The following is a 72,089-nucleotide window of genomic DNA, read 5'->3' on the forward strand; positions in this document are numbered from 1 at the left end:
TCGCTACAGTCACTGTGGCATTCAAAATGGTTTTGGGCCTGACATGGCCAAGCGCGTAAGGCGTGCGACTCGTAATCCGAGGGTCGCGGGTTCGTGCCCGCGTCGCGCTAAACATGCTCGCCCTCCCAGCCGTGGGGGCGTATAATGTGACGATCAATCCCACTATTCGTTAGTAAAAGAGTAGCCCAAGAGTTGGCGGTGGGTGGTGATGACTAGCTGCCTTCCTTCTAGTCTTACACTGCTAAATTAGGGACGGCTAGCACAGATAGCCCTTGAGTAGCTTTGTGCGAAATTCCAAAACAAACAAACAAAACAAAAACCAAAATGGTTTCACACGAGTTTCACTTACACAACACAATCAAATAGGTCACTGACGTTCATAACAGTCTCGCACTAGTCCTACTAGCATCACCAGTTGTCATACCACTATTGAGGTGGAAGTGTGACGTCATAAGTAATTAACATGTAAATGATATATTAACTAATTAAAAGTTAATTACTTAATAGATTATACAATAAATACTTCATGTAGATATACAGATACCATGTTTACATGTTAAACACAATAAATTACATATTTTCATAAAGTTAAAAACATGTAAATATGAATCTAATACTCAAATACGTGATAAAATACACAGTACCTTAAAATTATTTGACGTATTATAAAGATTATCTATGGTAAGAAAGAAAGTAACAAACTGGTGGTTCGCGGTGGACTCAGTTTTTGTCATAGTAAAGTTTGGTTTGAATTTCGCACAAAGCTACACAAGGGCAATCTGGGGTAGTCGTTCCTAATTTTGCAGTGTATGACTAGTGGTACTGACCGTCCCCACGGCTGAAAGGGCGAGCATGTGTGGTGCGTTGGAGATTCGAAACAACGACCTTCATATTACGAGTCGAGTACCTTTATCACCTGGCCATGCCGGGCCCATGTTAAGAGAAATTACGTACAACTGATCACAAAATACGTCATTAATAAAAATGACGCTCGCAACTTTAAACTTTTTGTTTACATTAAGAAGTTTTCTTTATTGTTGATATAAGTAAGTTACTGATGTTTAGATATAAGTAGGTGATTTAGTCTTGAAAAACGTTTGATATTTTACCATTGAAACGAAAATACTACAAGTAACGTCTCAAAACCTGTTTGCCAGTTATTTCCTTACATCCAATTGTTACGTCACATAATATAGTCCTGTATATAATAATTATTAAAGTATTACTTAACACTAACTAAAAATATTACAGAAATATTTTATTTAACAGTGTTACAACCTTTGTTAGGGTTAGGAAGCATTCGAAGAAAGGAAACTTTATTCCAGTAGATAATATCCTACATTAGTTGTAGAAACTTCACTTGCTTGTAAGCACAACTACATGATGTTCAGTACCAAGGATAAAGACAACGATAAAACAGCTACAGTTGTGTTCAAACCTACAAAGGTGGATGGTAGTACAAATCATGTCATAAATCTAACTTAAACGGTTTCTTTTACACAAAACATAAGATATTACCTAGCATCACTGATAAACAAACAGAACACACTAAAGACAAGCGAGATGAAAATAAGATCTGTGGAGTTTATTATTGGTCAATAAATAAAACTAACATGTAAATATTTCATTAAAAATTGTATTTCAATTAATAGACAAAGAAATTTTTTGTAGATTGATAGTGTTAATTTGTTAAACGTTTATTTGTGCTTGAAAGTTAACATCTTTAAGAAATACAAAGAAGTGTTTATCACTTCAAGTTTAATATAATGATTTTAGTAAACAATAAATAAATTGTAGGTATTAAATTTAACTAAAGTTTCTAAGTACAAGTGATTAGATTATACAGAAAGAAATTATGTTGATAACCATTTGTTAATAGTTTTTATGTTGTAAAAATAACTAAACGAATTTTTGATAAATTTATAGTTTATAGTCGATATGTTATTTTCTGTTTATGTAAAGTTTCGCTTCTTCTTTTATAGGAGTGAGGTACTTACAACAAAGTTCATCATGTACATAGTGTTTGTCGAGATCACACATTAAGTCATTTTTTATGCCAGTTCTTATCATAATAATTTAGTGCATTATGCAAAAGTCTTACAGATATTGTCTCTGTTTGCATATTTGTGTATGAATGTGCATGAAATACTACGTCGTACTTTATAGGCTGAAGTTAAGATTGAATTTTGCATTTTTTGAACTTTTTGTAATCGTTTTTGTGTTATGTTTATCCAGGCAAGAGATGCGTATTCTATTATAGGTCTAATGTATGTTTTGTATATCTTTATTATATTATCAGGTGATGTACCTTGATTTTTATCTGAAAGCCTTCTTGCATAATTTGCTCTTTTTCAGATTCTAATCAGAATATTGTATGCTGTATCCACGTTAATTTGGTATCATAAGTTAATCCTAAAAATTTAGCAGAAGTAGCAGTCTGCAAAAGTGATCCATTCATGTATAACTTAGGTGGATCTTTTTTTTCAGTTTATTTAATCTGCTGAATAATATTACTTGGGTTTTCGGAATATTTATTTTTATTCTATATTTCTGTCAGTGTTCTTCTAAATTATTCAGAACTGGTTGGAGGTTTGTTGCTAGTATTGAAGGAGTGGTGTTTCTGTGGGTAACTTACGTAACCACACCTAAAATTTACCTATTATTTCCTACTTTTTACACGTCATCTTCACACAGATGTTTGCTCTAAGCACGATAGAGACTTGGGTGATGAAGATAGCTCTTTGTCACCCAGAACCATGTGCTAGGGGAGCTATTACATATTATTATTTTATGTACTACATTTGCCAATGACATCAGTTTTTAACTTTACGTGTTAACTTTGCCGTTGGAACTTGGCTGTAATCTACATTCGATTTCTGCTCGGAATTTAAACTCTTACCTATATTGAGTGGCTTCGGATCGTTACTCTGAGTCATCAAGTTTGTGTGGTCCCCATGCTCCAAGTCAGTACTTGACACTGTAGGTATTTCCTTTCTCAAAGAGTCGGCTTCCATCACTGACCTAAGTGTTCCGGGTTCACTTCCTTGTACCCAACCTTCGCCAATATGACGAACTATCCACTCGACAGCTAACCACGCAGGGTTTCCTGCGCCGTCCGCCGCCAAGGACCGTACGCCACCCGTTAGGCCCCTGAATACGGTCTGTACCCTAGGGGTAGACTTCCTATTTCCATCTCCTGTATTCTGCCTCCATTCCTTCAGCTTAGAGAACACACTAACTATTCTGACTAAACCCTTATGTGGGAAGAGGATAGGGCATATCTCCAGCCTACCCTACAACCCCAGTCAACATAAAGTAAGTTATAGAAATCACTTACTTTAGTTTCCTTTTTCCCTGTTTCTGTAGCATTCCTTTATCGTAGTTACCTCTGGATTTCAATATTCATAGGTGTGGTTTTATGTCTGACTTCAGTTGTTTTAGGTAAATCTTCATTAATTGTTGGTGGTTTTTCCTGATTGCGTAATGTTTTTTTGACTATTGCAGCATATGGTGCAGGTTCTGTTTTCTGGTTTCTGAGTGGTAGTTGATTTTGATTGTTTTTGGATTATGGGTGCGTGTTTCGAATTTTAAGTTCGTATAAATGTGTGTTGTTCCCCACATTTACAGCATTTAGGTTTGGGTTTTTTTTTTAGTACATTGCGATATGTGGTGGTTATTTCCACAGCCTACACAACACACAATTGACATTGATAACACTGTGTTACTACTACTGACGGTGTTTCAGTTGGTTCTACAGTGTATCTTTGTTAACACATTGTGATACCATTGTTTATTAGTTGTGTTATGTTCTGAGTGTTGTCTGTACCTACTTTAATTAAGTTTGTTGTTTTTTGTTATGTTTGAAGTTATGCGTTCAACTGAAATATATTTTATGTTTTGTTCTGTTAGTGCTTCTTTAATGTCTTCTATGTCAATGGAGTGGTGCAACCCCCGGATTACGAAAGATCTGAGTGTTGACCTTGCAAGTGTTTGGTAATGTGACCTGTTTTAAAAGCGTTTGAAAGCCATTATTTTAACAATCTATATAGGTCAGCGGGTTCCTATTCTTGAACTAGAACTCCACAGCGGGGCAGACGCTTAATGTTAGTAATGTTTGTTTTAGGTTTACACGTATAAATTTTCCTTGCTAGTTGAGGCTGGTGATAAGTTCCTGGAATACCTTGTATAATAATGGCATATTTCAGTAGTTTAGTTTCACTTTTTGAATGTGTTTTGTATTTGTGTTTGTTACTGCTTGTTTTTCTTGTTTTTTCTGACTTCTAGTCTTCACAAGTGGGAATCCTTTGTGGTCAGAACTAGCTTCCTCACGTTCTGAGTTAGTGTTTGTTTCAATATTCAGGGTGGGTTTGTGATTACTTATGCTACTACTCGTTAGGTTTTCATTTTCTATTACATTGTCGATCGGTCTAGACTCAGCTTCACTGTCGACAGTAATTCTGTAAAGTTTGTGACATACATTATCAGTTTAAATAATCTACATGAATTCCTTCTTTCAGATGACGCTGAATAAAAGGCTTCACAATACCAAATAAAATAAAATTAAAAAAAATAATCAGATAATTTATGTTACTTATCACGTTAAAATATCCCTTACTATATTAACAGCATATTTATTGTTATATTAATTTTCACAATCACAAACTAATGATATTTAAGATAATACAAAACTTTAAAGTAAATTTTAAAAATTATCTGATGTTTAAATTTTAGATAATTTCAGTTGTTAACGTTCTTTTCTAAAATTAAAACATTTCATAACAATGAATGTTATAAAAATGAGTTAATATAGATGTGTTGTAAATATGCAAAAGGTTCATATTATCATAATAACAATTTTGTTGGTTTGTTTTGTTGTTAACCTACACGGTATTGTGTAAACCACGGGTATTGAAACTCGGTTTTGAATTGACTACAAATGAAGGTATTTTGCACGTTTCTCAAAACTGTGTGTAAATTTATTCGTTGGTTAAAATATAAATAAACATTATTTAGTTTCTATAACATTATTCATAACATACATGCCAAACTGAAAGTTTAATTTTTTGGGGAAGTTAACTCAACTATTATTATATTTTTCGACATGTATTTGTTCAGGTTAAAAGTAGAATTATTCATAAAATCACGTCTCTAGGATATGATGTATATTACATTGGGATAATATGATACTTCTGTTTCCGTTACAACTTTCATGTTTCTGCAACATAAACGTTACATCTTAACAACAGCTTGGTGTTACACATAGTTTGTCGTTTGAATCTTAGCGATGAAGATTCATTCTGTAGTTGTAACTTCGTACAAGTATGTAATAAAACCTCTTTACCTAGAGAATGCATATTTGTTTATTATTTATACCTTGGGATTCTGTCTTGTAATATTAACATCTTTCATTCATTTGGAGACACAGACCACCAAGTAAGTTTATAAGTTAAATCACACCGTGAATGTATGTTATTTAATACAGAATGTATTATAATGACTGGTGGCTCCTGTAATGCGGTGTAATCACTGTTTTGAATATTTTGGTTTTAAAATCATTCTTTTTTTTCAGGTTGGTTCAAACACCAACATCACTGACACTGATTTTAAACAGTGATGTCGAGAAACCCACTTGTTGAGAAATTTATATGCAAAAACGGCTCGTTTGGGTTGAGAAAATATTTTACATAGAAGAGCGAACAACGTTGACCGAAGAAGGTCGAAACGTTGTTCGCTCTTCTATGTAAAATATTTTCTCAACCCATACGAGCCGTTTTTGCATATAAACTGATTTTAAACGTTTTCAATCGTTATTCTAACACTGTCATAACAAATATAATTGAACGATGGTTAGAACTTATTTTCCAACATAAACGTTAACATTCCTGTGGTTTCATCTAGATTTAAACTACACAGAATTACAAACATCTACACAGTACTTTATTATTTCCAGACCTGAACCAGCTTCCTAGTTTAATACAATGTATATATTTTTCTATTTCGACAGTTTCTGTGATTTGTAATTCAATTTTAAATTAGATCTTTCTCCCTAACTAAATGTTATTCCAGTCTACAACAGATGTCTCTGTCACATGTTCTACTTATTTCATTCATTAACTTTTTATATCTCTACAGTTTTTATATTCCTTGATCCTGAATTTTATCGTGAAATCTCAAATTAACGGATAGTATCCGTAAGAGAAGTTTTTGATGTTGTGTTGTTCAAGTTGTGTTTTAAGAATGATTTTATTTCTGTTGGCGATAGGGCACGTATAATGACATGATAAATAATAACGTTCTGGATATATATATTGTAATTCTGGGTAGTTTAGGCCTAGGAAGAGACACATAAATGTAAATAATTCAGTTTAACTGGGAACATTTTAAAATCAAAATTACTGTCATACTTTTCTTCTTCTCCGTCACTGCTGCATATGACGTCATATTACACTGGAACAAATATAGAGTTTATTCCGGGTTAGTCGTGTTTCAATAATTATTTGTTGTGTAACAATTATTCTAACATTGTATTTTGGTTAATTATTTATAGATTAAACCTATAATTTAACTACAAAATGGATTCTGTAAAACTAAAAGTTTTACCCTCATTAGTGTTAACTGAGAATTAACACACAATGCCTGAGCTTAATTATGAAACCTAACATCAGAACTTTAATTTGGGGTTAGAAATGGATATAACTAGTTTTGGACATAATGATATTAAATAAAAATAATATAACATTAAATACTGTGACATAGGATAGTTATATTCCCTAGTAAGAAGATGAAGAATGAGTCAAAATTGTGTCAAAGAATTTGATCACAGCTGACAATTTTCAATACACATTGTTTTCAGGACTTCCTAGTGAGTGATGCTTGAACTATTTCTGCGACACAAGGAATATTTTAAATATCTTCAAATGAAGTAGACTATGTTTTTTGTTGTTGTTTTTTCATGTGTACAAAATTACTATACTGTAGCTATTAAATATAGAATATTTAATGAAATATCGTACTTAGTGCATTTGATACAGTAATTTTTTTAGGTATATCGAAGATAAGTGTAATATGACATTCAGATACAAAATATTCTATGGATTTCTTCAGTACTATTCGTTAAGGTTCATTAGGATATTTAGAATATTTACTATTTTGCATTACTGTTTGGTAACTACTGACATAAATCAGTTTACTTTATGAAGTAATTAATATAGTTACAGTCAGGATATATAACAATACCATACATTTTATACATCCAAAACCATACCGATGTATTTTTCTTCTGAGGGGACACGCTATGTTTGTCTTTTTACCTATATTATATTACCAATAATATGGGGTCTGTCTATACCTGACTCCTCTAGAGCCCTTCTTGGAAAGAATGTTTATATTGAACAGAAGACAATATATTGTGTATGAATTCTATGTTATTAAACAATTTTTCTTAAAGTGTTTGTGGACAATAAAACTTTATAGATAAAGAATTTAATTATAATACAAATATTTTACGTTCTTGAGAACACGTTAGATTAAATTAGCAGTCGTAAATATTGACCAATATCGCTTTATTTGTTTATAATAAAATATCCAATTGAATATAATGCCACACAGAGAAAAAATAAAACATGTTAAGAATATCTGTCTAACTTGTCTGTCTGTTATGACGTAAAATACAATTTCGCATAATATATTTATATTTTTTATTTATTGACCAATAATAAACTCCACAGGTCTTATTTTCATCTCGCTTGTCTCTAGTGTACTGTGTTTACTTTTCCAATCGTACCAGGTAATACCGGTAGTATCTACCTTATCTTCTGTATAATACAAACCATTTAAATCACAACGATGACATGAATTATATCACCATCCGCCTTTGTGGTTTTGAGCACAACTACCGCTGTATTTATCATTGTCTTTATCCTAGGTACTTAACATCGTGTTCTTGTGGTGAGCGAGAGAATTTTATAAAATAATATTGAAATAATTAATAAATAATATATAAACAACTAGTAAAGGATATTATATACTGAAATAAAGTTTAAACTCACCCGCGTCACCCTTGTACGTTTTGTAACTCATTTGTGACGTCATACTCTGCGTATCTTCGACTTCCTTTAAAGTCTTCCAGATCAACATGGAGCACCATACTGTCCTGATTGGTCAAAGAGAATATTACGTCATTTCCTGGTGCAGAAGCAGTATATGACAAATAAATAGTTTATAACGCAGTAAATAATTAAGTATGTCAAATAATACTAAATAACATAATATATTATGTTATAATAAATAAATAATATGTTAATTTCTGTTAGATAAATATATAAAGTTTTACCTAACCAAAACTCCTGGGTTACATTTTCAAAACCATTTTTGTATTCTACCCAAGATCTGTAAAAATTTTCAAGAATAAGAAAATCAACAAAAAATACTGAGATAACTAAGTTTTATAAGTATCAAAATGAAACTTGAAAATCTATATTTCTGTATTATTCAACATTATTCTATATTTATGAAACCTGTCTGAAAACGAAAGATGTGAAATCTAATAAAAGTAATCATATGATGTATGTTAGGATAATATTATCATAACATCAAGGTAAACACCAGAGTAGTTTTGTATGTATAAAGTGTCAGGTTGGACACAGATACACATTTTTACCAGTAAAAATATTTGAAATTTACTTTTAAGTTTATTCTTAAACTTTACTTCGTGAATTTTCTTATACTTCAAAAATCCAAAATAAATATTTATTTTAGAATTATGCCTGATTTAGCTAAGACTTTTCCACAAAATCATTTTTAGGGTGAGAAACTCGATTATTTAAACTGACGGTTTCATCACAAATGTTACAAAACAATAAAATCTACTAGATATAAACTATTGGGTTAAAAAAAATTCACCATTAAGTAAGATATGGATAGAATATAAACATTTAATGAACAAAAGTTTACACAGAGAAATTATTTATTTTGTACATAACAAAATCATTTCACTTCGTACCAAGAACTCGTCATACTCTGCATATCTTTAACTTCCTTGATAATTCTCTGAGGCCCAGCATGGCCAGATCATTAAGGTGCTCAACTCGTAATCTGAGGAACGCGAGGTTGAATCCCGGTCGCACCAAACATGCTCGCCATTACGACCATGGGGGCGTTATAATGTGATGGTCAATTTAACTATCAGTTGGTAAATAATCTAAAATGAAATGATTACCAAGTGAAAACATGTCTCACAAACTCTGAAATTAAAAGTGATAATTCAAATAGTTTAATGAAAAAGTACAATAATCAGTTACAAGTTATTCAAAATAATCAGGTATTTAATAAACTATTTTTTCAAGTTGTAAAAGTTCCTTAATTCCAAATAAATTTTCATTAAAAATAAAGGTTCACTTTAAAACAAAGTTTAGTTCACCTACCGTCCACCCTCCTCCTGATGTCTCCATATCACAGTATACAGAAATCGACTGGTTCAAAAACTGTGGCTGAATCTCGTAGACACCGCTGGTTCGGTTTAGTTGTTGTTTATAGATACTGGCACAGTCTTCTGGTAGAGGTGGCGTTTGTTCTGTCGTTTGTGTCACACAAAGAGATTTTTGAAAGGATCGGTTTTGTTTGTCATCAACAAGCCGTGGAAATGTTCGTTCAAGTGTGGTTGTACAAAACACATCTAAAGAATAACAGATAAAAACTTTAATGTGGAAATATTAAAAGAGCTGAACATATAGTGTTACCAACATTAACAATATAGCATTTAGGTTTAACATTTAAATGTTCGTTAAATCGAAGTTCAAGTTTTGTGTAATGTAAAATATTTTATGTAAAATATATTACCTCCTAAAGTAAAAATCTTCTCTCTAGCTAGATCTACCAATTCTGTAACGGAATCCACTATTCCTTTCAGTGAACCAACAGTATTACATGCTGTTTGATGACGAACATCAGCCTGGGTCAACACGAAGAAAGACAAAATACTTAATATCTTCACAGTGTTGTACATTGTTAAATGGTTAATAACACAGAACTGTTTCCATATAGACTCAATATGTGAATCTTCCATCAGTGGTTTTATAGTTGTATCAAACAGGATATCTAAAAACAGTTTTCCTTAAATCACAACAAGCTACAACGTGTTAGTAACCGTATCTGATGTTTGTCACACTGAGTCCAAGAAATATTTATAGTTTTATAAATATGGCTTTAATCAACATCTGAATTTTTCGCTTCTTTTTATAAACAGTGGTGTTATTATTATCGTAAGAGTTGTTGTTTGTAGTTAATAATTTTAATGTTAATCGTGACTCGTGACATTTTAAAAATATTTATAGACCCTAAAGTATTCATTTTTACAAGAATGTTTCTCTACTGATATTGTATTCATGTATTAAACAGGAAAAACAAATATTTTAATGTATCGTTACGTGGAACTGTTCAATTTGGAAATTGGTAATCTCTGATTACGTGAATCTGAAAGCTGTAAACATGCAGTCACAGAGTAATCTTGTTGCCACGATACTTCAAGGTTTCCATGCAAATTTGTATAATTCAGGTGTTGTGAACAGTTTACAAAATGTTAATAGAATAAAGATAAATGTGTCACAAATTAACTGCCACATGAATTTATTCCTGTACACTGCACAGTATAAAAGATGGCCATTATACTTGACAAGGTTACTAATAACTTTCATTGCATGAATTACGTTTTCAAATATTAATAAAATTAGTAATTACCCTTGATATGTTTATATCTACTAAAAAACTGTTCATGTTGTTTGATAAAAATAATTAAAATGTCTTTTCGAACTCTTGAAAATTATACATCAATACAATGTAGCATATAATTATTCACACTTTTCACTGAAGTAATATTCGTTTAGTCCTCTAGTCGACATGTTCCCAAACGTAGACCTCCTTTGTGATGATCTGTTTACGAATTCTTTGATAAGCTCTTCTATATTTATCTTATCGACCTCATCTTTGTGAGTGTGACAAACTGCCACATGGATGAGGCGGCACTGAGACATAGTTGACCTTAACCACGTCTTCAACCGTCTTAATGAAGAAAAGCTGCGTTCACATTCGCAGCTGGAAACTGGACATACATTCATGAGAAAAAACACTTCACTAAACATCTGCTGGCTTGTTTCATGCATTTTACAGTAAGCATCCTTCGCACCTTTCAGAGATACTGCTTTTGTTGTTCCTTTGAACATGAGCAATTGAACCTCGACCCGTTGTGCAGAGATTTCTAGATAGAAGTTTATAACCGAGTTGTTAATCTTGCCAGATGCGATCATGTTCTCAAGTGCCAGATATTGCCTGAAGTCATTGTTGTCTGCATTGAATCTCGTGGTCAGATGTTCTATGACTGTGTCCACAAATTCAAAATATTGGCTTCTTTAGTAATCTCTAGCTGTTGCAGAATGGTGTGCTGAGCCATCACCTGTGATCCTTCTGGGGGGTCTGCGAATACGTGGCAGTTCAATAGGCACCAGATCTAGGGAAGTTACCTTTTTCTCAACTTCATCAAATATCTTGTTGTAATTTTCCTCTGTTCGCAATACCCGCAATTGCTCAACTGTCTTGCAGATACTTTAATCATGCCAATACTGTCGCTGATTTTGCTTGGTATGCACGGTTTAGTTCCTCTAATGCAGTTAATGGATGCCGAGCCATCAACAATCCTAAAACTGTCTTTCCTTTGTCAAATCTTTCCAGCAGACCAGATGCTTTCACTGCTACATCTGATTTTTCATTTGCTAATTCAAACAAAGAATCAGCAATGTCACTGTAGTGATCATTAGGACATGTAATTGCAGATAGGCGGCACAACCAGCGTGTTGGACACAATGGGTGGATGTATTTAACTGGACCATTGTGGCTGTCTGACGATACAATATTTTCAAAGATTGTCTTGTAATTGCCTGACCTCTGAAGCAAGACAACAAGTTCATGTACCCAATGGATTGAATCTCGAACACATTCACAAGCTTCAACTGCATGTTGCATTATTAAATTAGCCTTGTGTGCTCCGCAGTAAAAAAACAAATCTGACGGTTGCTTCTCTTTTATTTTTGCCTGGCATCCACTGTACGCACCACTCATGTTAGCGGCTCCATCATAAGTTTGTGCTCTTAATCCTGACAGTGTTAAATTGAGTCTAGTCAGTACATCAAGTATAGTCGAGGATATTGTTTCACCAGTTGTATTGGAAACACTGTACAAACCAAGAAATGTCTCATGGACGTCAAGGTTCTCATCTACGTATCGTACACATATTGCCTCCTGTTCGGCACCTGTAACATCTTGTGTGCCATCAACCATTAATGCAAAGATTTTACTTTGCTGCATGTCGTGTGCTATGTTCCTCAGTATTTGATGGCTGAACATCTCCATTATTTCATTCTGAGCCTGCGGTGATGTGAATGTGGCTTTCGTTGACAAGTAGGCCGTCAACTCAGGATCTTCCTCTTCCAAGTGAACCTTCTGGAGATATAGCCAATCTGAGCTGAGAGGAGGACTGATGTTCGTTGAATTTCTGTTTTGCCTTTTCCAGTTGAAAAAACCGGTGGATATGAAGGTATGCTCCACTGGCCTCCAATTTCCCTGTAAAAGACCTCTATTTTCCGCCTTGGCACAATGAAAGCATATGACTTTTTCAGTCTGATTGTCGAAGTGCAGCCATGGGAACTCACCAAACCACTTGCCATGGAAGTTGATATTTTGAGATTTTGCTTTCTATCGTGGTATTAGCTGTGCGTCTGGATGACATGATTTTCCACACTGTATCTGTAGAGTGTTAGATTTTTCATTACTGCACAAACTTGTTTCACAACTATTTGGTGGTTCATGATGCGCAATAGTTGCACAAGAATTTTCAGTCTCGTCCTCTGATGAACATGGTATTTCCTCTGTATGACAAGTTTCTATTCCTTTGCTTGGGGTTGTTGGATTATCTGCATCTACATTGTCACTTGTAGTACCAGTAACTGGCTTGCAGAACTGTCGAATATCGGAAAATTTCAGACGCATGCTTGTCATAACTGAATCTGTTTCCCAGATGATATAACAAGTTAAAATACAGTCTTTATTGAAAAACTCTAAAGTACAACGAACGAAGATAGAACAGAATGGAAGTAGGACTTAACTGTACAATGTATTTAAGTCGAGCGCGCGAACCTCACAGTGACTACCGAGCTGACTGACCGCCTGGGCATTGCTGGGACAATAATGTGTGCTAGTTACAACACAAGTAATTGCAAGTTTCTCGAAAAATACTTAAACAATCACAAATATATTATATTCCTGTTAAAGCTCATCAAAAGGTAAACACATTGTGATATAATGTCTATAAGCACGTCTATTAAATAAAAACATCTAAACAAAAACTAGCAATACAATTCGAGTAGAGGCTTCAGGCCGTTGAAATCGCTTCTTTTGTGTTCTAATTATACAAGAAAATCCAATATTTTTACTATCTATGATAAGAGAATATATTGTTCTTTCACAATAAAACAATTCACCAGACCAAACTGTAGGGGGATGATTGTATACACCATACCCCCATCTAAAATGAAGAGGAGGATGTATCCCACCCATCCCCCCAGGATCTATGCCCCTGTTTGTGATGATAGTTCTCAAGCACTAAATCTAAAGTTGCATAAGTATGTCGTCACGAATGGGATGAGCACATTTAGTAGTATTTTACAAAGTCTTGGAAACGTATCCGTTGCCGAACACCAAACTTTCCAAAGTTTTGCTTAAAACTGCATTTCAAAACTCGATTTGTGCGCAGTTCTTCATCATCCGACATATTATCCAAATTGAAGGAGTATGGATTCATAATCCAACCTTCAGACGTTTCCATTTCTCCTCTAAAATATCCATCAAATCACTTTGATAGTATTTTTAAATGATCCACAATTTATTTACACACACATGGAATTAGAGACTCATCCTCACCTACAATTACTTCGAGTGATGGAAAATTTGAAAGATTCCCTCTTTTAACTCGTCGACACCAAAAATGTAACTTTTCTTTAAAAGCGTTTAACTTTTCACAGCATTTCAATATGTTTATGTTTTTCCCTTGAAGAAATACACTCATGTCATTCATACGAGTGAAAATATCATCAAATAGGCTAGCAGTTGGTTGAATTCTCGTGATTCTATTTCTCCGGGCAGATCATAGTCACGTTCCTTCAGAAAAGTTTTGACTTCTTCTCGCAGTTCAAAGAAACGCGTTAAAACTCTCTCACATGACAGCCAGCGAACTTCTGTGTGGAAAAGCAAAACTGAATGCTCACTTCCAAAATCTTCACAAACCGACTTGAAGAGCCGGTGGTTCAGAGCGCGACCCCTAATCTCTTTGATGGTCTTCACAGGAGTGTCAAGGACATTTTTTTCAACTTTGGAGGCAATGTTTTTGATGTCAAAGCATGTTGATGAAGAAAACAGCGAATACCTTGAAAGTGCGGAATCTCTTGTTTCATCAGTGTAAAAAATCCTGATTTATTTCCTAGCATAGAAGGGGCACCGTCGGTACACACAGAACCAATTTTGGATATCTAAATCATATTTCGCAAAGAAGTCCTTCACACACTGAAAGACATCTTTCCCTTTTGTGGTTGTTTTCAGATCTTCACAGAACAGGAAATATTCCATCATGGCACCATCATGAACATACCTCACTAGTGTGATGAGTTGACTGCAATTTGCAACGTCATTTGTTTCGTCCAATTGGAGAGAAATTTTCAAGGGACTAGCCTTGATATCTGCGATAACTTGGTCCAAAATGTCCGAACTCAAATCACCAATTCGGTTTTGAACAACATTATTTGATTACGGCACTAATTTAAGCTTGTTTGAGACTTCTTTTCCAAGAACAATTGTTGCCATTTCTAATGCACACGGTTTTATCACCTCTCCTGCAATTGTCACTTGTCAATTACAAAATTGCTACTTACAAAAGTAGTAATTGTCAGCAGATATAAAACTTAATTTTGAAAGGGTTGCTCGAAAATCAAAGCGGGCCCTTTTATCTTTCATCGATTCAACATCATGGCCTACAATAGCTACTCCACCATGCCGGTTGTTGAAGTGTTCCTGCAGCTTAGATGGCTTCAAATTTGCGTTTAAAATGACCGCGTCACAATGCATGAACTGGGGTTTTTGCAGATCCTCAGTTGTTCCAATGCAAGTGAAACCAAACTTTACATGATCATCATTCCATTTCCTTTTCTTTGACATTAAGAAGTTTTTTGCACTAACACAGAATCAACAATGCACTGACTACCATAGCATTACGCATGGGTTTATATACTCTGCAAAACTTTCTCGAAAATACGTCACATGAAGTCATCGATTAATTCTGAATACCTCTGGAAGTTTTTCGAGTCACGATCACGTGAATACATAACAAAAAAAATAATAGACACTTTAAGACGGCGTTCACGAACGTAACCTAATTAATTGTGCCGAGTATTTAGGTCACGTTTACGTTTCATGTGTTGTTTGTTTACAGTTGTACATTAAGATTTCAGTCTGCGCCGGTGACGGTAGAAACGATAGTTTATCATAACAAGGCAAAAAGCGTCGTCTATAACAAGAAAAATAAGAAATAAAAATAAAACGTAATTTTTGAATATATAGGACAGTACCCTTAATATAAACGAAAAAAAAACTGAAATGTTATCTTGCACCCCCAAGGGGTGCGATCACCCCTGGTTGGGAACCATTGGATTAAGGTGGATTAAGCAGATAACCGGATGTGGCTTTGCTATGAAAAACACACGCACACATAATAGTTTGGTAATATATTAAATTTATTGTTGTAACAAGTTAATCTGAGGAAAGCAATATGATTTCCAAACGTTTAATGATCAGCTTCTACAAGGAGATTTTTTACTGTTCGTACAACTAGATAACTTAGTTGTAGGAAAACAGAGGTAGAAGTAAATGATATTACCAACAGCTTTATCATGGCAAAGGTACCATCTGATACGGACCTAAATCCTTCCTTCCAACTTCTTATTAAGTGCTTAGATAATTAATAAAAAAATAAATCAAATTTAGGTTAAAATATTTCAAAAGTGTGGATAGATATACTAGGAATGACGGGTTAAAAGTAGTGTGGATAGACCTACTGGGAATGACAGATTAATAGTGGTGTGGATTTGTATACTGTGAGTGACAGGTTAAAAGTAGTGTGGATAGACCTACTAAGAATGACAGATTAATAGTGGTATGGATTTGTGTACTGTGAGTGACAGTTTAAAAGTAGTGTGAATAGACCTACTAAGAATGACAGATTAATAGTGGTATGGATTTGTATACTGTGAGTGACAGGTTAAAAGTAGTGTGGATAAACCTACTAAGAATGACAGATTAATAGTGGTATGGATTTGTATACTGTGAGTGACAGGTTAAAAGTAATGTGGATAGACCTACTGAGAATGACAGATTAATAGTGGTGTGGATGTGTATACTGTGAGTGACAGGTTAAAAGTAGTGTGGATAAAAGTGTGAGAACAGGTTGATTTTTACGTCGTCAATGTGTGCTGACGATACAGTTTGTAAACATGTTTATATATGGTTAAATATATAAACTTGCTTACATTCCATTACAGTCTGTACATGCTGAAACCATGGCTGTTAATAAATAAAGTTTTTATAAAACATTCAGTTCTGTTTGTTTTCTTTTCCTTAATTTCGTAGCTACATCCTTTTGTTTTTAAATATTTCAATAATAAATTACTTTTATACTAACACTGGTCACGTATCTTATTGTCCTCCAAGTAGCTCTGAGATACGTTTCTATGTTTATAACGCTGAGACCGGTTATGCCAGTAACAACAATCCAATCTTCCTTTGTGTCTCTAACCAAGCTTTACAGGTTAGGTTTTATTGAGAAAAACGTGTTTTAATAACCTGATGTTACAAAGATGTTATTGTTTTATGTTTTAAAAGAAACCATCCATAAAACTATTAGAATTCATATTATAGTATTAGTATGTACTAATTTCACGATTGAAAATATTGTCTTTCTTTTCACTATTAACACATTTATACATCTGACATGTATAGTTATATTAAAAAATAGATTTTAATAGTTTCTACTTCATAAAATCTAAACACGAACCTCTGTTCACGTTATACCTGGACAACGTTAGCTAAGAATAACCACTATAAAAATGTATGCATTTGGTGTGTTGTTTTCTACGTAATTCCTACACTGTCATAACAATGCATGTTAATATATATATGTGCGTGTTAATTGTTTTGATTTTAAATTTTAAAATTATTTTCTTTAGATACGTAACCGTTACATTTGGAACCAATGAACCGCTCACACTGTCTTAAAGGTTAACGGTAAAAAACAATTCATGGCTGGTATTTATAATGCTGCTTTATTCTTCTGTTAACAAACATTTTAAAACTAATTAGTTAAAATACTAATGTGTTCTGTATATTCGATGTAAAAAATTCTATAAATTAAACTACCACTGACCGACGTCTAACTATGTTATTGTTTCAATCTTTCTAGAAAACAAAAGCTGCATTTTATCTACTAATATTAAATACATTTTGTTTTAATTAATGAAGAAAATAAAATATTTAAAAAACGTTTATATATTTCCTATATTTAAGACTATTAATATAATATTTTGGTTTTCTTACATTTTTGTTTATCAGTTTAATTACTTAATAAATGATTTCAGCGTTTTAAATATTGTCAGTTTCTGCAGTCTTTGTTTAACTGATACGGTAGAAATATCAGTATATTTGACAGTCGTGTAACTTATTTATTGTTTTATGTTCCATCCAACAAACTTAAATATTCATTTAAATTACTTTTCATAAATAATGATATTCAGAATTACTTTTAATTAACTGGAATTTGTTTATATTTATAATAATTATTTTACGTTTATTTAGTCGGTTGGGTACATACAGATGGTCGTTAATTATAATAAATGCAAGATAATGCTTGTGGTTACATAATTTGAATTACAAATATAAATTGGATGGAATAACCTTAACAGAGTCATAACAGAAAGGGATTTTGGTGTAATAGGCAATCAGTCTGTTAAACCGTCCAATCAGTGTACTGCTTATAGTCGTAGAGCAAATAGGATTTTAGTTTGTATCTAAAGAATCATTGAATACAACTTGAAGAGGTTATAATTTCATTGTAAAGATCACTGGTTAGACCACACTGGAGTAGTGTGTTTAGTCTTGGGCTCCTTGCCTTAGGAAAGACATTGAATTGTTGGAAAGGGTTATTAGAATGGTGCTTGGATAAAGAAGTTGTCATACGAAGAGAGACAGAAATATTTTAAACTATTGAAAAAAGAAGATATTGGGGAATGGGGGACCTGTGATTGATGTTACTGAGATTTCAAAAGGAATTCATAGTGTTAATGTATCATCTTTTTTTATCTTTAAGAGTGAGAATAGTAGAGGTAGGGAACACAAATAGAAGTCATCTTCAGCTAAGACCGTTTTATTTTTCTAACAGGATGGTTGGCCTTTCGAATGGGTTGCTTTCAGTTTCTCAAGACACCGTAAACTTAAGTCAGTTTAAGAAAAAAATTGATATGTATGTCGATGATAAGGGTTGGTTTCAAGATTTATTTATTCTACTTTACTTTATACGATGCAACAGCCGAGATAAACCAACGGATCCCATGTTTTCACCAAAATTATATTGTGTTATTTCAAATATGATCAAATATTTAAAACACTTTTATGAAATACAAACATTCTGACCCAATTTTAGCCTGCAGTTAAATTTTACTCCATCATCAGCGTAAAGGAAAACATTTATATTTGTTGCTGTAAAAATTATTTTACAGCGCCAACTATTTCAGTTTGAATTAAATTTAAAACGATATTACATTCCAATAAATCGGTAAACAGAGATTCGCAAACGGTCGATATGGACCTACTGGTGTTGATTATACTGAATAGGGGTTGAATAAAAACCTAGGGATCACATATTGCCACTAAGATAAAGATGGCCTATGCAACTAATAGTGCTACGCCTAGTAACAACAGAGAGTGAATGACATTTGTTCTTTTTCTCGAATCGTACGTGATGTATAAATTTACAGTTAGAAATGTATATTTTAAAAATAAATTTCAGTTTAATTACTTGTTTTTTCAATACATCTTTAAAAATATTAAATTCGGTTTCAATGATAACTTTATCAGTTCGTGGAGGTTACGACTACTCAAAACGTTTCTGAAATCGTGGTTTACAGTGACAGTGACAGTTCGTTTTTTGTGGGTGTAGGGTTTTGTAACTTTCTTGTACTTGTATTAAAAACTAAACTCTTAGTTATATTTAAAGTAACACAAAGAACAGTTTGTTTATTTTTGTGAAATATGAAACTGCCTTTTTCTTTTATTTCGTACAAATTAGTTACATGTTTGGTTGTACACTTACATGATTCTATTGAACCATTATAATCCAATGATGTGTATAAAATTACTCAAAGTAAACTGACATGGATAATTGTCTACTAGGTGTCCACAAACTATCTGATCCCATATTAAAAATTAATAATTTCAAAATTATTACAGACAGAATACTCTGTATTTATTTAGCTTTGACAAACTGTCTTCTTGTTTTAGTATAGTACCACATGGGTGTAGTTCGTTATTAGAAGTTTGTCCTGATGATACTTTATGTGTTGTTCAATATCACATTCCTTATTACATCAATTATTCTTTGACTTAGATCCAGGATATCACGTACAAGTGTCAAATATACGTAATATTTGACAATCTAACTCAAGAAAAAGTCAGGGATATGCTAGGGAAAGAAGGGCCATCATGTTAGTCTGTCTCTACTAAACCATCTTTCTGTAGTGCAACAACGGAAAGGAGGGAAAACTTTATGAGTTGTTCGTGAAGTTAAATAAAACAAGTGTTCTATATATGATAATTGTGAAATTATGAATTTATAAAATAAGTCAGATAATTTATTGACACCTTAGATAATTTTTACATGAGCTGCCACCTATTTTTAGACAATAAAGTATTGAAAATTAAAAGTTGTGAAAGATATACAACAGAAATGATGAAACATAGAGTTAATAGATAAAATAAGAACTACAGTAGAAAGTAACGATAAACTGTACTTTAACATTTCAGGTTCAATGACTATGTATAGATATTGTTATATTGTTATATTTAATTGGTTTTTCCATCTTACGATTACTAACTGAAAGAAGAATACAGTCAATAATAGACTATAAATATCACTGTAATATTTAAAAGTACCTTGTTTACACTTGGATCTTTTTTATGTATGATTTATTTCACATTTTACTTAAAGATCGACACCTTTAAGCTAACTCTAACATAAAAACAATAATAATAACTTACAAATCTTAGTGTTTCTTAAGTAAGTTTCTAGACAAATCTAAAAAAGTTTAAGGTAAAAAAAATCATTGTCTTTATGCTTGAACGTGTTTGTGTACGTTATTAAAATTGGTTACAAACAAACGTATCCAAGTTTTTGTTCTACTTCTGTAGAAATGTATGATTTAAGGGCGGGAAAATTCTGGAAAATTTCACATCACATCTTACGTGTAAATAGGTTTATAGTATTTATTTGTCTTCTGCTATATTCATACTAAGATAAAAACTTCCAGCACGAAAACCAGAGTAAACTCACTAACTAGCACGTAAACTATAAGCGGTAAAAAATATACAAACATGTTCTTCGTAGTAGAAATTTTTATTTTACAATGAAATCTCATAACTTCATATTAGGTTCTACAGCATCATTAATATCATGATAATAGGCCCGACATGGCCAAGCGTGTTAAGGCGTGCGACTCGTAATCTGAGGGTCGCGCGTTTGATCGCCGTCGCGCCAAACATGCTCGCTCTTTCAGCCGTGGGAAAGTTATTATGTTACGGTCAATCCCACTATTCGTTGGTAAAAGAGTAGCCCAAGAGTTGGCGGTGGGTGGTGATGAATAGCTGCCATCTACGTAGTCTTACACTGCTAAATTAGGGACGAATAGCACAGATAGCCCTTGAGTAGCTTTGAGCGAAATTCAAAATACAAACAATCAAGATAATAAAAAAAAAAACAGACAACAACTCTTACAATAATAATAACTCTAATGTTTATAAAAAGACGTAGAAATTACAGATGTTGACAAGAGACATAATTAGAAAACTATAAACATTTCTTGGACTTAGTGTGACAAATATCAGATACACTTACTAACACGGTTCTAGCTTGTAGTAATTTAAGGAAAACCTTTTTTGAATATCCTGTTTAATAAAACTATAAAACCATTGATAGAAGATTCACATCTTCAATCTATAAGAAAACAGTTCTGTGTTATTAACCATTTAACAATGTACAACACTGTAAAGATATTAAGTATTTTGTCTTTCTTCGTGTTGACCCAAGCTTATGTCCATCATCACACAGCTTGTAATACTGTTGGGTCACTGAAAGAAATAGTGGACTCCGTTATAGAATTAGTAGATCTGGCTAGAGAGAGGATTTCTACTTTAGAAGGTAATATATTTTACTTGAAGTATTTTAGTTTACAGAAAACTTTAACATCTATTATAGTAATATTTATAACTACATACTACGTTAGAATGTTAAACATAAATATTACAATGTCATTGTTTATAACAATGTATGTTCAACTATTTTACTCTTTTCACATTAAACATTTTATCCGTTACTCTTTAGATGTGTTTTCTACAAGCACACTTGAATGAACATTTCCACATCGTGTTGTTAATGACAAACAACACCGATCCTTTCAACAATCTCTTTGGGTGACATAGACGACGGAACAAAAGCCGCCTTTACCAGAAGACTGTGCCACCATCTATGAACAACAACTTAACCGAACCAGTGAAGTCTACAAGATTCAGCCACGATTTTTGAGCCAGTCGATTTCTGTTTACTGTGATATGGAGACATCAGGAGGAGGGTGGACGGTAGGTGAACTAAGCTTTGTTTCGTGGTGTAGCTTTTAGGTAATTCTAAGTTACTGGTTGTTTTCGGAAACATTAATTTAAAATTCAGCCATTATTTTCAGAGAAGAAAAACTATTTATTCAATAAATGCAGCTATGTAGAAGATTTGAAAAATAACTTTCAGAACGAACCCATGTTTAAAAAGAAAAACTATTTAAACTTGTTAGGAACAAGTAAAGTTTTTGTTCCAATTTTATTTAAAAATATTTAAGTTTGTTCTAACGTTTTCCTTTTAAAGTTTTATCGTATTTTTTCACTGATTCCGTTCATTAATATATGTTATTTTATCATATTTAAATATACAGTTTATAAGATGAGTTTTCACTTGGTGATCATTTCTTTCTACTTTATTTTTTATACGTATATCAGAATGTGTATTTATATTGAACCTGACACTTTTTATATGATGATAAACATATAACAGTGTTTAACAACGACATTTAAATCCACTCTGGAGTTTGTGTTATAGATTATTTTAAGTTTCTTGAGAAGTTTAGAGCATATTACTTCTTATTATAAAATCGTCTTTCAAACATAAATTTAGATCATATGTTTGTTACGAATTAAGAACAAAGCTACACAATGGGCTATCTGTGCTCTGACCACCACAGGTTTGGTTTGTAACACTGTGAGTACACAGACATACCGCTATCCCCCTAAGAGCCAAATCATAAGAATGAGTTTTGTTTTAATTAAAAGACATATCAGTATTTTTACAGACAGTTTCCACATATTTTGTACAGAATAATGTTGAATAATACAGGAATATATATTTTAAAGTTTCCATAAACTTAGTTATCTCAGTATTTCTTAATTCCAGTTGATCCAAAGAAGAGGAGATTTTGGAAAACCAGTTGAGAATTTTTACAGATCGTGGGTAGAATACAAAAATGGTTTTGGAGATTTAACCCATTAGTTTTGGTTAGGTAAAACTTTATATACTTGTCTAACAGTAATAAAAGTGTTTGTGCGTTTTTCATATAACAAAGACACAAATGGCTATCCACTCAGCCCACCGAGGGGAATCGAACCCCTGATTTTAGCGTTGTAAATCCGGAGACATACCGCTGTACTAGCGTGGGCCGACAGTAATGAACTGGCTTTTTCTTTCCGTGTTACTTACTATTATTTGATATAGTTAATTATTTACTATCTTATAAACTATTTATTTATTATATACTACGTCTGTTCTAGGAAATGACGTTATCTTCCCGTTGACAAATCAGGACAATATGATACTCCGTATTGATCTGGATGACTTTGAAGGAAGTTGAAGATGTGCTGAGCATGAAGAGTTCTTGGTACAAGCGAAAGAGAACTCTATAAACGTATCAAACGTACAAGGGTGACGCAGGTGAGTTTAAACTTTATTCCATATATAACAACCTACATTAGGAGGAAGAGGTTAAAGAGAACCTGACCCTCCAGGGTATGTAAATACCATACCTAAATCCCAAGAGAGAGAGAACCTACATTATCTGTTTATATATTGTTTATTAACTATTCCGACATTATTCTAAGAAATTCTCTTGCTGTTCACAACAACATGATGTTCAGTACCAAGGATAAACTCAACGACAGAAACATCGATAGTTGTGCTCAAACCTACAAAGGTGGATGGTGATACTATAGCTGTCATTATTGCAACCTAAACGGTTTGTACTACACACAAGATAAGGTATATAGAAGTGTTATTACCTGGTATGATTGATAAAGTGAACACAGTACACTAAAGACAAGCGAGATGAAAATAAGACTTGTGCAGTTTATTATTCGTCAATAAATAATAAATAAAATCTAAATATAGTATGCAAAATTGTATTTTACGTCATGCGTCATGATAGACAGATATCTTAACATATTTTATTATTTCTCTGTGTGTAATTATGTTTAAGTGGATATTTTATCATAAACAAATAAAGTGATGTTGGTGAAAGTTTATGACTGTTATTTTAATCGAATGTGTTCTGAAGAACCTAAAATATTTGTGTTATAATTGAATTGTTTATCTATAAAGTTTTATTGTCCACAAAGTATTTAAGAAAAATGTCTTTAATAACCATAGAATATACATATTCTATATTCACATTGCCTTTTGTTTCTGTTTTGTTTGTACAATCAGTAGATATTTTCCCCTGTAGATAACGCCGTGTTAAAATGTTTCATTATATCACGAAGGTCGAAACCAACTTAATACTGACTGTTTTCTAGCTGGCAGATTTTACTTGTGTGAATATTTACATGATTTTTGTGTTTTTATAAAATATAATCTAGAACCTTCAATTATCAGAAAGCTTTTTTTCATATTTTTCAAAAATCACCACTTTAATTAAATCAGTAATACTGCAAAACAAAGTTTCAGATCTCATATTGTATGTTGTTATTAGAAAACAATTATTAATGATAACTTAAAATTAGAAATACATTGAAGAAACAATGTACAGGTACCTTATATTTCTATCATATCGGATGTTCTTTTGAGGCACATTATAAAGGGGGTGTGGCCCAGTTGTTAGCATGACGATGTGTAGTTCTGAAAGTGTATGGCTAATGTCTTACTTAAAAACAATCACAATTCCTATTTCATGCCGTTTTTGAGGTACAATTGTATAGGGCAAATACCAATACTATAATATTAAATTAAGGTAGTTCCAGAAATGCCGGTAGGCGGTGTTGATTACCTACATTTCTCGTAACCTATCAACAAAATAGTGAGTAAACCTGGCGCGAATCAATAACATAACAACATATAAGTGTGTTTGTAAATTGTACACAAATGTATTATAAAAGGTAATTAACACAACGACTGAAACGTTTAAATCCAGTGTCAGTAATGTTGGTGTTACTACCAACGTCAAAAAATAGAATATTTAGAACAATGATTACGCCGCATTACAGCGGCCACCAGTAAAATGTCTTAAGTTCTGGATTTGTGTTGACGCACAGCGGTATAGAAACTTTATTGTGTCATATAATGAACATATACACAATTATCAATATAAACATTTCTTCCAAGAAGGACTTCAGTGGATGTGGGTCAAGGGTAAATCCTCCTAACGGGTATAGAAGGACCCCATGTCCTCGATAATATAATATAAGTAAAAAGACTAAAATAGTGTGTGATGTCAGAAGAGAAATACGTCAGGTAACCATTTCGATGTATAAAATATATGGTAATGTTATATATCCAGACTGTAACCATATTGGCTACTTCTTAAAGTAAACTGAGTTATGTTAGTGGTTACTGAACATTAATGTAAAATAGTAACTATTCTATATATCTGAAAGAACCTTAATGAGTAGTATTGGAAAAAATCGTAGAATATACTATATCTGAAAGTCGTATTACAATTATCTTCAATCTATACATAATTAAACGGAATACAATATTAGAATCATTATTACACAAGAAATAATTATTGAAACAGGGACCAGCATACAGATTAACATTTCTGTGGGTCCATCTAGAGTTAAACTATACAGAATTACAAAATATCTGCACAGTACTTTATTATTTCTAGACCTGAACCAACTTCCTAGTTTAATACGATGTATATATTTTTCTAATTCGATAGTTTCTGTGATTTGTAATTCAATTTTAAATTCGACATGTCTTATTAACTCAGTGTTATTCCAGTCTATAACACATGTTTCTATCGCATGTTCCACTTATATTATTCATTAACTTTTGATATTTCTATAGTTTTTATATTTCTTCATCCTGAGTTTTACCTTTCTACATATTTAGTCAGAGTAAGTTTGACCACAGATAAAAGGAATTTTGTAACTCCCACATTTCTCACTTTCTTCCATCCTATCTTTAGCACTTTTCAGAGAAATATTTAATTTACAATGCGGAGAGAATGTTACACTATATTCTATATACTTGTTTCATTATATTTTACATATTGTTGTAGACAAATTTGGAACATATGACAAACAAACTCACATGTTATCTATTTTACATTTTCTTTCTAACTTTGTTCATGCGAGATTTACAGAATCTCTTGTATCAGTGGTTGAACTTACAGTGAAAATAAATATATATAACTAAAATTCAAGATCACGAAACATTAAAACGTGATAGATAAATACAAAATAAACTAGCTTTAGTAGAACACACGGTAGACACGTCTCATGTTAGAGACGAAAGTAATGTTAAATTGATAAATCAGGTAGAGTAGAAAGTTGAATTTAATATAAGTAGAAATAAAAGTAGAAAAATATAATATTAAACAAGGAAGCTGGTCTAGGTCTAGTAATAGGAAAGTATCGGACGTATATTTTCTATTTCTGGATAATTTAGGTTTAGAAGAAGCCACAGTATTGTAATTAATTAATTTAGGTAGGAATCTTCTCAGTCACTGCTGTGTGTGGCATTATATTACATCGGAACATATGTAGAGTTTGTTCAGGGTTGGTCATGTTTCAATAATCATTTATTGTGTAATATTTATTTCAACATTGTATTCCCTTTAACCGTATATATATATTACCGTTTCAGTCATACGAATTAGTGAAACCTGGTGAAACGAATCGGTGAACGGAAAGTTTTACATTTATTAGGGTTAATTGAGTACTAGCATGATAGGCCAAAGCCTACTTACTAACCTTAATGTCAGAATTTTATATTTCAATTAGAAATTGATATAACTTGTTTTGAAACGAATAATGTTAGATAATAGTAATATAGCATCAAACCTTGTTACTTAGTGTAGCTATAATCTCAGGTAAAAAAGATATAGATAAGCCAGAACTATCAAATAATTTGATCACAAGTGACGATCTTAAAAGCACAATAATTTCAGGCCTTCCAGAACAGCGACCACTAGTGAGCAGTACTTTAACTATTACTGCGATTTATGGTATTACTTATATCTCTTTTTCAGAACATTCACTGAAGAAGTGGAATACTTTTTTCTTACTGTCGTTTTTTAATTTTTTAGCTATTAGGTGTAGAATATTTTACGAAATATCTTATCAACTACATTTCCTGCAGTTATTATTTTTTCGGTATGCGGAACACAAGTGTAATATAATATTCCACGATTTTATTCAGTACCAATGGCTAAGGTTCTGTCATGTGTGTAGAATATTTACTATTTTACATTAATGTTCGGTAACCTCTAACATAATACAGTTTAACTTATGCTTTAACCACTAGGTCCGGCACGGCCAGGTGGTTAAGGCACTCGACTTGTAATCTGAAGGTCACGGAATCGAGTCCCCGTAATATCAAATATACTTACCATTTCAGCCGTGAGGAAGTTATAATGTTACGGTCAATCCCAATGTTCTTTAATAAAAGAATAGCCCACTAGCATACATAATCTTCGTGTAGCTTTATGCGAAATTCGCAAACAAAGATAAAAAATTAACAAAGATGGTTACGGAGAAGATATCTAACATTACCATAACTTTTATACATCCAAACAAGCACCTGATGTATTTTTGTTCTGATATCACACGTTATGTTTGTCTTTTTTGCTATAATATACTGTCGAGGATATGTGGGTGACTCTATACCAGGTAGGAAGATGTATCTTTAACCTACATACTCTAGAGCTCTTGTTGGAAAAGAATATTTGTATTGATACTTGTACAAATGTTCATTATATGACACAATAAATTTTCTATACTGCTGTGCTTTCATCAACACAAGTCCAGAACTTGAAATATTTCACTGCTGACTGTTAAAATGTTGTTGAATTATTCCTGTGAATAGATAGGTTTTAAAATTATAAAATTTATTGATATTGGTAAACGATTTATAATAAAATGATAATACTGTAACAATCTAATGGTCTTACAAAATATGATACAAAAGTGTTTTGTCTCTACAATGTTTCAGGTCCAGAACAAAATGTTATTTTCTACAGAACCTCTACCTGTATTAAATATTTTGTACATTTTGTATAAATTTCGTATTATAAACATGACATCTTCAGTGTCTATAAGTTCACTTGTTATATTATACAATGTATAATACGTGACTATAAATTAATTTATTCTTGGATAAGGTTAATGTCTATGATCGATTATTATGTAGGACAGTCTAATTCACTTTGATATACTGTGGACCTCTGGCGGAAAAACAAACAGAAATTGCTATTTTGGAGAGTAAATGTTTTTCTTCGACAAATTATTGAATATCATGAGGACTGTTTCATAATTTCATTGTTTCACTGATATAATTTAACTAAACCAATAAAATATAAATATGTATATATAAGCTAAACTTTCTGTACATAGCTTTTAAAAGCACTCATCTTCTGTGAAATTAAAATAAATCATCTTGTACGTAGTACCATGGAAACTGAATACGGATTTTAATAAACAGTGGTGGTGATGTCATTAGTTTAATCTTTTTCATATTTTCTTTAATTCTGTATTAGTATTCAATATTGGTATTTTGACATATTGAAACGTCATTTGTAAAATAATTTATGATTTTAAACATAGTAACACCAGCATTACTGACACTAATTACAAACGTTTTGAGCCGTTGTGTTTGTGATACATTTATGTAAAAATAAAAACATATTAAAGAGTAACTTTCATAACGATTCACATTTTTGTTTGACGAACTTTCAAACAACGTATAATCTGAATTAATGTGTGAAAGATTATTTTAAAATAAGAAGTAATATACTCTCAACATATCAGGAAACTTAAAATAAATAACGGAACAACAGTTCGGCACTCAAACAATCGGGCCACGCCTGTTTTGAAAATATATGACAAATGTTATACGATAGAGCACCATCGTACAGGATAGAAACATAAGACACTCGTATGTTGTTTAACAAGAAATGTTGGTTGTTTTATGTAGTTTTATTTTTCTATGTTAACATTAATAATTGTTTACTAATAACAACATAAATTATGGGTTTTAAAAGTCTGAATTATTGATTCAGATAAAATGTAACTTTCAGAAATATTTATCTTGATGATTTCAGTTAAATTGTTTATTTTAGAGAATGATCGTTTGTTATCAAAATTAATTACAGGTCGTTGTTTCTTATTATATATAATTAATGATATGTAATCACAAGACAGATTCAGTATTGTTTGGAGGCTATTTGCTGATGTATAAGTTCGTATAAATTGAAGTGTCTAAGTTACAACGTAAAGTATCTCTGAAATAATACAGGTGCTGTGTCGAATCGTGATATTTTTAAGCCTTTTAACACAGCGCCATCTGAAGTGAAAAGATTTATTGATTGTAGAAACTAAACAGAAACGGAACAGTGTATGTTATGTATAAATTCAATCGTAAACGTTCATCAAAATTACTTTATTTCTTTATGGTAAAATATCCACTTAAATATAATTACACACAAAGAAAAAAATAAAACATGTTAAGACTATTTCTTTATATTATCTGTTTATCATGACTTATGACATAAAATACAATTTTGCATAATATATTTAGATTTTATTTATTACTTATTTACCAATAACAAACTCCACAGGTCTTATTTTCATCTCGCTTGTCTTTAGTGTACTGTGTTTACTTTTCCACTCGTGCCAGGTAACACCGGTAGAATCTACCTTATCTTCTGTGTAATACAAACCGTTTAGGTTGGAATTGTGACAGTTATTGTACCACCATCCACCTTTATAGCTTACAGCACAAATACCGTTGTTTTTATCGTTGTCTTTATCCTTGGTACTGAACATCATGTGGTTGTGGTGAGCGAGAGAATTTCCTGAAATAATGTTGAAATAATTAATAAATAATATATAAACAACTAATGTGGAATGTTATATACTGGAATAAAGTCTAAACTCACCCGCGTCACCCTTGTACGTTTTGTAACTCATTTTATAGAGTTCTCTTTCACTTCGTACTAAGAACTCGTCATGCTCTGCATATCTTCGACTTCCTTCAAAGTCTTCCAGATCAACACGGAGCACCATATTGTCCTGATTGGTCAACGAGAAGATGATGTCATTTCCTAGCACAGAAGCAGTATATAATAAATAAATAGTTTATAACATAGTAAATAATTAACTATATCAACTAATATAAATTATCATGAAAAAATAACTAGTTGATTATGTTACATAAATGTATAATGTTTTACCTAACCAAAACTCCTGGGTTAAATTTCCAAAACCATTTTTGTATTCCACCCACGATCTGTAAAAATTTTCAAATGGTTTTCCATAATCTCCTCTTCTTTGAATCAACTACAAATAAGAAAATCAATAATAAATACTGAGATAACAAAGTTTTATAAGTATTAAAATGAAACTTCAAAATATATATTCCTGTATTATTCAACATTATTCTGTACAAAATATGTGGAAACTGTCTCTAAAGATATCGATACGTTTCTTAATTAACACAAAACTCATTATTATGATTTGTCCCCAATGACATAGCGGTATGTTTGCGGTCTCACATTGTTACAAACTCTATTTCGTAACACACGTATGATATAAATTTATGTTCGAAAGACGATTTTAGAATAAGAAGTAATATGCTTTCAATCTCTCAAGAATCTTAAAATAATCAATAACATAAACTTCAGAGTGGATTTCTTTGTTATATTAAACACTTATATGTTTATTATCATGTAGAAAATCTCATATTGAACACAGATACACATTCTGATATATATATATATATATAAACAAACTGGATGAAATGATTATCTAATGAAAACCTGTGTTATAAGCTTTATATTTAAATATGATAAAATAACATATATTAACGAACGGAATCAGTGAAGAAATATGATAAAAATTTAAAAGAAAAAGTTACAAGTTCTTAATATACTTCAATATTTATTTATTTTTTATTGTGGATTTGGTTCTGAAACTTATTTTCCATATCTTCTAAATAATTGAATTTATATAACAAACCAGATTATTCTTCTCTGAAAATAATGGAAAACGTTTAATTAAATGTTTCACGAAAACATCCATTAACCCAGAATTAAATAAAGCTACAACACGAAACAAAGTTTAGTTCACCTACCGTCCACCCTCCTCCTGATGTCTCCATATCACAGTATACAGAAATAGACTGGTTCAAAACTGAGGCTGAATCTTGTAGACACCACTGGTTCGGTTAAGTTGTTGTTTATAGATACTGGCACAGTCTTCTGGTAGAGGTGGTTTTTGTTCCGTCGTTTGTGTTACACAAAGCGATTGTTGAAAAGATCGGTTTTGCTTATCATTACTAAGCGGTGAAAATGTTCGTTCAAGTGTGGTTGTAGAAAACGCATCTAAAGAGTAACGGATAAAAACTTTAATGAGGAAACATAAGAGTAGTTCAACATATATTAGTACGAAGAACAACATTATAAGATTTAGGCTTAACATTCTAACTTGACAAATAGTTATTTTAGATGTTCCTATTGTCAATGTTCAAGTTTTACGTTATATAAAATACTTCAAGTAAAATATATTACCTTCTAAAGTAGAAATCCTGTTTCTAGCCAGATCTACTAATTCTGTAACTGAGTCCACTATTCCTTTCAGTGATCCAACAGTATTACAAGCTGTTTGATGACGGACATCAGCCTGGGTCAACACGAAGAAAGACAAAATACTTAATATCTTCACAGTGTTGTACATTGTTAAATGGTTAATAACACAAAACTGGTTTCTTATAGACCGAATATGTGAATCTTTCATCAGTGGTTTTATAGTTGTATTAAACAGGATATCCAAAAAAGGTTTTCTTTAAATTACCGCAAGTTAGAACCGTGTTAGTAACTGTATCTGATGTTTTCACTCTGAGTCCAAGACATGTTTATAGATTTCTAAATATGTTTCTTATCAACATCTGAATTTTCCGCTTCTTTTATAAACACTGGAGTTATTATTACTGTAAGAGTTGTTGTCTACAGTTAATAATTTTAATGTTAATGTTAAACATGACTTGTTAACTTTTAAACATATTTATAGACCCTAAAGTATTCATTTTTACAAGAATGTTTCTCTACTGATATTGTATTCATGTATTAAACAGGAAAAACAAATATTTTAATGTAACGTTACGTGGAAGAATGTTCGTTAGTTTTTATTTATGTTTAGATAATAACACATTCAACAGAGAAAATGAAGAAGACATAATAACACGTATTGAGAAATTGTAGCTGTGACAATACGTGACATATGTGCATTAACCTTTCTACATTTGTTCATTAATTATTTTATAAATCAGCAGTTGTGGTAATACAGTCTGGATGAGCATCTGTCGGTACGGTATAATTTCAGTCTGGTTCTTCACCAACAGTCGTTAATATCACCATAAAACTGACAGAATGTATAATAAAGTTCTCCTAGTTACTTTTATTTTCTTGTTTGTTGTGTGTGTTACGGTTAATCTCATTAGTTACACTTTAAATCCCTTCCTCCGGTTACTTTGTGGTAATTACATGTAGTTATTACACTTGTACTATATTATAGTTATAGTTACCATAGCAATACTTCAGGTTTCTATTGTGGTTACACTGGTGTATTGACAAGTAATTAAATATTGTTGTAGTATACATGTATTATTTTGATAATGAGTAAGACATATTAAGGAAACTTTTAAGCTCGTATTATTACTGTGTTATGAATAATTATTATATGTGTTTTACTGCTACTAAAATTTGTTCAAATTTTTCATAGATTCACTGTGTAATATGATTCTAAAAATCTAGTTACACTTAATATAAACAACTGTTTTACTATTAACTTATATGTAAATGATTGAATAGATTAGTGTGAAAAAGAGAACCTTTTTATAATTTTATATCAATGAAAGACGTGTTTATTTTTTTCTCCAATATATCCACTAGTATATATCTTTATTTCTAACACGTTGGTTATAAAATCTTTTACAGTACTGTAATTCTATTAATAAGTTACCTTTGGTTGTTTCTGACATTGGGTTTTTATGTTTAAACTACAGAGAAATGCTATAAAAGTATATCAGAAACAGATCACCCCGACTTTGTCGCCTAAAGAATTTTTTGACAAATTTTGTAACAACTCCAATACTTTAATTCAGGTAAATCTGTACCTACGAATTAGAATTATATTTTAAATTCAGTTTTTGTTGTCGTATTTCCAGTTTTAATATATTTATAAAAATAATTTCAAACGTTTCTCTACTCTGAATAAATTATAATAATTTAATATTTGTTAATTGTTTGTAATCAAGGGCGTAGATTTTTTGCACTCGATGGGAGGCTGATTTTTGCAACCACTTATGTGGACTGTTCAATTTGGAAATTGTTAATCTCTGATTACGTGAATCTACTGATAAACTGTTCATGTTGTTTGATAAAAATACTAAACCATCTTTCTGTTCGTCCGAACTTTAGTGTAGTGCAACAACGGAAAGAGGAAAACCTTATAAGTTGTTCCTGAAGTTAAATAAAACAAGTGTTCTATGTATGATAATTGTGAAATTATTAATTTTTAAAATAAGTCAGATAATTTATTGACATTTCAGATACTTTTTACATGAACTGCCACCTATTTTTAAAGACATTAAATATTGAAAATTAAAAGTTGTGAAAGACATAGAACAGAAATAATGAAACATACAGTTAATAGATAAAATAAGAACTACAGTAGAAAGTAACGATAAACTGTACTTTAACATTTCAGGTTCAATGACTATGTATAGATATTGTTATATTGTTATATTTAATTGGTTTTCCATCTTACGATTAATAACTGAAAGAAGAATACAGTCATTAATAGATTATAAATATCACTGTAATATTTAAAAGTATCTTGTTTACACTTGGATCTTTTTATGTATGATTTATTTCACATTTTATTTAAAGATCGACACCTTTAAGCTAACCCTAACATAAAAATAATAATAATAACCTACAAATCTTAGTGTTTCTTAAGTAAGTTTCTAGACAAATCTAAAAAAAATTTAAGGTAAAAAAATCACAGTCTTTATGCTTGAACGTGTTTGTGTACGTTATTAAAATTGGTTACAAACAAACGTATCCAAGTTTTTGTTCTACTTCTGTAGAAATGTATGATTTAAGGGCGGGAAAATTCTGGAAAATATCACATCACATCTTACGTGTAAATAGGTTTATAGTATTTATTTGTCTTCTGCTATATTCATACTAAGATAAAAACTTCCAGCACGAAAACCAGAGTAAACTCACTAACTAGCACGTAAACTATAAGCGGTAAAAAGTATACAAACATGTTCTTCGTAATACAAATTTTTATTTTTACAATGAAATCTCATAACTTTATATTAAGTTCTACAGCATCATTAATATCATGATAATACGCCCGACTTGGCCAAGCGTGTTAAGGCGTGCGACTCGTAATCTGAGGGTCGCGCGTTTGATCGCCGTCGCGCCAAACATGCTCGCCCTTTCAGCCGTGGGGGAGTTATTATGTGACGGCCAATCCAATTAGTCGTTGGTAAAAGAGTAGCCCAAGAGTTGGCGGTGGATGGTGATGACTAGCTGCCATCCCCGTAGTCTTACACTGCTAAATTAGGGACGGCTAGCATAGATAGCCCTCGAGTAGCTTTGTGCGAAATTCAAAAAACAAACAATCAAGATAATAAAAAAAACAGACAACAACTTTTACGATAATAATAACTCTAATGTTTATAAAAAGAAGTAGAAATTACAGATGTTGACAAGAACCATAACTAGAAAACTATAAATATTTCTTGGACTTAGTGTGACAAACATCAGATACAGTTACTAACACGGTTCTAACTTGTAGTAATTTAAGGAAAACCCTTTTTGGATATCCTGTTTAATACAACTATAAAACCATTGATAGGAGATTCACATCTTCAGTCTATAAGAAAACAGTTCTGTGTTATTAACCATTTAACAATGTACAACGCTGTAAAGATACTAAGTATTTTGTCTTTCTTCGTGTTGACCTAGTCTGATGTCCATCATCACACAGCTTGTGATACTATTGGGTCACTAAAAAGAATAGTGGACTCCGTTACAGAATTAGTAGATCTGGCTAGAGAGAGGATTTCTACTTTAGAAGGTAATATATTTTACTTGAAGTATTTTAGTTAATGGAAAACTTGAACATCGAGTAAATTAATATTTATAACTACATGTTACGTTAGAATGTTAAACATAAATGTTACAATATTATTGTTGGTAACACTGTATGTTCAACTACTTTTCTGTTTCCACATTAAAGTTTTATCCGTTACTGTTTAGATGTGTTTTCTACAACCACATTTGAACGAACATTTCTACCGATTGTTAATAACAAACAAAACCGATCCTTTCAGCAATCATACGTTTCTTATGAGTTAATCGCAAAGATAGGCAATGGGCTATCTGTGCTCTGACCACCATGGGTTTCGACACATCGTTTTAACAATGTAAGACGCAGACATACCACTGTGTCATTGGAGATCAAATCATAATAATGAATTTTGTTTTAATTAAAATACATATCAATATTTTTGCAGACAGATTCCACATATTTTGTACAGAATAATGTTGAATAATACAGGAATATATATTTTAAAGTTTCATATTGATAATTATAAAACTTAGTTACTTCAGTATTTCTGATTGATTTTCTTATTTATAACTGATTCAAAGAAGAGGAGATTATGGAAAACCATTTCAAAATTTTACAGATCGTGGGTAGAATACAAAAATGGTTTTGGAAATTTAACCCAGGAGTTTTGGTTAGGTAAAACCTTATATATTTATCTAGCAGTGATCAACTACTTATATCTTTTTGTGTTATTTACTATAATTTGATATAATTAATTACTTACTGTGTTATCAACTATTCATTTATTAATTACTGCTTCTGTGCCAGGAAATGATATCATCTTCTCGTTGACCAATCAGGACAACATGGTGCTCCTTGTTGATCTGGAAGACTTTGAAGGAAGTCGTAGATATGCAGAGTTCTTGGTGCGAAGTGAAAGAGAACTCTATAAAATGAGTTACAAAACGTACAAGGGTGACGCGGGTGAGTTCAAACTTTATTCCAGGATATAACATCTTACATTATTTGTTTATATATTATTTATTAAGTATTTTCATATTATTTTAGGAAATTCTCTAGCTGTTCACAACAACATGATGTTTAGTGCTAAGGATAAAGACAACGATAAAACAGCGGTAGTTGTGCCCAAAACCATAAAGGCGGATGGTGGTATAATTCATGTCATCGTTGTAACCTAAATGGTTTGTATTACACAGAAGATAAGGTAGATACAACTGGTATTACATGGTATGATTGGAAAAGTAAACACGTTACACTAAAGTCAAGCAAAATGAAAATAAGACCTGTGAAGTTTATCATAGGTCAATAAATAATAAATAAAAATTAAATATATTTTGCAAAATTATATTTTACGTTATACGTGATGATAGACAGACAAGATAGACAGATATTTTTAATATGATTTATTTTTTTATCTGTGTGTAATTATATTTAAGTCGATATTTTACCACAAAGAAATAAAGTAATTTTGGTGAATGTTTACGACTGCTATTTTATTCTAATGTGTTCTGAAGAACCTGAAATATATGTGTCATAAATAAATAATTTATTTTTTAAGTTTTATTGTCCACAAGTACTTTATATAAAATGTGTTAAAAAACCATAGAATTTTTACATAATATATTTTCTTCTTTTGTTTCTGTTTTGTTTGTACAATCACTAGAAATTTTCACCTTCAGATGGCGCCGTGTTAAAATGTTTAACAATATAACGAAGAAACGAAACCAACTTAATACTGACTGTTTTCTACCTGCCAGATTTAACTTGTTTGAATCTTTTAAAGATTTTGGTGTTTCTATAAAATATAACCTAGAACCTTCAATTGTAAGAAAGTTTTTTTCATATTTTCTAAATATTACATCTTTACCTAAATCAAGAATATTGCAATAAATCTCGAATTTTTGTTATTATCAGAAAACATTTATTAATGTTCCCCATTTCAGGCCGTTTCGTTGTTATAAGTGTAAAGGTCAAATAGCAATATTGAAATATTAAGTTTGAGTCGTTTTGACTACCTACATTCCTTGTAACCTATCAACGGAATATTGAGTGAAGCTGGTGTAAATCATTGAAACAAAACACATAAATACGTTTTAAAATTCACACAAATTTATTATAATATTTATTAACAAACGATTCAAAACGTTTAAAATCAGTGTCAGTAATGACGGCATTACTACCATCCTGAAGAAGTAGAATAATTTTAAAACCAATCTATTTATAGCAATGATTACACTGCATTACAACAGCCACCAGTAAAATGTCTTAAGTTATGGATTTGTATTGATGATAGCAAAGTTGTATAAAAATTTTCTTGTGTCATATAATGAACGTATGTACAAGTATCAAAATAAACCTTTCTTCCAAGAACAGCTCTAGAGGATGTGGGTCAGAGGTACATCCTACTAACCGGAATAGAAGGACCCCATATTTTCGGTAATATAATATAGGTAAAAGTCAAACATCGATTGTGATTTCAAAATAAAAATACGTTAGTAGGGTTTTGGATGTATAAAAGGGAAGGTAATGTTAAATATCCAGACTGTAGCCATATTAGCTACTTCGTGAAATAAACTGAGTAACGTTAGTGGTTACCAAACATTAATGTATAATTGTAAATATTTTACACACGTGAAAGAACCTTAATTAATAGTACGGAAGAAAATCGTAGAATATTCTATATCTGGATATTATATTACACATATCTTCTTTATACTTAACTAATAATAATAAGTGTAACAAATACAGACAGAAAGATATTTCGTTAAATATTCTAAGCTACAGCATAGTAACTTTGTACGCACGCAAAAATTTAAAAAACGCAGTAACAATAACGTAGTCCATTTGTTCCATAAATAATCTGGAAATAACATATTTAAAATAATTCCCGTGTGTCGTAGGAATAGTTCAAGCAGAACTCACAAGGAAGTCTTGAAAATAAACTGTTGAGATAACTGCTGGCTGTGATCAAATTATTTGACGAAATTCTGGCTCATTCTTCATCTTCTTACATGAAAATATAACTGTGCTAAGTAACAATATTTAATTTTATATCATTTTTATTCACTATTATTATATACAAAACTATTTATATTCATTTCTAATTCCAAATTAAAGTTCTGATGTTAGGTCTTGTAATTAACCTGAGGCCCTGTGTGTTGGTACATTCAGTTCTACAGAATCTATTTTGTAGTTAAATTATAGGTTTCACTGATTTCGGTAATCAAATATCTATATAAAGTTAAACGGAATATAATGTTGGGAGATCTGTCAAACAACAAGTAATTATTGAAATATGACTAGCCCCGAATAAACTTATTTTTTTCCGTGTAATATAACATCATATACAGCAGTGACGAAGAAGAAGAAAAGTATGGTAGTCATTTTAATTTTAAAATGTTCCAAACTGAATTGAATTATTTACTTTTCTGTGGCTCTTCCTGGGCCTAAGCTACCCAGACTTACAATATATGTATATCCAGTACTTTATTATTTATTATTATTGTTTCTTTAACCCTTCATTCCTATCACATGAACACAGTAATCATTTTGCGTGCCCTATATCTAAGAGAGAAAAAAAACTTCCTTAAAACACAACATGAACTTATGTAAGCTCATGGACAAAGTCATATCAACGCACTGTTACATTATTTGTGAACCAATAACATCTTCAACAATAAACAGAACGTGAGTACAAAAAACAGACAGACAACCAATCATCTTGTAATATTGGAAGAATCGATACACCAACTGTTCAACCAGAACCACTTCACAGTCGCAGCGTTTGTAGATGTAATGCAACCATTCCATAGTGTCTGACACAATACTCTAAAGTATCAGTTAACTAGCTACAAGTTCCTTATCCCCATCACCAGGTGGCTCTTTTCCATTATCATTAATAGAACTGTTAAGGATAATATCAACAACAGCTCGTCGAAATGCAGAAGATCTCCAGGGTCTTTACTCTGCCCACTACCCTACTTTCTATTCCCAAATGGCATACACCTAAGCTAATATATACCCTCATTTCTCTATATATGCAGATCACGTTATCGTGTGGAACACATCACCGATTCATTCATTGCCACATCCAGAGTCCAGAGGATATTAAATTAATTAATTAATTTGATAATACTTGTGAATCCTTTCAGAAATTTTTAAAGAACTAGAATACTGTAAACTGTAAAAACATGACGGTTATTAACAAGAATAATTGTTTTCATGATTTATCAGTATTACAGTGAAATTGTTAAATCTTCACGTACAGTTTTGGTGAAAGTCGTGCTCTTGTTGTAAGTAGATTAGTATTGTTTAAAATTATGTTCTGTTATAAAGAAATGGTTCTTGTACATAAGTTGTCTGAATCTTCGGTAACGAAAGTGTGAAATTATTTATAGATTTTTTGTTTTTGTGGCACCATTCAATAATTGGCGCGTGACTCTTGTTTACAGATATTTACATTGACATAACACTATTTCCATTATCAGTAAGATATGAAACAATTCCAGTAACTTCACAACACTTATATTACACATGCTCGCATAAACGTGATTAATATAAAACGTTACATTTTGATAGAAAAGTATATTACCAGTAAAAAATATTTGGAATTTACTTTTAAAATTATTTTGAAACTTTACTTCGTGAATTTTCTGTTACTTCAAAGATCATAAATAAATATTTATTTTAGAATTCTGCCTGATTTAGCTAAGCCTTTTTCACAAAATAATTTTTAGGGTACGTTTGTTTTTGGAATTTCGCACAAAGCTACTCGAGGGCTATCTGTGCTATCCGTCCTTAATTTAGCAGTGTAAGACTAGACGGAAGGCAAATAGTCATCACCACCCACCGCTAACTCTTGGGCTACTCTTTTACCAACGAATAGTGGGATTGACCGTCACATTATAACGCCCCCACGGCTGGAAGGGCGAGCATGTTTGGCGCGACGCGGGCGCGAACCCGCGCCCATCGGATTACGAGTCGCACGCCTTACGCGCTAAGCCATGCCAGGCCCTGTAGGGTAAGAAACATGATTATTTCAACTGACAGTTTCATCACAAATGTTACAAAACAATATAATATAATATACCAGATATAAATTATAGGGTTAACAAAAATTCGCCTTTAAGTAAGATATGGACAGAATATAAACATTTAATGAACAAACGTTTTCACAGAGAAATTATTTATTTCGTACATAACAAAATCATTTTAACTAGAATTTTTTCTTCTAAATCCAACTCGTACACCTTATTTTGTATTTCCCTAATATTTTAAATGATGAAATTTGTATATACATTTGTGACGTTTGTTGATATTTATGTATAAATAAACACAAATTAAGGGTATCCACCTATAATTATGTCCTAATATCTTTTGCCATGTATTTACTCTAATGTGTAATACCAGCTAATACCGGTAGCATCTATCTTATCTTCTGTAAAATACAGTCCGTTTAAGTTAGAATGATAGAATGAATTGTACCACCATCCGCCTTTGTAGGTTTGAGCACAAATACCGATATTTTTATCGTTGTCGTTATCCTTGGTACTGAACATCATGTTCTTGTGGTGAGCGAGAAAATTTCCTGAAAACATAAACAACTGATGTCGGATGTTATATACTAGAATAAAGTTTAAACTCACCCTCTTCACCCTTGTACGTTTTGTAACTCATTTTATAGAGTTCTATTTCACTCGTCATACTCTGTATATCCTCGACTTAATTATCCTTGATAATCCTCCGAGGCCCAACATGGCCAAATCATTAAGGCGCTCGACTCGTAATCTGAGGAACGCGAGGTTCAATTCCGGTCGCACCAAACATGCTCGCCATTACAACCATGGGGGTGTTATAATGTGATGGTCAATTTAATTATCAGTTGGTAAATAATCTAAAATGAAATGATTACCAAGTGAAAACATGTCTCACAAACTCTGAAATTAAAAGTGATAATTCAAATAGTTTAATGAAAAAGTACAATAATCAGTTACAAGTTATTCGAAATAATCAGGTATTTAATAAACTATTTTTTCAAGTTGTAAAAGTTCCTTAATTCCAAATAAATTTTCATTAAAAATAAAGGTTCACTTTAAAACAAAGTTTAGTTCACCTTCCGTCCACCTTCCTCCTGATTTCTCCATATCACAGTATACAGAGATCCACTGGTTCATAAACCGTGGATAAATCTTGTAGACACCACTGGTTCAGTTTAGTTGTTGTTTATAGATACTATAACAGTCTTCTGGTAGAGGTGGCTTTTGGTCTGTCGTCTGTGTCACATAAAGAGATTGTTGAAAGGATCGGTTTTCTTAGTCATTAAAATCAATTAAAGTGTTCGTTCAAGTGTGGTTGTAGAACAATAACATTGTAACATTTAGATTTAACATTCTAACTTGACAAATAGTTATTTTTAGATGTTCCTTTAATCGATGTTCAAGTTTTCCGTAAACTTAAATACTTCAGATTAAATATTTACCTTTTAAAGTTGAAATCCTCTCTCTAGCCAGTTCTACTAATTCTGTAACTGAGTCCACTATTCCTTTCAGTGACAAGACAGTATTACAAGCTGTGTGATGATGGACATCAGCCTGGTTTAACACAATCAAACAGAAAACACTTAATATCTTTACAGTGTTGTACATTGTTAAATGATTTTATAGCTATATTAAACAGGATATCCAAAAAAGTGATTTCCTTAAATTACTACAACTTAGAAACGTGTTAGTAACTGAATCTGATGATTTTAACACTGAGTCCGACAAAGGTTTATAATTTCTAAATATAGTTTTAGTCAACATCTACAATTTTCCGCTTTTTTAAATATATATACTGGAGGTGTTATTATCGTAAGAGATGGTAATGACACTATAGAACTGTGAGGGTCAATTAAAAAAACAATAATGTTTGATATGTAATGATTTGAAAATGTGTTTCTCTTAAAACTAAATGTTTCAACTTAGAGTCCACATAAACAGTACTTACATTGCAAAAGTGAAATAAGTATTTCTTTAGGAAAAAAATGTCTACATTCTTTTGGTTTATAGTGTTATATATATATTCGCTATAAACGTATATAATATTGTTATAGAACATTCTAAAACGTAAATATATTTTAATAGGAAACCTTAGTGTAAAACGGAAAATCTGTATAATAGATAACTAAAGTGTTTGTTTTACTGTAGGAGGCTTACTTTGTTCGTCGTGTTATAGGAGGCTTACTTCTTTCTTTTATCATAGGATATATATTACTACTCGAGGGCTATCTGTGCTGGCCGTCCCAAATTTAGTAATTGTAGACTAGAGGGAAAGCAGCTAATCATCACCACCCACCGTCAACTCTTGGACTACTCTTTCACCAACGATTAGGGGGGTGGACGGTCACATTATAACGCCCCCACGGCTGAAAGAGCGAGCATGTTTGGCGCGACTGTAATGCGAACCCGCGACGCTCAGATTACGCGTCATACGCCTTAATACGCTTGGCCATGCCGGGCATTCTTTGTTTTGTTGTACGAATCTTACTTTGTTTTATTGTAGGAGGCTTACTTATTTGTTTGTTTTGTTCTAGGAGGCTTACGTCTTTCTTTGTTTTACTTCTTTGTTTGTTTTGTATGAGGCTTACGTCTTTCTATGTTTTATTGTAGGAAGCTTACTTTTTTGATCGTCTTGTTGTAGGAGGGTTGTTTCTCCTTATTTATAAGTGATAGCCTACAAGAAAGGCAGCTACTTATCACCTCTCACCGTCAACTCTTGGAGTACTTTTACCAACGAATAGTGGAATTGACTGGATATTATAACGCCCCCATCGGTGAAAGTGCGATCATGTTTGATGTGATAAGAATTACGAGTCGAACGTAAAGATGAATCTCAAAATAACCCAAATCAGTTTCATAAGTTAATATTTAGTTGGAATTCCCTTTGGTTTCAGAACTCTTTCACATCAACGTGACATGTTTTCAATGAGTTTGAACAGATGTTCTTGGGTAATTGACTGTGATCCTTCTTTGAGTACTTTAAAATGTTCATCTTCCATGTTTGGTTTGTGATCGTTAGTTAATCGGTTTAACTCAGCCCATAAATTTTCAATCGGATTGATTGACTTGGCCATAACATAACATTAATTCTCTTATTTCTATGATATATTTTAATGACTCCACAATTGCAGAGAAAGTTGTTTGATCATATATGTAGGCTCATTAGAATAATAAGAAACTACGGCAGGTGTTCAACACTATTTATAATAAAATGTAACTAAAATCAATAACAGTTCATATATTTACCGAAGCCAGTGTTAACGTAGGATTTGACCAGATCTTGTTGGGTGTTTTCTAAATAACATATGGTTTTACGCATTTTTGTATTATCTAACAAAAATGTATAAACCTACCAACATTTTACATATGTGGGGAGGCAGTTTTCTTCTAATACCAATTTATTTACTTTATATTTTTGTACAATGTTTCCATATTTCTTCATCTTGAACTTTAAATTTCTACATATGTGGTCAATGTCAGTTTTACTACAGACACACTTTGTGAACCTCAATTATGTATCTGAAATAAACATACTATCGACACATCTGTTTTAAAATACTGTTTATTATGTTTTAGTTTAGTTTATTATTTTGTTTATTAATTTTAATTTAATCAACAAACAAATCGATTTTCGATCATTAGAAATAAAACAGTGTATGTTACCACATTCTTCTACAGAACCTGACGGTTTACTGGATGAATATAAATACTAACTGTAATATCTTTTGAAGTATTTTGTTACCATCGTTACACATGTTGTAAATATTTGACATTATAATAAATTCTGTATTAAATAATATTCATTCACGGTGTGATTTAACTTGTAAACTTTCTTGGTGGTCTGTCTGTCCAAATGAATGAAATATATTAATATTACTATACGGCATTCTATAGTTATATTAGATTGTCCAGAAATAAAGCCGGAATTATCACGTTCACATTTAGAAGCTGAATATTGATTAACGTATCGTTGGTTGGTTTAATCCAATGTTTGTCGCTTACAAGATGTCTTAATTGTTTGCTGTTTCAACTCTACTAAGAGTAAGTTTCGCAACCCCCCAAGGCAGCATGAAAAAGAAGGGCTTTCGTCTGATTTTTCTCTACGACTTGAAACTTGGATGAAAAGCTACAGAAACTACACGGAACATCAACCAGGCATTCTGCCATAGATCTGTTACTGAACGTACAGGTTTTAGCATGGAGATAAAAGTCTTGAAGACCACGAAGGTCGTGGAAAGAAGCCTTCCTTAGATGAAATAAGGAAACCAGTTGAGACAGATCCTCGCAAAGCAGTTTGTAAGCTTGCAGAGACACAAGCAGATCAAGCACTGCCAACCTCATAAGTGCGATTGAAAGAATAAAAAGTTGTATAAGTGGGTTCTGCATGAGCTGACTGAAGATCAACAATATCGGCGCTATGAGACCTGTCCAGGATGACGCTCCTAAAATTGAAATAATTGGGAATCGAGGTTCTGCCTCATCCACCTTATTCTCCAGACCTTTCCCTTACAGGTTTTTCATTTTTTCAAGCACTTTGAGAATTTTTTAAACAATAAACGCTTTCAAAACCAGTCAGCTGCAGAAGAAGCTTTCAAGAAGTTCATTGATCATAGAAACTCCGATTTTTACAGCAGGAGCATAAATAGCATCGTTACATGTTGGCAAAAGTCTTTTGAAGCAAATGGTCCTTACTTTGATTAAAGCATGTTTTATAAGACTAATTTATACTTTTCCAAACTTAGCAATTCAAAAACAACTTTTTCTTCTGAACAAACTTGCCTAAATGACACACAAACATCCATGTCTCTAGGTGAACGGGTTCTATCACATAATTGTACGCCGTTACAACTACAGAATCAACCTTCAACAGTAACGTGCAGACAACAGACGCAGACGTTTCTACAAAGTGGGTTACACCATGCTGTTGTTTAAAGTTAGCAATAATGTTATTGAAACATGGAAGTTGCAATGAAAACAAAACTAACAGATTATCAAACAGAATTTTATAATATCCTACAGACGTGTGTTTATGAATAATTCTACTTTTAAACTAAAACAAATAGATGTCGAAAAATTCAGTAATAAATGAGTTAATTTCTCCAAAAACTAAAATTTCATTTCAACATGTATGTTATGAATAATAATATAGAACCTAAATAAATTTTATCTGTGTCTAACGGTTTTCACTAAGTTATGAAATACCTTCATTTGTAGTCAGTCCAAAACATGTTTCGATACCCGTAATTTACACAAGACAGTGTAGCTTAACATCACAACAAACCAACCGAACTTGTTATTACGATATGAACCTTTTCATATTTACAACACCTCTATATTAACTTACTCTTGTAACATTCATTATTATGAAACGTTTTAGTTTTAGAAGAGAACGTTAACAATTAAAATTATCTACAATTTAAACATCAGATAATTTTTCATCTTTACTTTAAAGTTTTGTATTATCTTAAATATCATTAGTCTATGATTGTGAAAATTAATATAACAATAAATATGTTGTTTATATACTAAGGGATATTTTAACGTGATAAGTAACTTGAATTATCTGATTATTTTTTAAATTTAATTCCATTTGATATTGTAAATCTTTTTATACAGCGCCGTCTGAAGGAAGACAGTCATGTTTATTATTTGAACTCATAATTTATGTCACAGACGTGACACAAACAGAACAGAACATATCGAATATGAACTACAAAGTTATCAAACTTTCGTTTAGTTATTTTACAACATGAAAATTTTATGTAACTTTAACTAACGTAAATTATATAGATTATATCGCAAAAGATATTGTAACGAGTTAAGTAACATAAATTATCTGATTATTTATGAAATTTAATTTTGTAAGATTTTATATTTGATAAAGTTTTCAACATTTGCATGAAAATAAGCATTTAACAAACAAAAAACAAACAATCTTTGTATTTTTATTTATTTACCAAAAATAAACTCCACTGGTCCTATTTTCATCTCGCTTGTCTTTAGTGTAATATGTCCACTTTTCCACTCATACCAGGTAATATCGGTAAAATCTACCTCATCTTCAGTGTAATACAAACCATTTAAGTTACAACGATGACATGAATTATACACCATCCGCCTTTGTGATTATGAGCACAACTTCCGCTGTATTTATCGTTGTCTTTATTCTTGGTACTGAACATCATATTGTGGTGGGGAGCAAGAGAATTTCCTAAAATAATATCGAAATAATTAATAAATAATATATAAACAATTAATGTAAGATGTTATATATTGGAATAAAGTATAAACTCACCCGCGTCACCCTTATACGTTTTGTAACTCATTTTATAGAGTTCTATTTCACTTCGTACCAAGAACCCGTCAAACTCTGCATATCGTCGACTTACTTCAAATTCTTCAAGATCAACACGGAGCACCATATTGTCCTGATTGGCCAACGAGAAGATGATGTCATTTCCTGTAACCAAAGTAGTATATCATAAATAAATAGTTTATAAGACAGTAAATAATTAATTATATCAAATAATACTAAATAACACGGCAATAAATAAGTAGTTGATCACTGTTAGATAAATATATAAAGGTTTACCTAACCAAAACTCCTGGATTAAATTTCCAAAACCGTTTTTGTATTCTACCCACGATCTGTAAAATTTTCAACTGGTTTTCCAAAATCTTCTCTTCTTTGAATTAGCTAGAAATAAGAAAAGCAATACGAAATACTGATATAATTAAGTTTTATAAATATCAAAATGAAACTTTAAAATATATATTCCTGTATTATTCAAAATTATTTTGTCTTTATGCCTGTGTGAAAATGAAACGCTTTAAATCTGAAACAAAATGTATTCATACCATCTGAATTATTCAAGATTATTTTGTTTTCATGAAACCTGTCTAAAAAAGAAAGATTTGAAATCGAAAACAAAACTTATTCAAATGATCTGAATTTATGTTTCATGGATGATTGTAGGATAATATCATCATAACATCAAGATAAATTCAAGAGTAGATTCCTATGTGTTATTAAGCACAGTTATATATTTATTATCATGTAGAAAGCGTCAGGTTAAGCACAGATACACATCCTTATATATATATCTATACAACCTGAAACGAAATGATTACCAAGTGAAAACACGTGTTATATTTAATATAATAAAATAGCATATATTAATGAACGGAATCAGTGAAGAAATGTGATAAAAATTATAACAAAAACGTTACATGCTCTAAACGTTTATCTTTTCAAATATGGATTTGGTCCTGAAACTTTTTCTTCCGTGAAAATAATGGCTAACTTTGATTTAAATGTCTCATGAAAACAACCAGTAATCCAGAATTAACTAAAGCTACACCACAAAAGGAAGTTTAGCTCACCTACCGTCCACCCTCCTCCTGATGTCTCCTTATCACAGTATACAAATATTGACTGGTTCAAAACTGTGGCTGAATCTCGTAGACACCGCTGGTTCGGTTTAGTTGTTGTTTATAGATACTGGCACAGTCCTCTGGTAGATGTGGCTTTTGCTGTGTAGTCTGTGTCACACAAAGAGATTTTTGAAAGGATCGGTTTTGTTTGTCATCAACAAGCGGTTGAAATGTTCGTTCGAGTGTGGTTACAGAAAACACATCTAAATAATAACGGATAAAAACTTTAATGTGGAAATATTAAAAGAGCTGAAAATATTGTGTTACCAAGATTAACAACATAACATTTAGGTTTAACATTTAAATGTTCCTTTAATCGAAGTTCAAGTTTTGTGTAATGTAAAATATATTACCTTCTAATGTAGAAATCTTCTCTCTAGCTAGATCTACCAATTCGGTAACGGAATCCACTATTCCTTTCAATGACGCAACAGTATTACAAGCTGTGTGATGATGGACATCAGCCTGGGTCAACACGAAGTGTTGTGCATTGTTAAATGGTTAATAAGACAGAACTGTTTTCTTTTAGATTGAAGATGTGAATCTTCTATCAATGGTTTTATAGTTGTATTGAACAGGATATTAAAGAAGAATTTTCCTTAGATCATTCAGAGCTAAAACCGTTTTAGTAACCGTATGTGATGTATGTCACACTGAGTCCTAGAAATGTTTAGAGCAACGACTTTAAAAAAACGATGTTTTGTGGTATAATAAGTATAATTATTCAATATAATTTACAGCCAACTGGTTTTGATAAACGTCTTTTCATCATCAGAGTCAAATTCTGCAGTGTTCGTTGAGTGAATAACCAGTTTCAACTGATAATGGGAGAGTTAATTTTTGAGAAACAAGGTCTAGGTATGGGGATTTGAAGTACGTCATATTTGATACAGTATTTAAGATAACCAAGTCTTGCAACAAGACACGTTGATTGGTCCATTAGATCTGTTTATACATAGTGGTGTGTTTTTTATTGTGCAAATGTTTTCTCTCAAACTTGTTTATTCGATTGTTGTATGTGTCTCATAATCTTTATGTTGTTTCAGTCACGAATAACTACTGTCACAAATTCAGTAGGGACCGGCATGGCTAGGAGGTTAGAGCGATCGATTCGTAATATGGGGGTCGTAGGTTCGAATCATCGTTACACTAAGAATTCTCGCCCTTCCAACAGTGGGGATATTATAAGTGATGGTCAATCCCCTTATTTGTAAAAGAGTAGCCCTAGAAATGGTGGTGGGTGATGATGACTCGCTACGTTCCCTCTAGCCTTACACTGTTAAATTATGGACGGCTAGCGCAGCTAGCTCTCGTGTTTCTTTGCGCAAAATTCAATAACAAACAAACAAAGAATTCAAGATGTGTTCAGCAACAGAAGAGGGCGCTATGTTATGTTTTATATGAAAGTATTGTGTTTCTTCATACTTCTAGTGTACAAACAATGTTATTCAACAGCAAAGACAAAACAGATAAGTACAGTGACAGAGGTGTTTACCAATTAATGTGTAATAACATGTACGTATTTGAAACAGGACGTTCCGTAGAAACCGTAATTAAAGAACATTCTAGAAACTGGAAGTTAAGGAAAATGAAATCAACTTACAGAAACTAAACACTAACTCGATCCAATGAAAAGCTTCAAAGATTTGCATGTCTGTGAAAAAGGTTAAAACTAAGATTTTAGAAATAAATTGAAGTTTAAAAACAAGTAAAGAAAAATTTATAGACGACTAGACCAACTTGTGTCAAAGTAATTGTCAAGATTATTTGGTTAAATATGTAAACCTGTTTACAAACCATTACAGCCTGTACATAGTGAAACCATGGTTGTTTTTAAATATTTCAATAATAAATTACTTCTGTACTAACACTGATCAGGATTCCTCCTGCTTTCCAAGTGGCTCAGAGGTATATTTTTATGTTTATAACGCTAAGACCGGTTTTCGATATCCTTGGTAGACAAACCACAAAAAGCCTATTCGTGATGACGAGAAAACCCACTTGTATAGAAATATATCTATGTAAAAACGGCTGGTATGGATAGAGAAAGTAATATGTAGAGGAACGTACAACGTTTCGACCTTCTTCGGTCATCGTCAGGTTCAGAAAGAAAGAAAGAAGTAACTGACCGATAACCGACCACATGTAACGCAGTGTAGGAATATAGAGGGTGTGCATATACGTTGGATTAACTTTGTTAATATAGGTATTAAGGTATTCCTTTGTATTGGTTTATTTTAGTTTTGCATTGTTGTATAAGTAAGGCTTTTGCATTTGTTTATGTTTGTTTCTTTATTTAGTATTCGGGTGTTTTCTATGGTTATATTGTGTTTATTTGATTTGCGGTGTTCGAAAACGTGTGAAGGTGACTTTATCTGTTCGTTGAAACTGGTTTCCATTTTTCTACTTGTTTCTCCAATATAGAAGTAGTCGCAGTTATAATATTGTATTTTATAAATAATGTTGGTGTTGTGTTAGTCAGTGTAGTTTTCTATGAAAACAAACATAACCATCCTGTAGACCTTTATCTATACCTACTGCTGATACTGTACATCTGTTAACACTTTCATTTCTTATCTAATCCTAAACCTCCACGTCACTGTGGTCAGTTTTATCTACAATCAAACTAAGTCCTTGGTTAGACACTGTAACAGTAATACTGAGAGAGACGATCCACAGTAGTACACATACATGATTCTATTGAAACATTATAATCCAGTTTGTGCATAAAATTACTCAAAGTAAAACTGAAAAAGATAACAATATAACTTCAAAAACACTACAGATAGAATACTCCGGAATTATTTAGCTTGGCAAAATATCTTCATGTTTTAGTATAGTACTACATGGGTGTAGTTTGTTACTAGAAGATTGTCTAGATGATACTTTACGTGTTGTTCAGTATCACATCTCTTATTACATCGATTATTCTGTAATTGAATCCCAGGATATCACGTACGTGCGTCAAATATACGTAATATTTGACAATCTCGCTCAAGAAAAAGGTGACAGGGATATGCTTGGTAAAGAGGGACCATCATATTAGTCCATCTCTACTAAAACCATCTTTCTGTATGTCCGTACTTTGGTGTATGCATCAACGGAAAGGAGAAAAATATATATGAGTTGTTCGTGAAGTTAAATAAAACAAATGTTCTGTATATCATAAGTGTGAAAAATATACCTTTTTCATGTGATGTCATCTATTGGTGAAGAAATTAAAGTATTAAAAATTAAAAATAGTGAAAGATATTCACAGAATATAATGAAACATACAGTTAATAGATAAAATAAGAACTACAATAAAAAGTAATGATAAACTGTACTTTAACATTTCAGGTTCAATGACTATATATGGATATTCTTTAATGACTATGGATATTGTCATCTTTAATTGGTTTTTCCATCTTAGTTTTATTGTCTTAAATTTTTAGTACTTAATAAATAAACGGTATAATGTATTGACACCAAGGTTTCAAAAAGTTAATCTATGTTGAAGAATTAACATTAATTAAGAAATATTTAATGGAGAATGTTAAAAAATAATTTTATATTAATAACTAAAAAAATACAGTCTAGAATAAAATATAAATATCACTGTGGTGATTAAAAGTATCTTGTGTATACTTGGATTTGTTTATGTATGATTTACTTCACGTTTTATTTAAAGTTGAACACCTTTAAGCTAACCTTAACATAAAAACAATAATATTACCCTACAAGTCATAGTATTTCTTAAGTAAGTTTATAGACATATCAAGAACAATTTTAAGTTAAAACAAAATCATTGTCTTTAAGTTTGAGCGTTTTCTTGTACGATATTAAAATTGGTTACAAACAAAAGTATCCAAGTTTTTATTCTATTTATGTAGAAATGTATGATTTGAAGACGGGAAATATCTGAAAAATATCAAAACTTACGTGTAAAGGGATTTTAGTATTTATATGTCTTCTGCAAGATACATATTAAGTTAAAAACTTTCAGCTCTAAAACTCAGTAACTAGCACGTAAACTATAAACGGTAAAATATATACAAATATCTCTTTTATAATACAAATTTTCATTTTTACGATGAAATCACATAACTTTGTATAAGGTTCTATAGCATCATTAATATAAAGATTATAAAAAAACAGACAACAACTCTTACGATAATAATAACTCTAATGTTTATAAAAAGAAGTAGAAATTACAGATGTTGACAAGAGACATAATTAGAAAACTATAAACATTTCTTGGACTCAGTGTGAAATACACCAGATACAGTTACTAACACGGTTCTAACTTGTAGTAATTTAAGAAAAACCCTTTTTGGATATCCTGTTAAATACAACTATAAAACCATTGATAGAAGGTTCACATCTTCAGTTTATAAGAAACCAGTTTTGTGTTATTAACCATTTAACAATGTGCAACACTGTGAAGATATTAAATATTTTGTCTTTCTTCGTGTTGACCCAAGCTTATGTCCCTCATCACACAGCTTGTAATACTGTTGAGTCACTGAAAGGAATAGTGGACTCCGTTATAGAATTAGTAGATCTGGCTAGAGAGAGGATTTCTACTATAGAAGGTAATATATTTTACTTGAAATATTTTAGTTTACAGAAAACTTTAACATCTATTAAAGTAATATTTATAACTACATACTACGTTAGAATGTTAAACTTAAATATTACAATGTCATTGTTAATAACAATGTATGTTCAACTAGTTTACTGTTTTCACATTAAACATTTTATCCGTAACTCTTTAGATGTGTTTTTACAAGCACACTTGAATGAACATTTTCACCAATTGTTAATGACAAACAAAACCGATCCTTTCAACAATCTCTTTGTGTGACACAGACGACGGAACAAAAGCCGCCTTTACCAGAAGACTGTGCCACCATCTATGAACAACAACTTAACCGAACCAGTGAAGTCTACAAGATTCAGCCACGATTTTTGAGCCAGTCGATTTCTGTTTACTGTGATATGGAGACATCGGGAGGAGGGTGGACGGTAAGTGAACTAAGCTTTGTTTCATGGTATAGCTTTTAGGTAATTCTAAATTACTGGTTGTTTTCGGAAACATTTATTTAAAATTCAACCATTATTTTCAGAGAAGAAAAACTATTTATTCAATAAATGCAGTTATGTGGAAGATTTGAAAAATAACTTTCAGAACGAACCCATGTTTAAAAAAAAAAACTATTTGAACTTGTTAGGAACAAGTAAAGTTTTTGTTCCAATTTTACTTAAAAATATTTAAGTTTCTTCTAACGTTTTCCTTTTAAAGTTTTATCGTATTTTTTCACTGATTCCGTTCATAAATATATGTTATTTTATCATATTTAAATATACACTTAATAAGATGCGTTTTCACTTGGTGATCATTTCTTTCTACTTTATTTTTTATACGTATATCAGAATGTGTATTTATATTGAACCTGACACTTTTTATATGATGATAAACATATAACAGTGTTTAACAACACATTGAAATCCACTCTGTAGTTTGTGTTATAGAATATTTTAAATTTCTTGAGAAGTTTAGAGCATATTACTTCTTATTCTAAAATCGTCTTTCAAACATAAATTTAGATCATATGTTTGTTACGAATTAAGAACAAAGCTACACAATGGGCTATCTGTGCTCTGACCACCACAGGTTTGGTTTGTAACACTGTGAGTACACAGACATACCGCTATCCCACTAAGAGCCAAATCATAAGAATGAGTTTTGTTTTAATTAAAAGACATATCAGTATTTTTACAGACAGTTTCCACATATTTTGTACAGAATAATGTTAAATAATACAGGAATATATATTTTAAAGTTTCATTTAAAGTTTTCAAAAACTTAGTTATCTCAGTATTTCTTATTTCCAGTTGATCCAAAGAAGAGGAGATTTTTGATAACCAGTTGAGAATTTTTACAGATCTTGGGTAGAATACAAAAATGGTTTTGGAGATTTAACCCATTAGTTTTGGTTAGGTAAAACTTTATATACTTGTATAACAGTAATGTGGGTGTTTTTCATATAACAAAGACACAAAGGGCTATCTGCTCAGCCCACCGAGGGGAATCGAACCATTGATTTTAGCGTTGTAAATCCGGAGACATACCGCTGTACTAGCGGTGGTCGACAGTAATGAACTGACTTTTTCTTTCCGTTGTACTTACTATTATTTGATATAGTTAATTATTTACTATCTTATAAACTATTTTTTATTATATACTACGTCTGTTCTAGGAAATGACGTTGTCTTCCCGTTGACAAATCAGGACAATATGATACTCCGTATTGATGTGGATGACTTTGAAGGAAGTTGAAGATGTGCTGAGCATGAAGAGTTCTTGGTACAAGCGAAAGAGAACTCTATAAACGTATCAAACGTACAAGGGTGACGCAGGTGAGTTTAAACTTTATTCCATATATAACAACCTGCATTAGGAGGAAGAGGTTAAAGAGAACCTGACCCTCCGGGGTATGTAAATATCATACCTAAATCCCAAGAGAGAGAGAACCTACATTATCTGTTTATATATTGTTTATTAACTATTCCGACATTATTCTAAGAAATTCTCTTGCTGTTCACAACAACATGACGTTCAGTACCAAGGATAAACTCAACGACAGAAACATCGATAGTTGTGCTCAAACCTACAAAGGTGGATGGTGATACTATAGCTGTCATTATTGCAACCTAAACGGTTTGTATTACACACAAGATAAGGTATATAGAAGTGTTATTACCTGGTATGATTGAAAAAGTGAACACAGTACACTAAAGACAAGCGAGATGACAATAAGACTTGTGCAGTTTATTATTGGAAAATAAATAATAAATAAAATCTAAATATAGTATTCAAAATTGTATTTTACGTCATGCGTCATGATAGACAGATATCTTAACATATTTTATTATTTCTCTGTGTGTAATTATGTTTAAGTGGATATTTTATCATAAACAAAGAAAGTGATGTTGGTGAAAGTTTATGACCGTTATTTTAATCGAATGTGTTCTGAAGAACCTAAAATATTTGTGTTATAATTGAATTGTTTATCTATAAAGTTTTATTGTCCACAAAGTATTTAAGAAAAATGTCTTTAATAACCATAGAATATACATATTCGAAATTCACATTGCCTTTTGTTTCTGTTTTGTTTGTACAATCAGTAGATATTTTCCCCTGTAGATGGCGCCATAATAAAATGTTTTATTATATCACGAAGGTCGAAACCAACTTAATACTGACTGTTTTCTAGCTGGCAGATTTTACTTGTGTGAATATTTACATGATTTTTGTGTTTTTATAAAATATAATCTAGAACCTTCAATTATTAGAAAGCTTTTTTCATATTTTTCAAAAATCACCACTTTAATTAAATCAATAATACTGCAAAACAAAGTTTCAGATCTCATATTGTATGTTGTTATTAGAAAACAATTATTAATGTTAACTTAAAAATTAGAAATACATTGAAGAAACAATGTACAGATACCTTATATTTCTATCATTTCGGATGTTCTTTTGAGGCACATTATAAAGGAGGCGTGGCCCAGTTGTTAGCATGACGATGTGTAGTTCTGAAAGTGTATGGCTAATGTCTTACGTAAAAACAATCACAATTCCTATTTCATGCCGTTTTTGAGGTACAATTGTATAGGGCAAATACCAATATTATAATATTAAGTTAAAGTAGTTCCAGAATTGCCGGTAGGCGGTGTTGATTACCTACATTTCTCGTAACCTATCAACAAAATAGTGAGTAAAGCTGGCTCGAATCAATAACATAACAACATATAAGTGTGTTTGTAAATTGTACACAAATGTATTATAAAAGGTAATTAACACAACGACTGAAACGTTTAAATCCAGTGTCAGTAATGTTAGTGTTACTACCAACGTCAAAAAATAGAATATTCAGAGCAATGATTACGCCGCATTACAGCAGCCACCAGTAAAATGTCTTAAGTTCTGGATTTGTGTTGATGCACAGCGGTAGAGAAACTTTATTGTGTCATATAATGAACATATACACAAGTATCAATATAAACATTTCTTCCAAGAAGGACTTCAGTGGATGTGGGTCAAGGGTAAATCCTCCTAACGGGTATAAAAGGACCCCATGTCCTCGATGATATAATATAAGTAAAAAGACTAAAATAGTGTGTGATGTCAGAATAGAAATACGTCAGGTAACCATTTCGATGTATAAAATATATGGTAATGTTATATATCCAGACTGTAACCATATTGGCTACTTCTTAAAGTAAACTGAGTTACGTTAGAGGTTACTGAACATTAATGTAAAATAGTAACTATTCTATATATCTGAAAGAACCTTAATGAGTAGTATTGGAAAAAATCGTAGAATATACTATATCTGAAAGTCGTATTACAATTATCTTCAATCTATACATAATTAAATGGAATACAATATTAGAATCATTATTACACAAGAAATAATTATTGAAACAGGGACAGGCATACAGATTAACATTTCTGTGGGTCCATCTAGAGTTAAACTATACAGAATTACAAAATATCTGCACAGTACTTTATTATTTCTAGACCTGAACCAACTTCCTAGTTTAATACGATGTATATAGTTTTCTAATTCGATAGTTTCTGTGATTTGTAATTCAATTTTAAATTCGACATGTCTCATTAACTCAGTGTTATTCCAGTCTATAACACATGTTTCTATCACATGTTCCACTTATATTATTCATTAACTTTTGATATTTCTATAGTTTTTATATTTCTTCATCCTGAGTTTTACCTTTCTACATATTTAGTCAGTGTAAGTTTGACCACAGATAAAAGGAATTTTGTAACTCCCACATTTATCACTTTCTTCCATCCTATCTTTAGCACTTTTCAGAGAAATATTTAATTTACAATGCGGAGAGAATGTTACACTATATTCTATATACTTGTTTCATTATATTTTACATATTATTGTAGACAAATTTGGAACATATGACAAACAAACTCACATGTTATCTATTTTACATTTTCTTTCTAACTTTATTCATGCGAGATTTACAGAATCTCTTGTATCAGTGGTTGAACTTACAGTGAAAATAAATATATATAACTAAAATTCAAGATCACGAAACATTAAAAACGTGATAGATAAATACAAAATAAACTAGCTTTAGTAGAACACACGGTAGACACATCTCATGTTAGAGACGAAAGTAATGTTAAATTGATAAATCAGGTAGAGTAGAAAGTTGAATTTAATATAAGTAGAAATAAAAGTAGAAAAAATATAATATTAAACAAGGAAGCTGGTCTAGGTCTAGTAATAGGAAAGTACCGGACGTATATTTTGTATTTCTGGATAATTTAGGTTTAGAAGAAGCCACAGTATTGTAATTAATTAATTTAGGTAGGAATCTTCTCAGTCACTGCTGTGTGTGGCATCATATTACATCGGAACATATGTAGAGTTTGTTCAGGGTTGGTCATGTTTCAATAATCATTTATTGTGTAATATTTATTTCAACATTGTATTCCCTTTAACCGTATATATATATTACCGTTTCAGTCATACGAATTAGTGAAACCTGGTGAAACGAATCGGTGAACGGAAAGTTTTACATTTATTAGGGTTAATTGAGTACTAGCATGGTAGGCCAAAGCCTACTTACTAACCTTAATGTCAGAATTTTATATTTCAATTACAAATTGATATAACTTGTTTTGAAACGAATAATGTTAGATAATATTAATATAGCATCAAACCTTGTTACTTAGTGTAGCTATAATCTCAGGTAAAAAGATATAGATAAGCCAGAACTATCAAATAATTTGATCACAAGTGACGATCTTAAAAGCACAATAATTTCAGGCCTTCAGAACAGAACACTAGTGAGCAGTACTTTAACTATTACTGCGATTTATGGTATTACTTATATCTCTTTTCAGAACATTCACTGAAGAAGTGGAATACTTTTTCTTACTGTCGTTTTTTAATTTTTTAGCTATTAGGTGTAGAATATTTTACGAAATATCTTACCAACTGCATTTCCTGCAGTTATTATTTTTTCGGTATGCGGAACACAAGTGTAATATAATATTCCACGATTTTATTCAGTACCAATGGCTAAGGTTCTGTCATGTGTGTAGCATATTTACTATTTTACATTAATGTTCGGTAACCTCTAACATAATACAGTTTAACTTATGCTTTAACCACCAGGTCCGGCACGGCCAGATGGTTAAGGAACTCGACTTGTAATCTGAGGGTCACGAGATCGAGTCCCCGTAATATCAAATATACTTACCATTTCAGCAGTAAGTAAGTTATAATGTTACGGTTAATCCCAATGTTCTTTAATAAAAGAGTAGCCCACTAGCATATATAATCTTCATGTAGCTTTATGCAAAATTCGCAAACAAAGATAAAAAAATTAACAAAGATGGTTACGGAGAAGATATCTAACATTACCATAACTTTTATACATCCAAACGAGCACCTGATGTATTTTTGTTCTGATATCACACGTTATGTTTGTCTTTTTTGCAGTAATATACTGTCGAGGATATGTGGGTGACTGTATACCAGGTAGGAAGATGTATCTTTAACCTACATACTCTAGAGCTCTTGTTGGAAAAGAATATTTATATTGATACTTGTACAAAAATCCATTATGTGACACAATAAATTTTCTATAGTGCTGTGCTTTCATCAACACAAGTCCAGAACTTGAAATATTTCACTGCTGACTGTTAAAATGTTGTTGAATTATTGCTGTGAATAGATAGGTTTTAAAATTATAAAATTTATTGATATTGGTAAACGATTTATAATAAAATGATAATACTGTAACAATCTAATGGTCTTACAAAATATGATACAAAAGTGTTTTGTCTCTACAATGTTTCAGGTCCAGAACAAAATGTAATTTTCTACAGAACCTCTACCTGTATTAAATATTTTGTACATTTTGTATAAATTTCGTGTTATAAACATGACATCTTCAGTGTCTATAAGTTCACTTGTTATATTACACAATGTATAATACGTGACTATAAATTAATTTATTCTTGGATAAGGTTAATGTCTATGATCGATTATTATGTAGGACAGTCTAATTCACTTTGATATACTGTGGACCTCTGGCGGAAAAACAAACAGAAATTGCTATTTTGGAGAGTAAATGTTTTTCTTCGACAAATTATTGAATATCATGAGGACTGTTTCATAATTTCATTGTTTCACTGATATAATTTAACTAAACCAATAAAATATAAATATGTATATATAAGCTAAACTTTCTGTACATAGCTTTTAAAAGCACTCATCTTCTGTGAAATTAAAATAAATCATCTTGTACGTAGTACCATGGAAACTGAATACGGATTTTAATAAACAGTGGTGGTAATGTCATAAGTTTAATCTTTTTCATATTTTCTTTAATTCTGTATTAGTATTCAATATTGGTATTTTGACATATTAAAACGTCATTTGTAAAATAATTTATGATTGTAAACATAGTAACACCAGCATTACTGACACTAATTACAAACGTTTTGAGCCGTTGTGTTTGTGATACATTTATGTAAAAATAAAAACATATTAAAGAGTAACTTTTATAACGATTCACATTTTTGTTTGACGAACTTTCAAACAACGTATAATCTGAATTAATGTGTGAAAGATTATTTTAAAATAAGAAGTAATATACTCTCAACATATCAGGAAACTTAAAATAAATAATGGAACAACAGTTCGGCACTCAAACAATCGGCCACGCCTGTTTTGAAAATATATGACAAATGTTATACGATAGAGCACCATCGTACACGATAAAAACATAAGACACTCGTATGTTGTTTAACAAGAAATGTTGGTTGTTTTATCTAGTTTTATTTTTCTGAGTTAACATTAATAATTGTTTACTAATAACAACATAAATTATGGGTTTTAAAAGTCTGTATTATTGATTCAGATAAAAAGTAACTTTCAGAAATATTTATCTTCATGATTTCAGTTAAATTGTTTATTTTAGAGAATGATCGTTTGTTATCAAAATTAATTACAGGTCGTTGTTTCTTATTATATATAATTAATGATATGTAATCACAAGAGAGATTCAGTATTGTTTGGAGGCTATTTGCTGATGTATAAGTTCGTATAAATTGAAGTGTCTAAGTTACAACGTAAAGTATCACTGAAATAATACAGGTGCTATGTCGAATCGTGATATTTTTAAGCCTTTTAACACAGCGCCATCTGAAGTGAAAAGATTTATTGATTGTAGAAACTAAACAGAAACGGAACACTGTAAGTTATGTATAAATTCAATCGTAAACGTTCATCAAAATTACTTTATTTCTTTATGGTAAAATATCCACTTAAATATAATTACACACAAATGAAAAATAAAACATGTTAAGACTATTTCTTTATATTATCTGTCTATCATGACTTATGACATAAAATACAATTTTCCCATAATATATTTAGATTTTATTTATTATTTATTGACCAATAACAAACTCCACAGGTCTTATTTTCATCTCGCTTGTCTTTAGTGTACTGTGTTTACTTTTCCACTCGTGCCAGATAACACCGGTAGAATCTACCTTATCTTCTGTGTAATACAAACCGTTTAGGTTGGAATTGTGACAGTTATGGTACCACCATCCACCTTTGTGATTATGAGCACAACTTCCGCTGTATTTATCGTTGTCTTTATCCTTGGTACTGAACATCATGTGGTTGTGGTGAGCGAGAGAATTTCCTGAAATAATGTTGAAATAATTAATAAATAATATAAAAAACAGCTAATGTAGAATGTTATATACTTGAATAAAGTTTAAACTCACCCGCGTCACCCTTGTACGTTTTGTAACTCATTTTATAGAGTTCTATTTCACTTCGTACTAAGAACTCGTCATGCTCTGCATATCTTCGACTTCCTTCAAAGTCTTCCAGATCAACACGGAGCACCATATTGTCCTGATTGGTCAAGGAGAAGATGATGTCATTTCCTAGCACAGAAGCAGTATATAATAAATAAATAGTTTATAACACAGTAACTAATTAACTGTATCAAATAATATAAATTAACATGAAAAAAATAACTAGTTGATTATGTTACATAAATATATAAAGTTTTACCTAACCAAAACTCCTGGGTTAAATTTCCAAAACCATTTTTGTATTCCACCCACGATCTGTAAAAAATTTTCAAATGGTTTTCCAAAATTTCCTCTTCTTTGAATCAACTACAAATAAGTAAATCAATAATAAATACTGAGATAACAAAGTTTTATAAGTATTAAAATAAAACTTCAAAATATATATTCCTGTATTATTCAACATTATTCTGTACAAAATATGTGGAAACTGTCTCTAAAGATATCGATACGTTTCTTAATTAACACAAAACTCATTATTATAATTTGACCCCTAATGACATAGCGGTATGTTTGCGGTCTCACATTCTTACAAACTCTATTTCGTAACACACGTATGATATAAATTTATGTTCGAAAGACGATTTTAGAATAAGAAGTAATATGCTTTCAATCTCTCAAGAATCTTAAAATAATCTATAACATAAACTTCAGAGTGGATTTCTTTGTTATATTAAACACTTATATGTTTATTATCATGTAGAAAATCACATATTGAACACAGATACACATTCTGATATATATATATATACATAAACAAACTGGATGAATTGATTATCTAATGAAAACCTGTGTTATAAGCTGTATATTTAAATATGATAAAATAACATATATTAACGAACGGAATCAGTGAAGAAATATGATAAAAATTTAAAAGAAAAAGTTACAAGTTCTTAATATACTTCAATATTTATTTATTTTTAAATGTGGGTTTGGTTCTGAAACTTATTTTCCATATCTTCTAAATAATTGAATTTATATAACAAATCAGATTATTCTTCTCTGAAAATAATGGCAAACGTTTAATTAAATGTTTCACGAAAACATCCATTAACCCAGAATTAAATAAAGCTACAACACGAAACAAAGTTTAGTTCACCTACCGTCCACCCTCCTCCTGATGTCTCCATATCACAGTATACAGAAATAGACTGGTTCAAAAACTGTGGCTGAATCTTGTAGACACCACTGGTTCGGTTAAGTTGTTGTTTATAGATACTGGCACAGTCTTCTGGTAGAGGTGGTTTTTGTTCCGTCGTTTGTGTTACACAAAGCGATTGTTGAAAAGATCGGTTTTGCTTGTCATTAATAAGAGGTGAAAATGTTCGTTCAAGTGTGGTTGTATAAAACGCATCTAAAGAGTAACGGATAAAAACTTTAAAGAGGAAACATAAGTGTAGTTCAACATATTCTAGAACGAAGAACAACATTATAAGATTTAGGCTTAACATTCTAACTTGACAAATAGTTATTTTAGATATTCCTATTGTCAATGTTCAAGTTTTACGTTATATAAAATACTTCAAGTAAAATATATTACCTTCTAAAGTAGAAATCCTGTTTCTAGCCAGATCTACTAATTCTGTAACGGAGTCCACTATTCCTTTCAGTGACCCAACAGTATTACAAGCTGTTTGATGACGGACATCAGCCTGGGTCAACACGAAGAAAGACAAAATACTTAATATCTTCACAGTGTTGTACATTGTTAAATGGTTAATAACACAGAACTGTTTCCATATAGACTCAATATGTGAATCTTTCATCAGTGGTTTTATAGTTGTATTAAACAGGATATCCAAAAAGGGTTTTCTTTAAATTATCGCAAGTTAGAACCGTGTTAGGTACTGTATCTGATGTTTTTCACACCGAGTCCAAGAAATATTTATAGTTTTCTAAATATGGCACTATTCAAAATCTGAATTTTCCGCTTCTTTTTATAAACACTGGAGTTATTATTACTGTAAGAGTTGTTGTCTACAGTTAATAATTTTAATGTTAATGTTAAACATGACTTGTTAAATTTTAAAAATATTTATAGACCCTAAAGTATTCATTTTTACAAGAATGTTTCTCTACTGATATTGTGTTCATGTATTCAACAGGAAAAACAAATATTTTAATGTCACGTTACGTGGAAGAATGTTCGTTAGTTTTTACTTATGTTTATTTAATAACACATTCAACAGAGAAAATGTAGAAGACATAATAACACGTATTGAGAAATTGTAGCTGCGACAATAGGTGACATATGTGCATTAACCTTTCTACATTTGTTCATTAATTATTTTATAAATCAGCAGTTGTGGTAATACAGTCTGGATGGGCATCTGTCGGTACGGTATAATTTCAGTCTGTTTCTTCACCAAAAGTCGTTAATATCACCATAAAACTGACAGAATGTATAATAAAGTTCTCCTAGTTACTTTTATTTTCTTGTTTCTTGTGTGTGTTACGGTTAATCTCATTAGTTACACTTTAAATCCCTTCCTCCGGTTACTTTGTGGTAAGTACATGTAGTTATTACACTTGTACTATATTATAGTTATAGTTACCATAGCAATACTTCAGGTTTCTATTGTGGTTACACTGGTGTATTGACAAGTAATTAAATATTGTTGTAGTATACATGTATTATTTTAATAATGAGTAAAACATATTAAGGAAACTTTTAAGCTCGTGTTATGAATAATTATTATATGTGTTTTACTGCTACTAAAATTTGTTTACATTTTTCATAAATTCACTGTGTAATATGATTCTAAAAATTTAGTTACACTTAATATAAACAACTATTATTTTACTATTAACTTATATGTAAATGTTTGAATAGATTAGTGTGAAAAGAGAACCTTTTATAATTTTATATCAATGAAAAACGTGTTTATTTTTTTTCTCCAATATATCCACTAGTATATATCTTTATTTCTAACACCTTGGTTATAAAATCTTTTACAGTACTGTAATTCTAATAATAAGTTACCTTTGGTTGTTTCTGACACTGGGTTTTTTATGTTTAAACTACAGAGAAATGCTATAAAAGTATATCAGAAACAGATCACCCCGAGTTTGTCGCCTAAAGAATTTTTTGACAAACTTTGTAACAACTCCAATACTTTAATTCAGGTAAATCTGTACCTACGAATTAGCATTATATTTTAAATTCAGTTTTTGTTGTCGTATTTCCAATTTTAATATATTAATAAAAATAATTTCAAACGTTTCTCTACTCTGAATAAATTATAATAATCTAATATTTGTTAATTGTTTGTAATCAAGGGCGTAGATTTTTTACACCCAATGGGAGGATGATTTTTGCAACCACTTATGTGGACTGTTCAATTTGGAAATTGTTAATCTCTGATTACGTGAATCTACTGATAAACTGTTCATGTTGTTTGATAAAAATACTAAACGATCTTTCTGTTCGTCCGAACTTTAGTATAGTGCAACAACGGAAAAGAGGGAAAACTTTATGAGTTGTTCGTGAAGTTAAATAAAACAAGTGTTCTATGTATGATAATTGTGAAATTATTAATTTTTAAAATAAGTCAGATAATTTATTGACATTTCAGAAACTTTTTACATGAGCTGCTACCTATTTTTAAAGACATTAAATATTGAAAATTAAAAGTTGTGAAAGACATAGCACAGAAATAATGAAACATACAGTCAATAAATAAAATAAGAACTACGGTAAAAAAGTAACGATAAACTGTACTTTAACATTTCAGGTTCAATGACTATGTATGGATATTGTTATATTGTTATATTTAATTGGTTTTTTCCATCTTACGATTAATAACTGAAAGAAGAATACAGTCAATAATAGATTATAAACATCACTGTAATATTTAAAAGAATCTTGTTTACACTTGGATCTTTTTATGTATGATTTATTTCACATTTTACTTAAAGGTCGACACCTTTAAGCTAACCCTAACATAAAAACAATAATAATAACCTACAAATCTTAGTGTTTCTTAAGTATGTTTCCAGACAAATCTAAAAAAAAGTTAAGGTAAAAAAATCACAGTCTTTATGCTTGAACGTGTTCTTGTACGGTATTAAAATTGGTTACAAACAAACGTATCCAAGTTTTTGTTCTACTTCTCTAGAAATGTATGACTTAAGGGCGGAAAAATTCTGGAAAATATCACATCACATCTTATGTGTAAATAGGTTTATAGTATTTATTTGTCTTCTGCTATATTCATACTAAGATAAAATCTTCCAGCACGAAAACCAGAGTAAACTCACTAACTAGCACGTAAACTATAAGCGGTAGAAAATATACAAACATGTTCTTCGTAATACAAATTTTTATTTTTACAATGAAATCTCATAACTTTATATTAGGTTTTACAGCATCATTAATATCATGATAATAGGCCCGACATGGCGAAGCTTGTTAAGGCGTGCGACTCGTAATCTGAGGGTCGCGCGTTTGATCGCCGTCGCGCCAAACATGCTCGCCCTTTCAGCCGTGGGAGCGTTATTATGTGACGGCCAATCCAACTAGTCGTTGGTAAAAGAATAGCCCAAGAGTTGGCGGTGGATGGTGATGACTAGCTGCCATCCCCGTAGTCTTACACTGCTAAATTAGGGACGGCTAGCACAGATAGCCCTCGAGTAGCTTTGTGCGAAATTCAAAAAACAAACAATCAAGATAATAAAAAAACAGACAACAACTCTTTCGATAATAATAACTCTAATGTGTATAAAAAGAAGTAGAAATTACAGATGTTGACAAGAGACATAATTAGAAAACTATAAACATTTCTTCGACTCAGTGTGAAAAACATCAGATACAGTTACTAACACGGTTCTAACTTGTAGTAATTTAAGAAAAACCCTTTTTGGATATCCTGTTAAATACAACTATAAAACCATTGATAGAAGATTCACATCTTCAGTCTATAAGAAACCAGTTTTGTGTTATTAACCATTTAACAATGTACAACACTGTGAAGATATTAAGTGTTTCGTCTTTCTTAGTGTTGACCCAAGCTGATGTCCATCATCACACAGCTTGTAATACTGTTGGGTCACTGAAAGGAATAGTGGACTCCGTTACAGAATTAGTAGATCTGGCTAGAGAGAGGATTTCTACTTTAGAAGGTAATATATTTCACTTGAAGTATTTTAGTTTACAGAAAACTTTAACATCTATTATAGTAATATTTATAACTACACACTACGTTAGAATGTTAAACTTAATATTACAATGTCATTGTTAATAATAATGTATGTTCAACTAGTTTACTGTTTTCACATTAAACATTTTATCCGTAACTCTTTAGATGTGTTTTCTACAAGCACACTTGAATGAACATTTTCACCAATTGTTAATGACAAACAAAACCGATCCTTTCAACAATCTCTTTGTGTGACACAGACGACGGAACAAAAGCCGCCTTTACCAGAAGACTGTGCCACCATCTATGAACAACAACTTAACCGAACCAGTGAAGTCTACAAGATTCAGCCACGATTTTTGAGCCAGTCGATTTCTGTTTACTGTGATATGGAGACTTCGGGAGGAGGGTGGACGGTAGGTGAACTAAGCTTTGTTTCGTGGTGTAGCTTTTAGTTAATTACTGGTTACTGGTTGTTTTCGGAAACATTTATTTAAAATTCAGCCATTATTTTCAGAGAAGAAAAACTATTTATTCAATAAATACAGTTATGTGGAAGATTTGAAAAATAACTTTCAGAACGAACCCATGTTTAAAAAGAAAACTATTTGAACTTGTTAGGAACAAGTAAAGTTTTTGTTCCAATTTTACTTAAAAATATTTAAGTTTCTTCTAACGTTTTCCTTTTAAAGTTTTATCGTATTTTTTCACTGATTCCGTTCATTAATATATGTTATTTTATCATATTTAAATATACAGTTTATAAGATGCGTTTTCACTTGGTAATCATTTCTTTCTACTTTATTTTTTATACGTATATCAGAATGTGTATTTATATTGAACCTGACACTTTTTATATGATTATAAACATATAACAGTGTTTAACAACACATTGAAATCCACTCTGGAGTTTGTGTTATAGGTTATTTTAAGTTTCTTGAGAAGTTTAGAGCATATTACTTCTTATTCTAAAATCGTCTTTCAAACATAAATTTAGATCATATGTTTGTTACGAATTAAGAACAATGCTACACAATGGGCTATCTGTGCTCTGATTACCACAGGTTTGGTTTGTAACACTGTGAGTACACAGACATACCACTATCCCCCTAAGAGCCAAATCATAAGAATGAGTTTTGTTTTAATTAAAAGACATATCAGTATTTTTACAGACAGTTTCCACATATTTTGTACAGAATAATGTTGAATAATACAGGAATATATATTTTAAAGTTTCATTTAAAGTTTTCATAAACTTAGTTATCTCAGTATTTCTTATTTCCAGTTGATCCAAAGAAGAGGAGATTTTGGAAAACCAGTTGAGAATTTTTACAGATCGTGGGTAGAATACAAAAATGGTTTTGGAGATTTAACCCATTAGTTTTGGTTAGGTAAATCTTTATATACTTGTCTAACAGTTATGAACTGGCTTTTTCTTTCCGTGTTACTTACTATTATTTAATATAGTTAATTATTTACTATCTTATAAACTATTTATTTATTATATACTACGTCTGTTCTAGGAAATGACGTTATCTTCCCGTTGACAAATCAGGACAATATGATACTCCGTATTTATCTGGATGACTTTGAAGGAAGTTGAAGATGTGCTGAGCATGAAGAGTTCTTGGTACAAGCGAAAGAGAACTCTATAAACGTATCAAACGTACAAGGGTGACGCAGGTGAGTTTAAACTTTATTCCATATATAACAACCTACATTAGGAGGAAGAGGTTAAAGAGAACCTGACCCTCCGGGGTATGTAAATATCATACCTAAATCCCAAGAGAGAGAGAACCTACATTATCTGTTTATATATTCTTTATTAACTATTCCGACATTATTCTAAGAAATTATCTTGCTGTTCACAACAACATGATGTTCTGTACTAAGGATAAACTCAACGACAGAAACATTGATAGTTGTGCTCAAACCTACAAAGGTGGATGGTGATACAATAGCTGTCATTATTGCAACCTAAACGGTTTGTATTACACACAAGATGAGGTATATAGAAGTGTTATTACCTGGTATGATTGAAAAAGTGAACACAGTACACTAAAGACAAGCGAGATGAAAATAAGACTTGTGCAGTTTATTATTGGTCAATAAATAATAAATAAAATCTAAATATAGTATGCAAAATTGTATTTTACGTCATGCGTCATGATAGACAGATATCTTAACATATTTTATTATTTCTCTGTGTGTAATTATGTTTAAGTGGGTATTTTATCATAAACAAATAAAGTGATGTTGGTGAAAGTTTATGACTGTTATTTTAATCGAATGTGTTCTGAAGAACCTAAAATATTTGTGTTATAATTGAATTGTTTATCTATAAAGTTTTATTGTCCACAAAGTATTTAAGAAAAATGTCTTTAATAACCATAGAATATACATATTCTATATTCACATTGCCTTTTGTTTCTGTTTTGTTTGTACAATCAGTAGATATTTTCCCCTGTAGATGGCGCCGTGTAAAAATGTTTTATTATATCACGAAGGTCGAAACCAACTTAATACTGACTGTTTTCTAGTTGGCAGATTTTACTTGTGTGAATATTTTCCTAATTTTTGTGTTTTTACAAAATATAATCTAGAACCTTCAATTATCAGAAAGCTTTTTTTCATATTTTTCAAAATCACCTCTTTAATTAAATCAATAATACTGCAAAACAAAGTTTCAGATCTCATATTGTATGTTGTTATTAGAAAACAATTATTAATGTTAACTTATAAAATTAGAAATACATTGAAGAAACAATGTACAGGTACGTTATATTTCTATCATATCGGATGTTCTTTTGATGCACATTATAAAGGGGGCGTGGCCAAGTTGTTAGCATGACAATGTGTGGTTCTGAAAGTGTATGGCTAATGTCTTACTTAAAACAATCACAATTCCTATTTCATGCCGTTTTTGAGTTACAACTGTATAGGGCAAATTCCAATACTATAATATTATATTAAGGTAGTTCAAGAATTGCCGGTAGGCGGTGTTGATCAACAAAATAGTGAGTAAAGCTGGCTCGAATCAATAACATAACAACATATAAGTGTGTTTGTAAATTGTACACAAATGTATTATAAAAGGTAATTAACACAACGACTGAAACGTTTAAATCCAGTGTCAGTAATATTGGTGTTACTACTAACGTCAAAAAATAGAATATTCAGAGCAATGATTACGCCGCATTACAGCAGCCACCAGTAAAATGTCTTAAGTTCTGGATTTGTGTTGATGCACAGCGGTATAGAAACTTTATTGTGTCATATAATGAACATATACACAAGTATCAATATAAACATTTCTTCCAAGAAGGACTCCAGAAGATGTGGGTCAAAGGTAAATCCTCCTAACGGGTATAGAAGGACCCCATGTCCTCGATAATATAATATAAGTAAAAAGACTAAAATAGTGTGTGATGTCAGAAAAGAAATACATCAGGTAACCATTTCGATGTATAAAATATATGTTAATCTTATATATCCAGACTGTAACCATATTGGCTACTTCTTAAAGTAAACTGAGTAACGTTAGTGGTTACTGAACATTAATGTAAAATAGTAACTATTCTATATATCTGAAAGAACCTTAATGAGTAGTATTTGAAAAAATCGTAGAATATACTATATCTCAAAGTCGTATTACAATTATCTTCAATCTATACATAATTAAACGGAATACAATATTAGAATCATTATTACACAAGAAATAATTATTGAAACAGGGACCAGCATACAGATTAACATTTCTGTGGGTCCATCTAGAGTTAAACTATACAGAATTACAAAATATCTGCACAGTACTTTATTATTTCTAGACCTGAACCAACTTCCTAGTTTAATACGATGTATATATTTTTCTAATTCGATAGTTTCTGTGATTTGTAATTCAATTTGAAATTCGACCTGTCTCATTAACTCAGTGTTATTCCAGTCTATAACACATGTTTCTATCACATGTTCCACTTATATTATACATTAACTTTTGATATTTCTATAGTTTTTATATTTCTTCATTCTGAGTTTTACCTTTCTACATATTTAGTCAGTGTAAGTTTGACCACAGATAAAAGGAATTTTGTAATTCCCACATTTATCACTTTCTTCCATCCTATCTTTAGCACTTTTCAGAGAAATATTTAATTTACAATGCGGAGAGAATGTTACACTATATTCTATATAATTGTTTCATTATATTTTACATATTATTGTAGACAAATTTGGAACATATGAAAAACAAACTCACATGTTATCTATTTTGCATTTTCTTTCTAACTTTGTTCATGCGAGATTTCCAAAATCTCTTGTATCAGTGGTTGAACTTACAGTGAAAATAAATGTATATAACTAAAATTCAAGATCACGAAACATTAAAAACGTGATAGATAAATACAAAGTAAACTAGCTTGAGTAGAACACACGGTAGACACATCTCATGTTACAGACGAAAGTAATGTATAATTGATAAATCAGGTAGAGTAGAAAGTTGAATTTAATATAAGTAGAAATAAAAGTAGAAAAAACATAATATTAAACAAGGAAGCTGGTCTAGGTATAGTAATAGGAAAGTACCGGACGTATATTTTGTATTTCTGGATAATTTAGGTTTAGAAGAAGCCACAGTATTGTAATTAATTAATTTAGGTAGGAATCTTCTCAGTCACTGCTGTGTGTGGTATCATATTACATCGGAACATATGTAGAGTTTGTTCAGGGTTGGTCATGTTTCAATAATCATTTATTGTGTAATATTTATTTCAACATTGTATTCCCTTTAACCGTATATATATATTACCGTTTCAGACATACGAATTAGTGAAACCTGGTGAAACGAATCGGTGAACGGAAAGTTTTACATTTATTAGAGTTAATTGAGTACTAGCATGGTAGGCCAAAGCCTACTTACTAACCTTAATGTCAGAATTTTATATTTCAATTAGAAATTGATATAACTTGTTTTAAAACGAATAATGTTAGATAATAGTAATATAGCATCAAACTTTGTTACTTAGTGTAGCTATAATCTCAGGTAAGAAGATAAAGATAAGCCAGAACTGTCAAATAATTTGATCACAAGTGGCGATCTTAAAAGCACAATAATTTCAGGCCTTCCAGAACAGCGACAACTAGTGAGCAGTACTTTAACTATTACTGCGATTTATGGTATTATTTATATCTCTTTTTCAGAACATTCACTGAAGAAGTGGAATACTTTTTTCTTACTGTCGATTTTTAATTTTTTAGCTATTAGGTGTAGAATATTTTACGAAATATCTTACCAACTGCATTTCCTGCAGTTATTATTTTTTGGGTATGCGGAACACAAGTGTAATATAATATTCCACGATTTTATTCAGTACCTATGGTTAAGGTTCTTTCATGTGTGTAAAATATTTACTATTTTACATTAATGTTCGGTAACCACTAACAAAATAAAGTTTAACTTATGAATTAACCACCAGGTCCGACATGGCCAGGTGGTTAAAGCACTCGACTTGTAATCTGAGTGTTACGGCATCGAGTCCACGTAATATCAAATATACTTACCATTTCAGCTGTAAGGAAGTTATAATGTCACGATCAATCCCAATGTTCTTTAATAAAAGAGTAGCCCACTAACATATATAATCTTCGTGTAGCGAAATTCGCAAACAATGATAAAAAAATTAATAAAGATGGTTACGGAGAAGACATCTAACATTACCATAACTTTTATACATCCAAACGACCACCTGATGTATTTTTGTTCTGATATCACACATTATGTTTGTCTTTTTTGCTATAATATACTGTCGAGGATATGTGGGTGACTCTATACCAGGTAGGAAGATGTATCTTTAACCTACATCCTCTAGAGCTCTTGTTGGAAAAGAATATTTATATTGATACTTGTACAAATGTTCATTATATGACACAATAAATTTTCTATACTGCTGTGCTTTCATCAACACAAGTCCAGAACTTGAAATATGTCACTGCTGACTGTTAAAATGTTGTTGAATTATTGCTGGGAATAGATAGGTTTTAAAATTATAAAATTTATTGATATTGGTAAACGATTTATAATAAAATGATAATTCTGTAACATTATAATGGTCTTACAAAATATGATACAAAAGTGTTTTGTCTCTACAATGTTTCAGGTCCAGAACAAAATGTTATTTTCTACAGAACCTCTACCTGTATTAAATATTTTGTACATTTTGTATAAATTTCGTGTTATAAACATGACATCTTCAGTGTCTATAAGTTCACTTGTTATATTATACAATATATAATACGTGACTATAAATTAATTTATTCTTCGATAAGGTTAATGTCTATGATCGATTATTATGTAGGACAGTCTAATTCACTTTGATATACTGTAGACCTCTGGCGGAAAAACAAACAGAAATTGCTATTTTGGAGAGTAAATGTTTTTCTTCGACAAATTATTGAATATCATGAGGACTGTTTCATAATTTTATTGTTTCACTGATATAATTTAACTAAACCAATAAAATA

At 31.2% G+C, this 72,089-nt stretch overlaps 2 protein-coding genes and 4 pseudogenes across 3 annotated transcripts; 2 read left to right on the forward strand and 4 right to left on the reverse strand.

Moving 5' to 3' along the window:
- Positions 1-7,860: 7,860 nt before the first annotated feature.
- On the reverse strand, positions 7,861-10,003 carry LOC143236255 (techylectin-5B-like). Its single transcript, XM_076474528.1, is given in 6 exon segments — positions 7,861-7,963; positions 8,048-8,086; positions 8,088-8,184; positions 8,333-8,428; positions 9,419-9,673; positions 9,838-10,003. Coding segments are annotated over 6 exon segments (756 nt in total).
- A 19,378-nt stretch (positions 10,004-29,381) lies between these two features.
- On the reverse strand, positions 29,382-31,647 carry LOC143238791 (techylectin-5B-like; annotated as a pseudogene). Its single transcript, XR_013020763.1, has 5 exons — positions 31,455-31,647; positions 31,019-31,268; positions 30,120-30,225; positions 29,826-29,990; positions 29,382-29,741 (listed from the first exon to the last, which is right to left on the reverse strand). The product of XR_013020763.1 is annotated as a techylectin-5B-like (transcript).
- Positions 31,648-34,869: 3,222 nt separating this feature from the next.
- Positions 34,870-36,209, forward strand: LOC143236256 (techylectin-5B pseudogene; annotated as a pseudogene).
- A 7,404-nt stretch (positions 36,210-43,613) lies between these two features.
- On the reverse strand, positions 43,614-46,522 carry LOC143238290 (techylectin-5B-like). The gene is made up of 2 exons (XM_076478381.1): positions 46,363-46,522; positions 43,614-46,278 (listed from the first exon to the last, which is right to left on the reverse strand). Exons 1-2 carry the CDS (start codon positions 46,487-46,489, stop codon positions 46,148-46,150), a joined length of 258 nt encoding a protein of 85 aa, XP_076334496.1. The 5' UTR covers positions 46,490-46,522; the 3' UTR covers positions 43,614-46,147.
- Positions 46,523-59,994: 13,472 nt separating this feature from the next.
- LOC143236257 (techylectin-5B-like) lies at positions 59,995-62,141 on the reverse strand (annotated as a pseudogene).
- Positions 62,142-65,390: 3,249 nt separating this feature from the next.
- On the forward strand, positions 65,391-66,954 carry LOC143236258 (techylectin-5B pseudogene; annotated as a pseudogene).
- The last annotated feature ends 5,135 nt before the right edge of the window (positions 66,955-72,089 follow it).

The sequence above is a fragment of the Tachypleus tridentatus genome, chromosome 13 (assembly GCF_004210375.1).
Source record: "Tachypleus tridentatus isolate NWPU-2018 chromosome 13, ASM421037v1, whole genome shotgun sequence".
NCBI lineage: Eukaryota > Metazoa > Arthropoda > Merostomata > Xiphosura > Limulidae > Tachypleus > Tachypleus tridentatus.

Coding starts and splice junctions, on each gene's coding strand:
- LOC143238290 (XM_076478381.1), bottom strand. CDS start 46,489: ATGGTGCTCCGTGTTGATCTTGAAGAATTTGAAGTAAGTCGACGATAT. Junction 46,279..46,362: donor AACGTATAAGGGTGACGCGG/GTGAGTTTATAC, acceptor ATATTATTTTAG/GAAATTCTCTTGCTCCCCAC.